The sequence below is a fragment of the Gorilla gorilla genome, chromosome 19 (assembly GCF_029281585.2).
Source record: "Gorilla gorilla gorilla isolate KB3781 chromosome 19, NHGRI_mGorGor1-v2.1_pri, whole genome shotgun sequence".
Classification (NCBI taxonomy): domain Eukaryota; kingdom Metazoa; phylum Chordata; class Mammalia; order Primates; family Hominidae; genus Gorilla; species Gorilla gorilla.
Genome location: NC_073243.2, coordinates 58,264,571 through 58,336,659, shown reverse-complemented (window position 1 = coordinate 58,336,659; position 72,089 = coordinate 58,264,571). Strand labels below are relative to the sequence as shown.

General features: G+C 35.7%; 1 pseudogene; it reads left to right on the top strand.

Annotated features, from left to right (window-relative positions):
- The first annotated feature begins 21,262 nt into the window (after window positions 1-21,262).
- LOC101128818 (KATNB1-like protein 1) lies at window positions 21,263-30,605 on the top strand (annotated as a pseudogene).
- The last annotated feature ends 41,484 nt before the right edge of the window (window positions 30,606-72,089 follow it).

Genomic DNA, 72,089 nt, shown 5'->3' with positions numbered 1-72,089 from the left:
AGTGAAAAAGAGCTTGCATTGAGTCATTTTCTTATCAATGTATTCAACAAATGGATGATTATTATGGATCAGGCATTATATTAGGTACTAAAGATACCAGGATTTTTTCAGTATGTAGACATAGGGCCTGGTTTTCTTGGGACAGTTCTGGTTGACACTGGCTATCCTCATCCACTCATGGATAAATGGCATAGTATTCGGCCTTAAAAAGGAAGGGAATTCTGACACATACTACAACATGGATGAATCTTGAGTCTTTTAGTATCTACAGATTTGACTCCTTTAGATACTTCATTTAAGTGACATCGTACAATATTTGTCTTTTTGTGATTTACTTATTTTACTTAGCATAATGTCCTCAAGATTCATCCGTATTATAGTATGTGTCAGAATTTCCTGTTTTTAAGGCTGAAAAAAGTCATAACTTGAAATTCCTTTTTAATTTTTTGAGATAAAAAATAATGAATGAAAGATTATATGTATATGTTGGCATTTGTCAATTCCCCAAATTTTTCCTGCAGTGTTTGTGGTTAATAATACCCAATCTTGTAACTTTGATGTTCTAATGAGCTATAATGTTCAGTGTGGTCTAAGAGTAATTTTATATTGGTATCATTTTCCGTCATCAGGTCTCCTGGCTGCAGAGGAATTTCCTTCATTTTATGGATGAGGATACTTCAAGAAAACCAAGCCATATGTAGTTTATACTTTGGAAAAGCCACCTGAACCTATTAATGGTAAGTGTGGGTAAAACACATTAAATTTCTACCATGTTTGGTCATATCATTCTCTTAAACAGCAACATCAAGAAGAGGAGTTAGGTCCCCAGACACATGGGCCATCTGGAACTCAGTTCATGTGGATATGGTTTATGAATTCCTATTGGAGTTGACCCAGTGTCCATGAAAGCTAATAGAAAAGCCTTTGGACTGGGCACAGTGGCTCAAGCCTGTAATCCCAGCACTTTGGGAGGCTGAGGCTGGTGGATCACCTGAGGTCAGGAGTTCAAGACCAGCCTGACCAACATGGAGAAACCTCGTCTCTACTGAAAATACAAAATTAGCCAGGGTGGTGGTGCATGCCTGTAATCCCAGCTACTCGGGAGGCTGAGGCAGGAGAATCACTTGAACCCAGAGGTGGAGGTTGCGGTGAGCCGAGATTGCACCATTGTACTCCAGCCTGGGCAAAAAGAGTGAAACTCCATCTTAAAAAGCCTTTGGCCATGATTATAACTAAAGTTTCCCAGATAATTTTGACAGCTTCAGTTTTGATGAGTCAGTCATTCATTCTGTTTTATCTGAGGACTGAGAATGGTAAAGGCAGTGATGCTTCTGGACTGTAGCATTCCTTAATTACCCTTCCAGTGAAATGGCCACCCCTACTATTAGGCCTATAGGAGAGTCTTCCCCAAGTGTGAAATGTGAGGTCTAATATTGCTTTGCTTTAGTCAGAACAGTTGTTTTATTATTAGGGATTCTAAGCAAAGGACATAAGGAGCAAGGAAAGGCTTCTGGTCAACCAGAAAACGGGCAGACCATATTAAGAACGTATTCCTAACCATATGAGGAGAAGGGCTGGAATAAGCATTATTTGTAGATTTTCAAGTGAGCCTATTTTTTTTAACTTATGTGTTTATCTCATTTTAAAATTTCCTTGGGATTGTGGGCTTGAAAGATACAAGATAAACATTCTGTGCAATCTCACTGAATTTTCTTCCAGCAAAACTCATTTAGGATGTTTATGAGGTTTTTCTATACACAATGGATTAAACCATAAACCAATTTTCATAGACTTTATTTCAACCTATTTGGGAAGACTATCTTATTGCCACTAGGTGGAACAAAGAATGTGATTTTTACCAAAGTTGTATTTTTCCCCCCATAACGAAGTGCCTAAAACTAGCATTGAGTCAAGACTTGATGACCACAGTCAGGATTAGTTTTGGTTTTGATTTTTGAACTAGTTAGTCAGTCTGGATGTTTTTTACAGGAATTCATTTGGCATTTGAATTTGCTAAAGCATTGTTCCTTACTTGATTTTGCTAAAGCATTCTTTTAGTATGTGTGTCAAACTTAGTTATAATGTATTCGTTTGTAAGAAGCAAAACACTTAGGAGGGCTTTGAAACGGTTGTCATGTTTACCTGTAGTACCAATTCCAGTGAGAATCTGTGTTGCTTCCAAAGGACCAAAACCATTAGGGCCCAAAAAGAGAACTGCTATTGGCATTGGCATTTTCTCTCCTATCTATAGCTTCTGACAGGGTTTAGTAACCCCAGCATCAACTAGAAATAAAACATTCTGTTTCCACCACTGTACGGTAATTTCTCCTTATTTTGTAAAAGAAAATTTGGGTCAAGGAAGAGGTATCATTTGTCAGACAAAGGTTTTGTGTGTGTGTGTGTGTCTTTTTAGATTTTATTTTTCAAACTAAGGCAGAGGAATTGGTCTTTCAATGTCTTTTGCACTATTCATGTTGACAGGTATGTGTTTTTTTGTTGTTTTGTTTTGCTTTTCAAGAGTAGTCTTAGAGATGTCCTTGTTCTTTGGTTTATCTAATGCTTAATCGGAAGGGTTATTCTTCAAGACGCTAAAGGAGTTTTTGTATATTAGAGAAGGGGAAGTCTACCATCCTACTTTTGTATTTCTTACTAAATCCTCCACCTCAGGTTTAAGATAATGAACAACAAAGGTGAATAGGACAGTGGTAACATCTTCCTAATTGGAACAAGAATATTTTCTGAAAGTGTTAGATAGTCCCTAATACCGGGTGCACTCTTTTCCCCCTTGCTTATAGGCTGTATTATTGGCCAATCAATTTTTACAGGAAATACCACTGTGACAACTTCTAAGAGGTCTTGTTCTATTTCTGTACTCTTTTCATATGCATCCTTGACCAAATTTCAAATCATACCAAAATTTTGATACCATTTTGGTAACCAATTCACTCTCATTTTTCCAAGCAAGTTTGAGCATCCTCTGGCTCCAAGAGGATACTTCAGGACTAAATGTCTCAACAGCTATACTAAATTCTCAGTGAAATTTTGTCTTTACTTTTGAAAGTTAGGAAAGTCTTTAACTAAATAGATCAACTTAATCTTGATTGAGACTTAAAACCATAAAGCCAGCAAGGCTGGTCATTGCCTGCAACTATGTTATAAGACATTATGAGTGGGTGTTGACCTGGACTGCGTGTGGGAAAGACTGGTGGAGAGAAAGGAAGAGGGTTTGGAGAAGGGTCAGAACAAGGAGAAAAAGCAAAAGGTGGTGTGTAGGCGATGGGGGCCAAAGCAATAGAAGAGGCCAGAAGAAAGGGGAAATGTCAGTGACCTCGTGTATGCTCTGTTCTTGTCAAAGTGGCCTGGGCTGAGCAGCAAAAGGGTCCAGGCTCATTCAGAAACAACAATCATGTTTGTACAAGATAGCAAGATAAATTTCTGAATATACCTTCTATAATTTTCTGTACTTTAAACACGGAAGTAAATGCATTTTATTCATCCAACATAAAACATTGCTGGGAACAGTGGCTCACACCTGTAATCCTAGCACTTTGGGAGGTCAAGGTGGGAGGATCCTTTGAGGCCAGAAGTTTGTGACCAGTCTGGGCAACAAAACAAGATCCGGTCTCTACAAAAAATAGTTAGCTTGGTGTGGTGGCACACACCTGTAGTTCCAGCTACTTGGGAGGTTATGGAGTATTCATTGAGTCCAGGAGTTTGTGGCTGCAGTAATCTACAATCTCACCACTGCTTTGAAGCTTGGGTGACAGACACCCTGTCCCTTTAAAAAAAAACAAACAAAAAAAAAACAAAAAGTATTGTGAGCTAATTAAATTTTGCTGTCATTGGTTCACAAGTAATCTGTTTAGAGCTGCCTAAATGAAAGTAGACAGAATTTAATCATAGTATTGTTTACAGTACAGTGCCAGAAAAGTATGGTAACTACTGGTGGTGCCTAATAATTGTGAGCTGTTGTCTTGTATTCATTTTCAAATATACTCCAGAAAGGTAGTCTTTTGGGATATGAGAGAGAAACACAGCTTAAAAAAATTTTTTAAAGACTGCTTTTCTTCAGAAAAATATTTTAGAGTGATATTATTATATTTTATAATTTATATATGAACAATGAAAATATTAAAATTTTAATTTTGTTTTATCAATGATGCTAACCACACTACATATGAAGAAGCAAATTTCAATAAAACTAACAATGCACATTTTAAATTTTGACAACCTCATAAACAACTATATAATTATAACATTTAAAAACAGAAAATTTGATACTAATGATATTTTCAAATAATGTCCCATTGACCATCTGAAAACAATCCGGTCTATAATACAAAAAGATAATACAACATAATGCTCTATAAATCCATCTGTGATATTATAAAATAGATACTAGGCTTCAACACTTACCTCCTGCTTCCCTCCCACATGAAACTCTTAAAATCCTTAGAATCTCAAAAGTTATGATTGACTGATGGCTGGCAGAGGCTAGGTAGCTTCAGGATGGGATTGGTCACCAGAAAGACCAAGGCAGGTGGGACTTTCAGCCCCACCCCTCAAGCTCCCAGGAGGGGAGAGAGGTTGAAGTTTAAGTTGATCACCAATGGCCAATAGTTTAGTCAATTATGCCTATGTAATGAGGCCTCCGTAAAAGCCCAAAAAGACAGGGTCCAGAGAACTTCTTGAGAGCTGAACACATGGAGGCTGACTGGACAGGATAGTGAACTAGAACTCAATCACATTTCACATGGACAGAAGCTCCTGAGCTTCACGTGAGGTCTGGCTGGTTTTCTATATCCTTTAAAATATCCCTTGGAATAAATTGGTAAACATGTTCCTCTGTGTTCTGTGAACCACTCTAGCAAATTAATCAAACCCCAATAAGAAGGTTAAAGGAATCTGAACTTGAAATTGGTTGATGAAATGTTCCAGAGGCTCAGACATGTGACTGGTGGGAAAGAGGGGGCCTTCTTGTGGGACTGAGCCTTCAATGTGTAGTTTGTGAGCCTATCTCTTGGTAGACAGCATCAGAATTGTATTGAATTGAAGGACATTGGTGTCTGCTGCAGAATTGAATGATTACTCCCTGTGCAGGCAGAAACCCCTAAACATTTCACAGTAGTAGTCTTTTTTTTAATTTTTTTATTTTTTGAGACAAGCTCTCGCTTTGCACCATTGCACTCCAGCCTGGGTGACAATCTCAGCTCACTGCAGCCTCCACCTCCCAGGTTCAAGCGATTCTCCTGCCTCAGCCTCCTGAGTAGCTGGGATCATGGGCACATACCACCACGCCCAGCTAATTTTTGTATTTTTAGTAGAGATGGGTTTCCACCATGTTGGCCAAGCTGGTCTTGAACTCCTGACCTCAGGTGATTCACCTGCCTCAGCCTCCCAAACTGTTGGGATTACAGGTGTAAGCCACCATGCCCGGCCTGGTAATAGTAGTCTTCTGGTTTGATTGTTGTAGCAATGTGAGAACAGAGGAAAACCACTATTTGATTTTTCCCACTATAACGCAGATGTATTAAAAATATGAAAGAAAACTATTGAAATGTACTTATTTATTTATTCACATAAATTTTTACTTTCTTTTTCTCTCTCTTTTTATTTTTTTGTTTAGAGACAGGCTCTCATGAGTGCAGTGGCACAATTATAGCTCACTGCAGCCTCCATCTCCTGGGCTCCTGTGGTACTCACCCTCAGCCTCCCAAGTAGCTGGGACTACAGGCGTACACTACCAAGCCCAGCTAATTTTTTATATTTTGCAGAGACGAGGTCTCACTATGTGGCCCAGGCTGGTCTTGAACTCCTGAGCTCAAGTGATCCGCCCATCTTGGCCTCCCAAAGTGCTGGGATTACAGGTGTGAGCCACCGCACCCAGCTAAATTTTTTTCTTGAAGTAAGAATTTATACTTTTCCTAGTGTAAAAGATAATGAAGGGAACAATATTCAGTGAGGTCAATGCCTTAATATAACACAAAATAAGTTTTTACAAGTTGGATAGAAATCTCTAAAACCAGATATACCGTGGTTAACAAATACATAACAAAAATAAAAATAACTGGAAATAAGATATGTATTAATATTCATTGTCACTAGAAAACATTAAGTGCGAAATAAAACATAAGGTAATTATTTTCTGCGTATGAAATAGCCAAGCACTCAAGGAAACAGGCTCTCTTTTTACTTTTGGCCAGGGATGTTACTTTTTTCTAAGAGGAAATTTAGCAATATGCATTAAGAACTTTAACATATACCTTCTGTCCCTATAATTGGATAAATCTACTTTTAAGAATTTATCCAAAGAAAATAATAAGATACAGAAAAACTGTTTTCTTAGAAATATTTATGCCGCAATATAAAAAATAAAATGTTTTTGAAATACACTGAAATATGTATAAATATTCTCATGAATATAACTTAAAGAACTTTAAGTTAAAATCAGAAGACAAAATTCTGTTTTATAGTTCCTCAAATTTTCAAAAATACTTCCAGTAGTTTTAGAATAGCCTCTAAAACAAGATACCAAGAAGCTGAAAATAATGGTTTTTTCTTTTGGTTTGGCACTATTGGCTATTTAAATTTTTTATTCATACGTTTATGAACTTTCTAAATTATTCAAACATGTCACATATTATTTCTCTAATTATAAATGAAGTTCCATGTTTCTACATATTTTAATTAGGTGCCACGTATTATATGCAACAGTGCAAAATTCCCTTGTCTTCAAATTCTTTGTGGCATTTATCAGCCTGACTTATCCTTTAGTATTTAAAAGATATAGTTACATATGTTACACATATATAATTATATATGTATATACATGTATATAAGCGCATATACATGTGCATGTGTATATACACAAATATAGACACACATATATGCACATATATTTAAACTGGAGGCAAATGCCAAAATGATATTGTGACATCAGCATTTTAATAATTCAAATGGTTATTATGTCATTCATATTTCAGAATGCCCCTCAGTGAGATCTATAATTTCAAAATCTCTGACATGTCAAATATTTTTAAATTACAGCCAGAAAAAAATGTGAACAAAACAAAATAAAGCAAAACAAACCAACAAGCAGCATATATAAAGTCAACATATATAATGGAAGTGTTATTTCATGAATATTGTTTGTTGTTCCAAATTTTTCTATGAAATAATGTAAAGCAAGGCTCCATTAGAGTCCAAAAACCAGAACAGTCTGTGGTATCATCAAATGTTAGATGGGAAAACATAAAACCTCTATACCAAATAGCTAGTAATTGATTGTAAATTTTACCTCTAAAAGGAGGGAACACCTTAAATAAGATCTATAGCAGTAAATAATTCTGCCAATATCCTTCAGAGTAGGGAGACTTTCCTCCAGCAATTTTTGTTGTTAATCACAGTGGCAAGTATTTTCATAATCTGATGTTAACTTTGCAGCGTTTCAATTAGCTTGGCTCTAACACATTCCTTAGTTTCCTACTACCGGTAGGATGAACTAGTTGGCCAGGTCATGCTGTGTCGAAGAACTTAAGTGTTTATATATACACTGCAAACAACACCTATCTTAAACATGCTTTGTATTTTTTTCGTACACAGTAGAACACATAAAATTATTTTATATAAGAATGTGAAAGGAAGAAACACATATAAATTAAAATTTTCTAATGGAAAAATTAAATAGTTTTGTTGAAGCATCATTTGCTATTACAACATTAAAACCTATTTATTTTTCTCATCCACTAGTTTTCCTCTTTCCACTACATACATAGGTAGAAATTTCAATTAGTTTGTGTTTTTTGCCAAATGGTTTAAGAGTAACAAATTATTGTCAGTCTTTTCCTCAATATGAACATTGAAAGTTAAAATAAAATTAATATACTTTGGTTTTATATATATGTGTAAACAGAATCTAGATTGTCTTCATTTGTAAGGTAATTAATATTTAGGAATTATCTAAAAGTGGAATGCATAATTATGAATAAGCACTAATATTTCTGACCCCAACTTGTCTGATGAATAAAAAACAAGATTCATTTATGTGGTCTGTTATATTTATTTTTGTGAATGTGAACTTTAAAGCAATTTTTCAATAACTTTTATTTCAACTTCAGATATGTTTATATGAAAAATATATCATTTTTCAATTCCATTAAACATGATACATAACAAAACAAAGCAAGCTAGTGTCTTGTAGCTCTTTCAGTGAAAATGAGCTTAGTAGTTTTAATACTTTGCAAATAAATATAAAATAAAGTTCATTCCAACCAGCTGTATAATTCTGCTACCTACATTAAAAAATTCAGCTGGGAATAAACTATATTTTTCTAAGAAATTAAAAATGTTATAATTTTGATGAATTATGAACTGAAAAATAGAAGATGGTAAACATGTAAAAATGAATCAATTGCTTTTTTAATGTAGGTAAATTATTAAAAAATAAAAATTGACCCATTAAAATATAAGATGAAGCTAAGTGTTACGGTCATTAACTTTCGTTAATGTTTTATAAGACAAACATCTTTTATTGTGCAATGTTAAAAACTTGTTAAAACTTTAATTGTACAATTATGTTTTCAATTGCCATTCACCCATTTTCTTGCAAGTTAATAAGTTTATGCTGAATGCTACAGCAAACAAATTCCTTAGTGTTACAAGAGAATTGGGATTTGCTAAAATGCTGTGGATTTCCAGTGTGAAACAGGATAGGCTGAAGCCTAAAATAAACGCTGTTCTTCTAAGAGTTTAAACTCTGTGCAACTAAGTAGTTAAAAAAGTATTAGACTTTTTTTTCAACATAACACTGTCAATTAAATTTTTTTTAAAAATTAAATTTTTAAAAAAAATTTTATGCCTTTGTATAGTTGAGACAGACTGAGAAAGCAAGACGAAGAGATAAACATACCCAAGAATATACATGTACTACACTTGGTAGTAGGCATATGCTTGAGGGCCATCACTGGGCCCAGGATAAAGGTTAAAGGGCTACCATATGGAGCCTGAAGTACTGTAGAACTTTTCATCCTAAGTGGTACTGTGGGGCTCATAGTAACCTTCATTGTTGAAAAGGAGTCACCAGCTGGATCAAGATTTCTAACAACAGTAGAAGCAAGTTTTCTAGTTGTTAGTGCTTAGGGCAAAAGACTGTAAGAAGTGAACAGCTGTGTCCTTAGAGGAACGAGATCAACTATGGTGAATTCTGTGACAAGTCTGTCACTGACGGAAGGATTGATAGGGGTCATACAAATGAAGATCTTAAAACGTAGCTTCAAGGTCAAAAGGGAAAAATGAAAGTAAATTTTGAATACTACTAGGATTGTTCCGTTAAAGGAAACTGATGTAAAAAATAATTCTGGCAATGTGTGTTTGAAGAAAGGCAGCAGCACACAGTTTGATCACTATTTGATTATGATGGCATGCAGTAAGTCGTCGGGGTAGAGCCAAAAACCAATTCTTTGTTTCTAATGTGTGCAACCAACCACCACTTAAGTAATAAATGTGTCATTTTGACTCTAAAATGATAAGCTAATATTCTTTGTACTGATATAACTATGTGCTATATTCATAGCTTTACATAAAGGAAAGAACAATAGTATAAGAATATACATCTATAAAAGCAAATGATATAAATCCTATGCTATTTTCAGCGATGTTTACTACTGCATACTCGATAGGGTAGTCAAAAATTTGGAATAGGATAATAAACATACACCTGCAGGACAGATAACCCCACATTGATCGCATTTTTTTTTTCATTTTATATTGACAAATTTATGACCTAAAAGAAGAGCATGAAAAAGGTAAATGTAGGCAAGATAAAGGTTTAAGAGTTCCTTAGAAGCAAGTCAGAAATAATACGTGAAAGATGGTGGTGGAGAGGAAAGAGAGAGAGGGAGCATCTGTGCCCACATTGACTGAAGCAACTGAGAGATGCTGAGAAGAGAAAATATGAAAGATGCAGCCATTGAATGTTTATTGCTGGTATTACATTTTTTGTCACTTTTATCCTATAAAACATTCATTAGCAACACGCATACAAGTATGCTATGACAGATCTTCTTACATCATCTTTTTCTTTTTTTTTTTTTTTTGTCAAGAAAAACACTGTATATACCTGCATTAAGCAGGGGTTATTTTCTATGACAAAATGTTCCATCAGTACTGATGAGGTGCTCTGAGTATCGATGTTGTTGGCATTCAGTAAATGCTTAATAGTAGTAATAATACCAGATAGCATGCAGTTTAAGGAATAAAATTGGGCTTTATATATTTTTCTCTTCCTCAGAGAAGAAAATGTCTTCCTGGCCCTTTTTTATCTGATGTTCTGTGAACATTTTTCCATTAGTATGGGGGAAGCGCTACTGTGGCGAATGCTTCTGCTGCATTCAGGAAGATAAAAAATAGGCCAGATTAGAGTCACTTGAGTTGTATTCATGGAGAGAAATGCTATAGGTTCTCAAAACATTTTACTCATAATGTGTAATGTAGCTAGTTTTTTATGACATTTTCTACAATCCTTGATACTAGATGGAGTATTTGATACGTTCAATTATGTGGCTAATTTCGGATTGCTAAGAGATAGATGGAGCCAGACAAATTATATGAAGTAAGATTATTACCTAAATGAATATATATTAAAGATATGACAATATATATTCATTGGCAATTTTTTACTTTTTATAAAATTAGCTCTAATTGTTGTTAAATAGGCATCTAAGAAATTGAATATATGATATACAAAAAGTTAATTAGTGATAAAATTAAAGCAATAACATGGAATAATAGGAATACAAGAATAGGTTTATGCTTTTGCAAATTACACTTGGAACTTATATACATAAAAACAAATTGGTTGTATAGTATGCATAATAATATAGTATTATAATTATGATAGAATATTTAAAAGTTTCCTAAATTATGTGTATAATTATAAAATCAGTTTATTTGATGTTTTGTGAAGTTGTGTCAAGTTCTTTCACAGTCTTCTAAGAGAATTTATCTTAAATTACCATTGCTATCATCGTTAAACTTTAGTGAGTTATAGAGGACAACATTTATACACCTGATTTTTTTTTTAATAATCTGACACGTTCTTACACATATTTGCATCTGTTTAATTTCCTTCTTAGGGTTCTTTGTCTCTTGTGATTACTATCTTGAATTTCTCATATTCAAAGCCCTAAGAACTCCTATGGGTATTCAAAACACATGATAAAGGGCAGTGATAAAAGAAAAGGCTCAACCCCTGTTTATGGCACTCAGTGATCTACTGCAGGGGTTAGAAAACTGCCACTGCCAAGGACAAACATAGGCTTTTGTTTTTGTAAATCAAGTTTAATGGAAACTTAGCCATACTCATTCATTTACATATTGCCAATGGCTGCTTCCTCACCACAAGGGCAGAACTGTGTCAATGGGACAGAGACCTTCTGTCTGCAAAGCCAAAAATATTTACTATTTGGTCATTTATAAGAGTTTTATGACCCCTGATTTATTGTCATAAAGTAGCTTGATCATTGTAAATCTTACTCCACATAACTTCTTCTCAGTATTTTTTAAAAATTTTCTTTCTCCCTAGAAAATACCTAGATCTAACTACCTTCTTATTATTTAATGACTAATTAGATGGGTTTTAGTTTTCATTTGAGGAGCATTTTTTTAAAGGCCCTAAATAATATTTACATTTGAATGACTTTCAGAAATAACCAACACATTTTAAGACCTATTAATTTTAAATAATATTTTAAAATGATAATAGAAAACGTGTATAGCACTTACTAAGTGCCAATCATAGTCCAAAATATAGTGCTTATATTAACGTATTTAATCTTTACCACAAGCCTTTGCAGAGAAGTGTCATCATCATCATACACTTTTGGGCAATGAGGAAATTTAGGCACAGAGTTTAAATATTTTAACCAAAGTAACACACTAAATGGGAGGCAGAAATGGAACTGGAACCCAGGCCGGCTGGATAATCAGTAGGCTATCTGGTGTCAGCGTACATCTGTTGGCCAATAACTCTGCTTTACCATTCAATGAACACTATTACTCCCTTGAAAGGACCACTCTCTCTCTGCCTTTTTTTCCCCTTTTTTTTTAGAGGCAGGGTTTCGCGCTGTCACCCTGGCTGAAGTGGAGTGGCCTGATCATAGTTCACTGTAACCTCTAACTCCTGCACTTCAGAGGCCCTCCCACCTTAGCTCAAGTATCTATCATTACGGGTGTGTGCCGCCATGCCTGGCCAATTTTTCAATTTTTTTTGTAGAGACAGTATCTAGCCCTCTCGTTCTGGCTGGCCTTGAACTCCTGATGTCAAGCGATCCTCTCAACCTTGGCCTATTATCATAAAGCTTTAATGTAAGCAAGGTAAGACGTTAACAATTCAACAAGAGATTTTCATCTAATATAGGGAGATATCCTATAGCTCTTACTTTCTAGTACTTAGCAATTTGATGAAAATATTAAAAGAGCACTTGAATGTGGCAAAGTAGGAGGAAAAGATTGGTGATACTTTGGCCCTTGTGTAACATGGAATTGAAATTGAAAATGATATTAAATATTTTCCAGATAGTGAAGAATTATTTTTTTGAGAAAGAAATGGGGCATTTCAAACTTTTTCATCACAAATCTTACTAGCAAATGTTACAAATAAAATAATTTTACTTTACATGCAAGTTTCAGATGGACGCATACATAGAAAAATGAGCAAACCTATAGTAATAGACAATGGCATCGAATTTACTTTGATGATGGCCAAGAAAATCAAATGAGAAAGAACAAATCTACTAAGCTACAGAAAATAAGCGATCACTGAAAAAAACCCTAAAACTTAAAAGAAAGTATATTATTCAGACATTATTATTATTAATTGGCATAATACTTAGATCAACTTGGAAAAGTGACCCTCTTTCTAATTTTAGAGTAAGTTACATTATTTAATAATAAGTAAAATAGTTGGGGAATCATTATGTAAGATGTGAATTTCAGTAAGACATCTTGAGAATTCTCTAGTTTATCAATTTTTCTTCCTGTTGGCAAGAATGCACCTGAACTATTCCAAACATGTAAAATTATCTCACCTTTAAAGATACCTAATTAATTTTAATTTATGAACCTTTCTTCATAATTCATTGTCTGAGAATCCCTTTTTATTTAGTCATTAACTCACAAAAATAAAATATCACAACAACAGTTTTTCCAGGAAATTATCTAAAGAACTAAATAGAAAACAATAATAAATGTTTCTTTTGTGAAACTAAGCTCTGAAAGGAGCTGAACTGCTCCTGTCTGATACGGCTAGTACTCAATGAATTTTATCCTGTATCACTGTACAGTCATCTTGAAAATGAGAAATGATAATTCAAAACATTATTGCACTTTACATTTAATGAAAAATATTGGCTAGTTAGATCAACCCTTAAAAAAAAACAAGTTTTGCAAGATTAAAATATTGTTACAATAGTTGTTTTTATAATACACATTCAAAAATACTTAAGCATTCACATCTGATGGAGGATAAATCTATTTAAAGGGGTTTAAAGTACAACCACTCACCACTAAGCTGGCCTTTGTCAGCATGCACTTGACATCTGAATAAGTCTATTCTCTGTGTGGTGAGGGGTCAACACAATAAAATGGCTGCTATTGAATCATCAAGTGGTTTGGGAGAATACTACCAAAATGCTGTCTAGGTGTTCTAGCACTGATCTGTGCAGAGGTCACTTTCACCTGAGCTACCTATGAAATCTCATGTTCAACAAGACACAAGGAATAGTTAACAAGCCCAGAGACAGTCAATATTGAAGCAACCCTCCCTTGGCCAGTGTTTTGTATTTAACCCAAGTCTTCTCCAGGAGCATTGTTAAATCTGTTTCAGAACTAGAGAAAGAATGTGAACTTGACACCTTTGGATGGATGAGAATTTCCTGTCTTAAATCCCATCCCGATTCAATCACAGAAACGTTATTATGTTCATTATTTGTATTATCATTGCTGTTCTTGTTTAAAATTAGATCATTTGTAAGATTTCCAAATCTCGAAATCTTGAAGAGATCAACCACCAAAAAACAGACTAAAAAGCCACCATAATAAAGAAATAAGTCCATTACTGAGACTATCTCAACATTTCACATGGTTATATGCTAAGTAAGTTTTTTATATTATAAGGTTGTTTGACACAACAAGGTAACTTTGAAAACAAAATATATCTTCAAAGGTTCATTTTAAAAATTAGGCAGCATATACTACATACCATATATAATTTCAGAAATACAAATCATTGTTATTTCCTCCTGAAATAATATAATTATTTAAATTTATGATTTTCATAAAATACTTCACTTAAATATTACTGTAGGTATGAAAATGTGTATTACAGATAAAAAATACTAAAGACCATCTCTAAAAAATATCCTGTAGAATAGACTTACTAACCAAAGAGTATATATAGTAAATATTGGCCTGTTTTACCAAAAAGTGAGGTAGATTAATTGGGTATACTCATGAAGAATGACTTGCAATTAATCCCTAATAATATTCTTAAATTCCAAGTATATGTAAATCAAATGCATGATTGTTTGGAAGCCAGCACAGTTTCCATAGAGTGGAACATAATTTTTCTTGCCTTGATATACTTTTAAGCAAGAAGAGCTCTCATAAGGATGTCAGATATTTAAACCAAGTTCTGACCTCTTCCTAAATCTAATATATTACTTTGGCTTTCTACTCAACATGGCTCTGTATTTACTGTTTTTAAAAAACATTTTTAATTATTATTGGCACATAATAGGTACATATAATCATTGGGTACACATGATGTTCTGGTACAAGCATACAATGTTTAATAATCACATTAGGGAAATTGGTCTCTCTATGTCTTCACTCTTGAGTTCAGTGTTACAGTTATGATTAAAGAAAATATCTCTTCACTAGTTTGGGCCTGTTAAAGTGAACTAAATATGGCCTAAGAAGGACTCCATACTTCTCTATTTGAGTCCTTGTGGAGGAACTACAGCCTAACTTAATAGGTAGGCAAGATTGAAAACCTAATTTAGGAGTATGTGCATATAACAATAGCTGAGTCTTGGGCAATCCCAGCAGCCATACTTCAACCACTCACACAGTGCTGAGTGTTCAAACTGTGTTCACATAAGGCAAATGCCAACCTGTAACCAATCCAGCTGTTTCTGTACTTCACTTCCAATTTCTATATGTCACTTTACTCTTTTTGTCTATAAATTTGGTTTGACCATGAGGCACCCTTGGAGTCTCTCTGAATCTGCTGTGATTCTGGGGGCTGCCTGATTTGCAAATCATTCATTGCTCAATTAAACTCCTTTAAATTTAATTGGGCTGAAGTTTTTCTTTTAACAGATGGTGTCAGAAGTGGGATCTGAAGTACAGCTTCTAACGACCCCCAGGAGCTCTGAGTGAACAAGCAAGGTACCTGCTGGATTCACTTGTGTCTTTTGATCTCTCAGAGTGGCTGGGGGTCGTGGTAACTTTTTTCTCAGATTTCAGAGCTCCACGGATTTGTGTTTTGAGCCCTCCAAGATTCTTTTAGAAAATTTCTGTTCCAAACTGTGTTTGGAAGTCACAACAGAAAATAGACCGACTGAGTCCAGGATTAGATTTGATCCAGCAATTAACTGGCTTGGATCCAGTTAGAGGTCTCTTATATCTGACTGGGTCAGAAAGAAACTGTTAGTAAGTGGTAATATTGCGGGAGTTGTAAAATTTGGCTTTTGAAAATTCACAGGGATTTTTATGTTCTACCTCTTTGTTGCATTTTTCTTGTGTGCTTAAGTAGGAAAAAAAAATCCTTGGCTAAGTTAATCAAGGGAAACTGAAAGTAAAACCGATATTTTAAGTAAAAATGAGATCCTTAATTTCTGGAAAACTGCCTTCCTTTCAGCTTATACATTAGGCCCAGAGGCCGTAAAGTCTTACAGAAATCGCAAAATGTTACTAAAGTGACTTATAGTGGAACATTCCAAATGAACAACAACACATTAAAGTGCACTTAACAAAAAATGAGGGCTCCCAAATTAGTCTCATCTAGGGATGCCAACTGATATGCAGAAGGTTCTAAAAAGATGCCAATATTTTTATTTAAAACACATACTTTGCTCTGGCTGGAAAGGAAAATATTAGAATTTAGGTTCCCCCATGCAGCTGGTGGGGTGGCAACTTGCAAAACTGAGATGATTTTGCCTGTGGTTCCATGATTTTCCTTTGTGTTGTAGCTTGGCCCCCAGGGCAATGGTGTGGCAAGCCAGGTCCCTAGGGTTGCTCAGGGAAAGAGAACCCAGAAGCCTGCCATGCCAGCAAAAAGGGTAAGAATTTCTTACCAGTCAGACTTCTGGCCAGTCTCTCTCTGTGCAAACCAGTTGAATGAATGGTAAAAATCACTGTTAATATCCTCTGTAAAGTTTTGACTCATGGGAAAAAAGATTTGTGAGGCTAATCTTAAGCTGTAGTGAATCTGATATGCTTTGAGTGTCTTTCTGTACTGTTCTGTCATAAACAGGGGTACCTTAGGATAGAACATGGGCTTAGAACCCCATAAGCCCACTGTTCAAGATGGCCCAGCAAACTGGTCTGTTATGTCCTTGGGAGCTTGACCTTGTAACCACGTGGCAGCACTTTCTTTTGGTCTCCATCATCACAATTGCAGCCCAGGTTCAGAGTTCAATTCCCCACTTAAGGAATGAGTACTTTCTTTTTTGATATCTGCATGACTTTTGTTGATTTTCTTCCACTTCATGAACCATCTTGAATTTTCCTTTCTCTGAGCATTTGTGAGGTTACCTTTGGTAATGTTCAAAAGCCAGTAATATTGGCTGTTTGGTCCGGCTAAATTCAGGTATAAGATATTTAAAAGGACTTCTAAAGTGCTATGGTTAAAAGTCACATAAAACTGCCACATTAAAATAAAAGCACAAGAAGACTTTATTAAAGTGCTGATTTGCTCTTTCATAAAAATTATAAAGGGTTATAAAAAGGCTTAAAAGAATTTCACCTTATGGTCAAACTGATTAAGATTGAATCAATTTGTCTTACAAGGTTTTATTAAAAATTACAGTTGACATTAATAGTAGACTAAAGCAAAGGTGAAATTTGATGTTCTCTCTTGAACAAGATTTTCATGTAATATTACAAGATAATGAAAGATTTTTGTTTGCCTTTTTTAATAGACTACCAAAAAGAGAAGGGAAAGACAAGAGACAGATTGTTTGGAAAGCTAAGTCTTCCCTTTATGAATGAGTAAAGGTTTTTGCCTTTTTAAAATTTTTGAGTCATGATTTGACTTATGGTGACCTGGAATTCTGTTTCATAATATCAAGTGTTTTAAACCTGTAACATATTTGATAGGCTTCCCCAAATCAAATTTAAGCTTCAGAATTGTCTTTCCTGACCTCTAACTTTGGGATGCTATGGAGGGCCCCTGAAGCATCCAAAAGAGAGGTAAACAGGACTATTTGACATGTTACATGGGAAGCATTGTCAAAATAAAAAATAATGTTTAACCTCCTTCAGGTTATATTTTAGTGTAGGTCATCAATATGTTTTGATTAATGGGAAAAAAGATTTGTTAGGCTAATCTTAAGCTTAGTGAATCTGGTATGCTTTGAGTGTCTTTCTGTATTGTTCTGTCATAAACAGGGGTACCTTAGGATAGAACATGGGCTTAGAACCCCATAAGCCCACTTTTCAAGATGGCCCAGCAAACTGGTCTGTTATGTCCTTGGGAGCTTGACCTTGTAACCACGTGGCAGCACTTTCTTTTGGTCTCCATCGTCACAATTGCAGCCCAGGTTCAGAGTTCAATTCCCCACTTAGGGAATGAATACTTTCTTGTTTGATATCTGAATAAACTCCATGGTCTAAGTCAAATTACCTTTAATAACCCATCAGTTATCAGTGCTATGTACCTAAATTGGAGAAACAACTGATATTTAAGAGGACATAAGTCCAGTGTTAAGCATGGATTCATGGAGAACCAGGACGGCTGCCTTTTCCTTCCTGAGTCCTTAAAGCTTTTGTTATTAAAGGTTCTGCATTCCATGACTCATCATGGAAAGGATAAAATTATCCAAATTAAATATATATTGGTGTAGTGACTTCTAAATTGCTAAAATAGTTTATAACCAATGTTTAGTTTGTCAAACCCATATTCCTGGGAAGACAATAAAAACTTCAGGCACATCTGGCTACCTGATGGACCATTTAAACATTTATAGAGAGATTTCATTCAACTGTCATTTTCAATACATATTTTTTCTGGTCATATAAAAGCTTTCCCATGCAAAAGAGCTGATGTTATATCACTAAATTATTGTGCTACAGTGTATTTTCATCAGGTAAAGAAAGCTATTCATGGTTCACTGACTGGGGATAATCAACCCCTTCACAATTTAGAATCTGAAGATTGGACCTCTGAGAACATCAGAAAAAGACTGTCCTTCCTATGCACACTACAGCAAAAACTTGGGGACTTTGAACCTGGGTTTATAATCCCACAACTGAGAACAGAGTCCCTCCAAACTCTTGCAATTGTATACCCACTGGAACACTTAAGGTAAAGCTAACCAGGGAAGATGGCATCCTTTATGTGAACAGCTTTTCACAGGATCACAGATCAAGACTTCTACTATCATGAGACCCTTATTTTTGAATATTTTTTCCTTGCTTATGCCTTTATGAACAATAGAAGTAAAAAGGGGGTCTGTTGTGTGCACTTATGGAGTATACTTTCATTTGTGACCGATTTTGCAGGTGCCCTTATACATGGATAACTTTATACTTTGATAGGTGAAGGCCCAGTGTATGTGAGAAACTTTAATGGTACATATGTTTTCTCATAATCAGTCAGAAACAGAACATTTGTTCACTCCTCTGAACCCATATCATCAGTTAAAGAGAACATTGCCAAGGGGGCCTTCGATCTTCTAGAAGGGCATCATTTATTAGGTCCTTTTTCCATGGTTTGGAATAAAAGAGGCAATGAATAGAAATGTATACCTCATAATAGACTCTATAGCAGATTCTGCTGTAAAGACTATACTTACACAACAGACTTTAAATTCTCTTGGGAAAATTATGCTAAATAATAGAATTGGCTAAACAGAGAAGTATCTGTGTAGCTGCTGACACTTATGGCCTATGGAGAAGACATCAGGTATTGCAGAGATTCAGTGGCAGGGAATTAATGAAAAGACCACTTAGTTAAGCAAGTAGACTCTTTAGCTCATTCTTTTATCTATTTAGTTTTAGATGGTTTGGTTTATGGGGACCCTGGGTAAGGAACATACTCCAAACTTATGGTATTATCATCCCAATAGTCGTAATAGTCTCCCTGATGTTCTGTATTTTCTCAAAGGTTTTAAATGTTTGCATGCAGCCATCTCTAGGATGTCAAATGGTATCTCTTCAGATGCCATGCAGAGGTAAAAGAAACAATGAGGACACCATAACCTATGAATGACATGCTGAGACTGGAAACCTAAAATGATGGTAACTGAGAGTGGTGCTAAGGCCCTAAGTTTTGGTCAGACTGTCACCTAAATGAAAACCTGGCTGAAAGGGGTGAAATTTTTTAAACAAAATTATGGGAGGCCCTTGTTTTGGACTGAGCTCATGCACTAGGCCCCAACAGACCAAACCAAACCAAAATGGAGTCACTCATGCTAAATGTGACATAATCAAACTAAGACATTAAGGAAACACATAGATCCTAAAACAGACCAGGTTTTGTTTTGCTCCTGTAAACAAGATGTTACAGTATGAGGGATACCCTGTACTCAAGTCCTTGTTCCTGCCTTTGAAAAACTCACTGTTCTACTGTTTCTCAGTAGGTTTCAAGACCAAATAAGTACATTTGCAATGGTGATAGTGACATCAATGACTAAAGTTTTGGTCAATCTCTCAAAATTGAGAAAATGACCAAAAGGGGGGAATTGTTAAAGTGAACTAAATATAGCCTGAGAAGGGCTCCACGATTCTGTATTTGAGTCCTTGTGGACAAACTACAACCTAACTTAATAAGTAGACAAGATTAGAAACCAAACTTAGGAGTATGTGCCTGTAACAACAGCTGAGTCTTGGCCAATCCCAGCAGCCATACTTCAACCATTCATACACTGCTGAGTGTTCAAACTGTGTTCAAATAAGGCAAACATCAACCTGTAACCAATCTGTTTTTGTACCTCACTTCCAATTTCTGTATGTCACTTTGCTTTTTTTGTCTATGAATTTGTTCTGACTATGAGTCACCCCTGGAGTCTCTCTGAATCTGCTGTGATTCTGGGGACTGCCTGCTTCGCGAATTGTCCATTGCTCAATTAAACTCCTTTAAATTTAATTCATCTGAAGTTTTTCTTTTAACAGTCCTGCAAAATCTTCACTGGCTAAGCTATAAGAGGAGGTCCTCAGGTGATGTTTAATATATCAAATTTTTATTTTTAATAGGTAGTCTATACTTGGATATCAAGAGTCTGTTTTGAGAATAGTATTTTGGACACAGTGTATCTTGAATTTCACCAGGGTGCTTGATACCCTTGGTAGGATAGCTGGATTAAACATAACTTGCTGGAAGTGTCCAATTAGAGTAAAGTGAATGTAGTGGAAAAGTTCTAGCAGCAAGTTATAGATTTGGTAATTGTACCCTTACCCAACTTCGGTAGAAATTGGATTGGCATTTGTTACAACACATCATATTAGTTGTTCATAGTCCTGCTTCCTCTCCAACACCCACTCATTAATTCCCAAGGCATCATGGACTTGAATTGTGCCAGGCACCGTGCTGGTGCTGAGTGTCACAGTGCCATATTGGCCAGGTATGGTTCCTCTGTCATGGAATTTATAGTTTTATAAAGTCTTTCAATGCAGAAAATAGGTCTTATTTAATTGTATTCAAATAAACACAATAGACACTTAACAAATATTTATGAATCTTGATAGAAATTTTGTAGGGTATATATGTCACATTTTCCAAATTTTGGATGCTGTTGGAGATATATTCAATATATTGAATAAGGGATTATAGATCTAAAAGATTTTCAAATCTCGATTTTTCAACCTGGAATTGCAGTGAATAAGACTGAATTTTTAGAGATGTGATTTAAGAAACACTCAAGGTAGAAATGGCCCTGAGTAGGGCCTGGCCTGCAGCCAAGGGGAACTCAGGCCGCCTGGCATGGTTGGTCAGTGCCAGGGCTGGGCTAAGAAACCAAGAAACACCAGTATTTAAAAGATGATGGCATCTGAAACCCACAATGTTAAAAAGCAGAATTTTGAAATAATATTCAGGATCATTTAATTGATGGACCTAGGAAAAGGATTTCTAATTTCATTAATAAGAACAAGAAGGAAGTTAAGAAACCTCAACAGTTAGCTGCTTATATAAATAGAACAGTTGGACAAACTGTGAAAAGTCCAGATAAAACTAGGTAAGGTAACCTGGCCAGGCGCAGTGGCTCACGCCTGTAATCCCAGCACTTTGGGAGGCCAAGGCAGGTGGATCATGAGGTCAGGAGATCAAGACCATCCTGGCTAACACAGTGAAACCCTATCTCTACTAAAAATACAAAAAATTAGCCAGGTGTGGTGGCTGGCATCTGTAATCAGCCAGGGAGGCTGAGGCAGGAGAATGGCGTGAACCCAGGAGGCAGAGCTTGCAGCGAGCCGAGATCGCACCACTGTACTCCAGTCTGGACTACAGAGTGAGACTCTATCTCAAAACAAAAAACAAACAAACAAAAAAACTATTTAAGGTAATCTGTCATAGAAAGTTAGTTCATTATCCCTTTCCAAACCTCTGTTATAGGAAAAACAAAACAAACAAAAAAACACAGTCCCCTAGAAGTGGGGCTGTGACATGGCAAATAAAGAAAATGAACTGGTTTGTGCAGGCCACCTGCCTGAAAATTATGCCAGAGTAGGCAAATATACTTGCTTAACCCCAGTGATTCCAATTTCTCACAGATATAAAGCCCATCATCACAATACAGTCAGTATTTTTCTCAAGTTTCTCAGGATCATGAAACAAATGGCCCAAGTTTTGCTCAGCAGGAGTTTGAAATTGAATGTATCTTTAACTTTCTGGAGAAAGAAGTATACATGAATTTGCAGCTTGTTTGGTGAGAATAGAAGATCTTGGCATTGAGGTAGATTGCCTTCCTGTGCTCACCAGTAGTTTACAGGGAGAAAAACAATATATCTTACTTGAACGCTGGGTAGGCTCGTTGCCTCTAGTAAACTCACTATGTAAAAGCAAATTTGAAAAATACCTAACAATTGGTTTAAACTGGCTTCAAGCAGTCTTTAAAAGGTGGTGGTCAGAACTATTGTCCAAAACAGAAATTATAAATAATGGAAACATTCAGATTTTAAAACAACAGTTAAATGGATTGTGGGAACAGGAAAACCACCTTACTTTGGTTCCAGGATATACTGGTAATATAGCTAAGGAAGTAGATGCTTATTTATTACCAGTGAGAGATTTAATCTACTAAAGAGCATTTGTTTATTCAAAACATCCCTGGATTATACAATTTACAAGAAAAAAAAAAAAGATTTCTTCCGAGAGCTCTGAACTGTGGAAGAAATTAAAACCATTTTTTCTGGCCGGGCGCGGTGGCTCACGCCTGTAATCCCAGCACTTTGGGAGGCCGAGGCGGGTGGATCACGAGGTCAGGAGATCGAGACCATCCTGGCTAACACGGTGAAACCCCGTCTCTACTAAAAAATACTAAAAATTAGCCGGGCGTGGTGGCGGGCGCCTGTAGTCCCAGCTACTCGGGAGGCTGAGGCAGGAGAATGGCGTGAACCCAGGAGGCGGAGCTTGCAGTGAGCCGAGATCGCGCCACTGCACTCCAGCCTGGGCGACACAGCGAGACTCCGTCTCAAAAAAAAAAAAAAAAAACCATTTTTTCTTTTAAAAAGCCACATAATAAAACCACTAATGAAACCATAACAATCTACTTCACATAGAAGTGAAAAAATACCCAAAAGAAGCAGCTTCAACTTTAATGAGATGAAAGTACACTATGGAAAATGTTGGTCTTGCTGCATTTGGGGTTTATATAGTTGTTTGCTAACATTGTTTAAGAACTACTGGATCTTAATACAAGCCTGCATAAAAATATAATTTCTATTGTGCGAAAAACTAAGAGAGGGTGTATGGCTAGGAACCCTAAAGAGCAATCATCAGTAACTTTTTGAAGACTGTGTTTTATTGAAAAAACAAATATGTGTGACTATCTTTTTGTATTTAAAAGAATGAAAGTTTAAAACATAATGGCAAAAATCAATCTTAAATATTTTTGTCCATACTGAGATACTGTGTATGTGAAATGCCTATGATACCAGTATCTGTTTTAAAAAATTAAAACCAACTATGCTTCTGTTACGACGAAATCATTAAATTAAATCAGGGGTTTATATTCATGTGGAGTGTTGTTGAAACGTATTCCATACCATTTTTAAAACTTGAAAATATCTGACCTTTTTGCCAGAATCATCATGTCTATGTGCTCTCCCTCTCATAAGCGGTTTGAATGTGTGGCCGCTGAACAGACGAGCCACACCACTGTTGTACATCCTGTGAGAGGGATCAGGGAACTCTCCCATTTCATTAATACCTTTGTGCATCAGGTATGGGTTCTTAAAGCAACATGATTCCTGGAGGGGTTAGTGCATAATTCAGTTTAATTTAACTATACATGTTCCAATAAGTAAAGTTCTTTAAAATTATGAGACTAACTGTTTCCTATTGCTGGAAGAATTATGAGACAAGGTGTATCTCTGAATTCTTCAAAATGTGAGGGTTTTTCATAATGACAGTCTTAGAAAGGTTATTTCTTTCACACACTGCACTTTAAGTTTGGAGTTTGATGAGAATCTCAAAGTATGGAAGGAGTTGTATTCTGTACATTTGAAATTAAGATGTCATTAGTCAATCCATCTTTGTATAGGTTGCTTGCAATAATCTTGACATTTGAATTTCTGATTGTATAGATTTTTTTAAATCTTTATTTTAATATGATGGTTTAAGTATCAATATATTTTATGTATTACCTATGATTATAAATTAGCATTTAGAAAAAATCTAGCAGCCAAGAATTTCTTAAACTAATGTTAAGTAAAGTGACATCGTTTATATCTTTTTTTTTTTTTTTGAGATGGAGTCTCGCTCTGTTGCCCAGGCTGGAGTCCAGTGGCACATTCTCAGCTCACTGCAACCACCACCTCCCAGGTTCAAGCGATTCTCCTGCCTCAGCCTCCTGAGTAGCTGGGATTACAGGCCTGTGCCCCCACACTCGGCTAATTTTTGTATTTTCAGTAGAGTCGGGGTTTCAACATGTTGGTCAGGCTGGTCTCGAACTCCTGACCTCGTGATTTGCCCGGCTTGGCCTCCCAAAGTGCTGGGATTATAGGAATGGGCCACTGCGCCTGGCCTTGTTTATGTCTTTTAAAACTTTGAGACAATCCTTTAAAACCTTGTTAACACCAATATTAAAGAAAAATACTAACAATTAATAAGTGAATTTGAAGACATAAGCTGGTCCCTAATCACTGCCTAAATGTAAGGCCAATATATGAGCCTTAAAAATCCCTTTACATAAAAACTAACCTTAAACCACTCACAACCAAAGCGTACGCCTCAAGAATACTAAATTTCGATAGTTTCCGTCAATATGCTTTCTTTAAACTAGCTTGTGTTTTTTGCTTTCTGCTGCTATTTTTTTGTTTTGTTTAGACTTTTTTTTCTCTCTTCCTCCTGAGAGAAGGATAGAATGATGGGAGAGCTGGAAATTCTCTGGGTTACAGGATAAATCCCTCTTGGCTGCATGTGACTACCTCATTGAGCAGCTGGGAATACTGTAAAGCAATGCTCAGCACTCACTCTCATAGTCTTTTATGTAATATAATATATATTTTTAAAATTGATTGTAATTTTTTTTAGCACTTTGGGGGCTGCTGGTGGTCTCTTTTTCAGGCTAAATAGACCAACTGCTGCTGCTAAAAGAGTTTATTCGACCACCCACACTCGGAAGCACAACCTCCTTCTCCCTGTGTTTCCCTGAAGTAGCAGTCAGCAAGGCCTGTGCAGTAATGACTGTGAGCAGCCTTCAGGCTCAGAAAAATGTCACAGCTTGATCCCTAGAGCCTCCAGTGCCCCCATTCAATCAGTGCTCAACTGCATGACGCACCCTGGAACTTAAAATGAAAGCCCTGGATTCATGGCCAAAAATACAAACTCCCTCCTGGCTCTTCCTGTGGGAGTTATTGAAGTTCTTGGTTAGCTCACCAACGGTTACCTGCACTTTCCTTCTGTCCCAGATAGCAAGGAAAAAAAGGCACAACTGTAACATTTTCTGCACAAAGGCCTCAGCTGGGACGCAGAAGGACTTAAAAACAGCAGGCATATGCGTTTTAAAACAACATTTTGACAGATAAAGTCAAGTGATAAAATATAGTGAACTTATAATTACCCCTGCTATTGGAGGCAAGCAAAGAAGGTGATAGGCCAAAACAGGCATATGCCAACTCATGAAATTTCATTTTATTTTCCTCTGAAACTACAGAATTTGAGTGTTGTGTGTGTGTGTGTTTCCAATTATGGTAAGGGGTGATAATTTTCAGGCCCAGATAAATACAGAAGAATGGGAAAAGCAACAATAAATTAAAATTGTGCTATAAATATTTCCATACCGCTCTGCGGCAAGAGGCACATACACTTGCTCAAGGAGTATTTACATACAAAATATTGGATGGCCTATGAGCATCTACGTGAGAGATGCCTGATAGAAAATGGACCAGGAGCTTTTGGGCGCAGGAAGATAGTGTAATAAATACTTGTAGAAATTTACATCCATAATAAAATTTTGATGACTATACAACCTTATTATCACTGGCACCCCAGGAACTTCTTATATTCTGAGTTTGTTTTCCCAACAGTCTCATTTTCTAAACTTTCAAACTTTGTTGTTACTTTGATTGATGGAAGTAAGAGTTCAGAAAGAATTAAACCATTTCTATTACTTGCTACCATATTTTGAAATGATTTTCTCCATAGCACAAAACAGCAAATTTAATACATGTGATGTACAAGCAGAGATACATCTTTTAGCATACATACCAAATCTTGGCTCACAATTATTTTAGTTGATAATTTAAATTTATCTTAGACCTCAAAGACCAATACCTGTTAATTATTCCATAAATTATAAGATTCAGTTATGCAAGCACACTGAAGGTCTTATTTATTTATTTATTTATTTATTTATTTATTTATTTATTGAGACAGAGTCTCGCTCTGTCGCCCAGGCTGGAGTGCAGTGGCGCGATCTCGGCTCACTGCAAGGGCCACCTCCCGGGTTCACTCCACGCTCCTGCCTCAGCCTCCTGAGTAGCTGGGACTACAGGCGCCTGTCACCACGCCTGGCTATTTTTTTTTTGTATTTTTAGTAGAAACGGGTTTTCCCCGTGTTAGCCAGGATGGTCTCCATCTCCTGACCTCGTGATCCGCCTGCCTCGGCCTCCCAAAGTGCTGGAATTACAGGCGTGAGCCACCGCACCTGGCCAGGTCTTATTAATTTAAAATCAGATTCACACCTGTTTTTGCATATGAACGTTTGTGCAGTAATTTGAGTCCATAATAACTGACTTTATGTTACCTTTATAAATTTATAAATGACTATTTCTTTGTGAAATATGGCTTATTTCTTGATTAGGGAGACTAACAAAAGTTCAGCGAATCTGAAGATCCTATTGATAGGTGTGTCCATCATTTCTGAGGAAACCGGCATGCTGGGAAGTAAAAAATGTCCCCAAGCTAAAGAATCTTTATTCAAATAGCTGAGCAGAGATGGACATGTTAATGAATCACTTTTCTCAAAATTTTATTCAAAAAATTATACATTTTTGGCCAGGCGCAGTGGCTCACGCCTGTAATCCCAGCACTCTGGGAGGCCGAGATGGGCAGATCACGAGGTCAGGAGATCGAGACCATCCTGGCTAACACGGTGAAACCCCGTCTCCACTAAAAATACAAAAAATTAGCCAGGCTTGGTGGCGGGTGCCGGTAGTCCCAGCTACTCGGGAGGCTGAGGCAGGAGAATGGCATGAACCCGGGAGGCGGAGCTTGCAGTGAGCTGAGATTGCGCCACTGCACTCCAGTCTGGGCAACAGGGCGAGAGACTGCGTCTCAAAAAAACAAAAAACAAAAAACAAAAAACATACATTTTTAAAAGCAAATAATATGATTAATCATATTGATTTACATAAAAATATAGCATTTTGGCCAGGCACGGTGGCTCACGCCTGTAATCCCAGCACTTTGGGAGGCCGAGGCGGGCAGATGACGAGCTCAGGAGATTGAGACAATCCTGGCTAACATGGTGAAACCCTGTCTTTACTAAAAATACAAAAAATTAGCTGGGCGTGGTGGCATGCACCTGTAGTCCCAGCAATTCAGGAGGCTGAGGCAGGAGAATCGCTTGAACCCGGGAGGTGGAGGTTGCAGTGAGCCGAGATGGTGGCACTGCACTCCAGCCTGGGTGACAGAGTGAGACTCCATCTAAAAAAAAAATGCTATATATATAGCATTTTATTAGATAGAAAATAAAATTTGTTTCTTTTGACTCTATTAACCTTATTCAGGTGGGAGTGAAAAATTGTCTCTCATTAGAAACATGAGTCAGTTATAAAACTGACAAAATGGTTTAAGGAGAAATTAGAGAAGCAGAAGGTGGTAATCGATTTTTAATGAGGCTTTGTAGTATAAGATTTGACGTAGCTTTTATTTTAATTATTTCTTCCTCTTATTCATGCCATAAAAGATTGTGTATTCAAAAACAGTAAGGGGCAGCAGCATGAGAATTGTTTTGTGAAGAATAATTGTGTGGTCTTCTAACAAAATTTTGCAAAACATTGCTAACTCTTCTCCCAGAGTTTTGAGAAGAGAGTGATATATTTGTGATGCAGAACTATGAAAGATGATAAAAGTAATAAAATGCCACCTGCATTGTATGAATGTTTTCTGTGAGAATCTAAGTTTGCACGTATCATCATCATAATCATCATCATAAGTCTATTTATCAAATACTTACCATGAGACAGATTTTTTTAAACCAGAATCTTATCTTATTTAGTTTTCTTTATAGAGCAAATATATCAATTTAGATCTTATGTGAATTCTTAGATCCTTGGATCTTACATACAGTATATTAACAATGTCCAGAAGACCAACTTGTGGTGAAAAAAAAAGGTCAGAATATAGTATTCATTCCTATATACAATATGAAGCAACATTTATTTTCTGTGTATTTTTCATATAAATATAAATAATTAGTTCCATGTTATGCATACTTTGGGTACAGAAGTAGCTTCTTTGTTACTTAATACCAAGTTATAGCAGCCACATTATAAGAATATCATCTCTGCATCAAGCAATATGAAAGTACCTACCCTGGAAAGTGAAATCCTCTGGGATGAAATTGTCTGGGACCCATTGGTAATAACCATTCCAGGATATCAGCTGAAAAGTTTAGAAAAAAGATAAACCCCAACTGAATTATGATGCAGAAAGTGCAGAGCAGAAACGTTCTTGGAGTGGTTTTTGTTTTGGGCTTCCGTGGTAGGCAGAATGATAGCTCTCTAAAGATGCTCATGTTCTTATCCCTAAAACCTATGTTACCTTACAATGCTAAAGAGGCTTTCAGATGCGGTTAAGTTAAAGATTTTGAGATGGGGGAGAGTAGCCTGAATTACCTAGGTGGGTCCTATGTAATCACAAGGGTCCTTGTAAGAGAGAGGTCAGAGTTAGAGAATGAGGTATGAGGATGGAAGCAGCGGTCAGAGTGCAGGAAGGAATGGAAATGCAGGCAACGTCTAGAAGCTGGAAAAGTCAAAGAAACAGGCAAACGCCTCTTAAAGCTTCCAGAAAAAATATTGCTCTACCATCCTGCTTTCAGACTTCTGATATGCAGAACTGTAAGATAATATACTCAAGTTGTTTTAGGCTACTAAGTTTGTGGCAATTTGTTATAGTAGGAATGGAAAACTAATACAGGCTTCACACTCAGAAAGATTCTCATTTAGACTATAATCTCCAAATTAATTATACGTACATAGTTAGAAATACAATGACATGACTGAAAAATGAAGGCCCTGTTCATTCAAATTTATATCCCATTACTAGACCCCCAGCACTATGACTTTTTAAATAAATCCTTTGTCTTGTGAATAAATAAATGTGTTGTAAATGTTTAAAGCATAATTTTGCTAAATGTATACCACAATTTTATAACTTCATTTTGGCATGCCATTACTTTAAAAAAAATAGACTTAAAATACTTTTATGTTCAAGGGTGCAAATGCAGGTTTGTTACATAGATAAACTTGTGTCATTGTATAGATTATTTCATCACACAGATATTAAGCCTGGTACCCATTAGTTGTTTTTCTTGATCCTCTCCCTACTTTCACCCTCCATCCTCCAAAAGGCCCCAGTGTGTGTAGTTTCTTCTATGTGTCCATGTGTTCTCATCATTTAGCTCCCATTTGTGAGAACATGTGGTAATTGGTTTTCTGTTCCTGTGTTAGTTTGCTAAGAATAATGGCCTCCAGACCATGAGCCAGATATTGTTAAATATCCGTTACAAACATGAACTTAATGCCTTGAAATAGGTGCTATTATTATCACCATTCCCATCATATATACGGTTAAACTAAGGTCCACAGAGTTTAGAAGCTTGCTCCACATCACTTAGACAGGAAGTAGGAGAGCCAGGAATCCAAATCAGGCAGACTGCTCCAGAGTGCATGTACTTAACTACCATGATGTTTCTTCTGCTTCATGAATTTAAATAAGAAACAGGAAAATTGCTCATTGCCAACCCTTTAAAACTGAAGCAGTGGGTTTGCCACCTACTGTCCCCTTTCAACACTTGGTACAGTTTTGATCTTTTGAGAGAGTTCAGCCAGTGTGGTACAAGACTAATATCTTATCACTTTGTTTGTGCTTGTGAAGGAAGATTATAGAATTCAGACTAAATAAAAGAGAATCAAATATTCATTTCTCGCTTTCATCAAATAAGAAATGATTATTAGATTGTCTTATATTTGCAGTCTCTTTTATTTACTCACAAAAAGTTATGAGTAAATTTGTAGGGTTGATGGTTCATAATAATGAATTTCCCAAAATGTCCATTTTTCTTGGGAGGCAGCGTGGTATAATAAATAAGCTGTTTGGAGCATGATTGATATGAGGTAGAATCCCTATCTGGCCATGTCCTCCCTGTGTGTATTTGGGCATGTTTTCTAAACTTTTGTAGGTACAGTTTCCTCTTTTATAAACTGAAGATACACATCATTAAACTGAAGATAAGCATCATTCTCACATGGTGATAGAAAGGATAAAATGGAGTGAACGCATTGCCCTCAAGAAGTCTTATATGTTCTTCCTCTTAACTTGTGTTTCTTAGAACAGTGTTGTTCAAGCCTGGTTGCTCATCAAAACCTGTATGGAGCTTCTAAATACCAAATGCCTGGGTCCTAACCATGAAATTTCAGAGTATCAGTTAAGAATTTAAAACACTTGCTTTACATAAAGTGCCCAATTTTCTCTGGAGCTGATGAGACGTCACAGGACAATGGATTTCCATTCAAGTCCTCTCAATCATTTCTCACTTTGGAGAAAAAGCAGCAGCTAATGCTGTGTGACCAGAATAATGTATTCCTCAAATGACCACTGGCCGGGCACAGCGCTCATGCCTGTAATCCCAGCACTTTGGGAGGCCGAGGCAGGCGGATCACGAGGTCAGGAGATCGAGACCATCCTGGCTAACACGGTGAAAACCTCTCTCTACTAAAAATACAAAAAAATTAGCTGGGCATGGTGGCAGGCGCCTGCAGTCCCAGCTACTCGGAAGGCTGAGGCAGGAGAATGGCATGAACCTGGGAGGCAGGCTCACAAGTTCATGAGATAAAAAATAATTGGTGTTTTAAATCACAAAGTTTTCAGGTGTTTGTTGCATAACAAAGCCTATATGGGAAAAAAATTCTTGAATTTTCTAATCATTATCATTGCTTTAGTGAAGGGAACTGTGCCTCAGGTTGTTCTGATGATAATCCAAACCTCATTTCCAGATAATTGTAATTTACTTATCTGTTTAGTACATGTCATGAAGAATTTGTTGTTGGTCAGAAAGAGATCTGGCCTTTGCCTCACATTCTGGGAAGTAATCAACATCATACACTTCTGTCATCAAAGGAGGGTTTGTTTAGACCAAGGGTTGGCCATACCAGATATTAGGATGGGATGAGGCTTGCAACACGTAAGTTTTAGGACATGAAATGATGAGGCCAGAAACACTAACCATGTGATTAAGAAGTTGGGGGGTGTCTTTGGGTCATATGATAATCTGCTGACTTCAATATTGAATTCAATCATGTGGATAATCACTCAATCATACATATGTAATTAATCCCCCCTCAAAATCTCCAAATACCTTATCTCTGGTGAGCTTCTCTTGTTGGCAGCACTACATGTATATTGTCATATATTAGTTCTGGAAAGACAATGTGTCTTGAGGACAACAGAATCTTCATATTTAGAACCCTTCCAGGCTTTGCCCTGAACAACTCTTTCTTCGGTTGATTTTAATTTGTATTTTTTCCTGATACTAAAGTAAAATCATGGCTAAAATAACTTTTAATGGGTTTTGTGAAGGCTTCTAGCAAATCATCAAAACTTAGGATGGTTTTAGAAATTTCCCAAACCTACAGTTTGTGTCACACATCTTGAATAGACCTGGCAATGCCCTCAAACTTTGAAGTTTGTCTAACTCTAGGTAGCTGGCACCAGGAGTGGAGTGGATGTTTCCAAGAATGACCCTGACTCACTGAAACATGTGGTTTGAAAAAAGAATGAATAAGTGGTAAGAGGATAAATGATTTTTCGATGGTCATGGGGTTACCAATAGTATGGAGCTGCAGATGTGTTGTGATCAATTAATGAAAGCAAAAGTTACCAATAGAGTTAAGGAATAATGGATCAAACTCTTGAAGAGTTTGAATGCATAATGGCATGCAAAGTAGTAAGAAATAAACTAAATCTACAATTTCTTGGTTATTGATATCTGTAATAGCTAAAATTAAAGAAAGGGAAAAAATTGAAGTGGATACTGATACTGGGCCAAGCTTGGATTCTGGCTGGTTCAAGTTACAGCTTCTTGCCTCAACTCTCCTACCAATAAATAAACTTAAAATAAAAATAAAAACAAAAAATATATTAAGGTAAATGCTCACTTTGCACCTGGCTTATATCTTTACCAGTCTGAATCATAACTTACAGGCCCCTACCAAGGGGTAAAGTTAAAATAAAATCATATGTATGAGTAAAATGATTAGAGGGTGGGAAAGAGACATTTCTGGGACTCTGTGGCATGGGAACTCTATGTACTATGATTCCAAAAGAAAATGAAAATGAATATTATCTCAGGGACTAGGAAATACCATCAAACATATCTACATAAACATAATGTTAAACTCAAAGAACATGAAAGAGAAAGATCAGAAAATATTTGAAGAAATAATTGCTTAAATCTTTCTAAGTTTGATACAAGACATTAATCTACACATCTAAAAAATCTCACTAGATTCCAAGAGATCCACACCTAGATATATCATAATAAAATGGTTAAAAGCCAAACAAAAAGACTAATTTGAAAGTTGCAAGAGAGAAGGGACTCATAACTTATAAAAAATCCTCAGTAAGATCAACAATTGATTTATCATCAGAAACATTATAGCCAGAAGGCAGTAGGATGACATATTCAAAGTGCTAGAAAATTAAAAAGCTATCAGCAAAGAATTCTATATTGACAAAACTATCCTCCAAAAAAAATTTAAATAATTTTTAACATAATTAGCCTTAAAATCACATAAAATATGCTGCTAGCAAATAGACATACTAAAGAAAATCCTATCCTTCAGGGTGAAATGGAAGACCATTAGACAATAACTTGAACCTATTTGAAGAAATGAAGAGCATCAGTTAAGGTAACTACATCAGTTACACAAAAGATAGTATAAATATATTTATCTTTTGTAACATTCCCTTCTGATTTAAAAGACAACTTTAGAAAGCAATAATTAAAAGTTTATGTTTTTTGGCACAAAATATATAAAGATATAATGTATGACAACTAGAGAAAAGGAGGGCTGACACTATAAAACAGTATATAATGTTTTTATACTTTATTGAAGTTAAACTGGTATTAATCTGAACTAGATTGTTCTAAGTTAAAATACAAATTATATTTACCAGGGCAAGCACAAAGAAACAACTAAAACATATAATGAAAACTATAATAAAGCTTTAAAAAGTAGAAAAATTATTTAACACACACACAAAAAGGCAGCAATAGAATCAAGGAACAAAAAAAAATAAGACATACAGAAAACAAAAATAACAGGTAAATCCAATTTTATGAGCAATTACATTAAATGAAAATGGATTCATTATTACAATTGAAAGCTAGAAATTGGCAGAAGTTTTTTTTTTTTTAAAAACTAACTATATACTGTCTAAAAGAGACAATTTAGATTCAAAGACGTAAGTAAACCTAAAGTAAAAGGATGAGAAAAAATATACTCTGCAAATAGTAAACAAAAATAACTAAAAAGAGAGCTAGAGTGGCTATAGAAAATAGGCTTTAAAGTGAAAATTGTTATTAGTAAATAAGGATATTTTGTAATAATAAATGGGCTAAACCATCAAATGCTTACAAAAATTATAAACATATATGCATCTGACAACAGATCCCCAAAATACATGAAAGAAAAATTTTTCAGAATCAAGGGAGATTTAGAATATTTAACAATAACAATGGGAGACTTCAGTACTCCACTTCCAATATTGGATAGAAAAAGGAAGATGATTAACACTACACAGAAAACTTAAACAGTACTACCAGCCAACTACACCTCCCAGACATTTATAGAACAATCCACCCAAAAACAGCAGGATATGCATTCTTCCCAAGTACAAATGAAACATTTACACAGATAGGCCAAGTTTAGTTAAAAAAATAAGCTTGGCAATTTAAAAGAGTAAGTATCATATAAAGTATGTTTTCTGATTACAATGGGATTAAATTAGTAATCAATAGTAGATGAAAATTGGGAAATTCACAAATATGTAAAAATTAAAACTCTTAAATAGCCAATGATTGAAAGAATAAATCATAGATGAATTAAAAATACATTGAGATAAGTGAAACAAAAACCTATCATATCATATCTTATGGAATATAATCTAAAAAATTGCCTTGGGGGAAATTTATATATATAATGATATATAATTAAAAAAGAAAAAACCTCATATCAATGAACTAGCATTTTACCTTAAAAAATCAGAAAACAATTGAGCAAACTAAAGCCTTGATATGGTTTGGCTGTGTCCCCACCCAACATCTCATCTTGAATTGTAATCCCCATAATCCCAATAATTCCCACGTGTCAAGGGCGGGACCAGGTGGAGGTAATTAGATCATAGGAGTAGTTTCTCCCATGCTGTTCTTGTGCTAGTGGGTGAGTCTCACAAGATCTGATCTTATAAGCATCTGGCATTTCCCCTGCTTACACTCACTCTGTCCTGCATCCCTCTGAAGAAGATGCCTGCTTCTCCTTTGCCTTCTGCCATGATTCTAAGTTTCCTGAGGCCTCTCTAGCCATGTGGAATTGTGAGTCAGTTAAACCTCTTTTCTTTATAAATTACCCTGTCTCAGTTGTTTCTTCATAGCAGTGTGAGAACAGACTAATACAATAAGTTGTTACCAAGTGGGGTGCTGTTATAAAGAAACCTGAAAATGTGGAAGCAACTTTGGAACTGGTAACAGGTAGAGGTTCAATCAGCTTGGAGGGCTCCGAAGAAGACAGGAAAATGTAGGAAAGTTTGGAACTTCCTAGAGACTTGTTGAATGGCTTTGACCAAAATGCAGATAGTGATATGGACAATAAAGTCTAGGCTGAGGTGGTCTCATATGGAGATGTGGAACTTGTTGGGAACTGGAGTAAAGGTCACTCTTGCTATGCTTTTGCAAGGAGACTGGTGGCATTGTGCCCCTGACTTAGAGATTTGTGGAACTTTGAACTTGAGAGAGAAGATTTAGGGTATCTGGTGGAAGAAATTTCTAAGCAGCAAAGCGTTTGAGAGTAATCAGCACATAAAAGTTTGGAAAATTTGTACCTGATGATGCGGTAGAAAAAGAAAAACCCACTTTCTGGGGAGAAATTCAAGCCCACTGCAGAAATGTGTATAATGAGGAGTCAAATGTTAGTCACCAAGACAATGGAGAAAATATCTCCAGGGCATGTCAGAGATCTTCAAGGCAGCCTCTCCCATCACAGGCCTGGAGGCCTAGGAGGAAAAAATGGTTTCATGGGCTAGGTCCAGGGCCCCCCTGCTCTCTGCAGCCTTGGGACATGGTGTCCTGTATCCCAGCTGCTTCAGCTCCAGCCATGGTTAAAAGGAGCCAAGGTACAACTCAGGCCATTTCTTCAGAGTATGTACGTCCCAAGCCTTGGTGGGTTCCACATGGTCTTGATCCTGTGTGTGCACAGAAGCCAAGAATTTAGGTTTAGGAACCTCAGGCTAGATCAGAGGATGTATGGAAATGCCTGGATGTCCAGGCAGAAGGCTGCTACAGAGGCAAAGCCCTCATGGCGAACCTCTGTTAGGGCAGTTCAGAAGTGAAATGTGGAATTTTAGCCCTCACACAGAGTCCACACTGTGACACTGCCTAGTGGAAATGTAAGAAGAGGGTCACTGTCCTCCAGATCTCAGAATGGTAGATCCACTGACAGCTTGCACCATGCACCAGGAAAAACCACGGACACTCAATCCCAACCCATGAAAGTGGGTGGGAGGTTGGCTGTACCCTGCAAAGCCACAGGGGTGGAGCTGCCCATGCTGTGGGAACTCACATCTTGCATCAGCATGACCTGGATGACATGGAGTCAAAGGAGATCATTTTGGAACTTCAAGGTTTAATGACTGCCCTATTGGATTTTAGACTTGCATGGGGCCTGTATTCCCATTTTTTTTTTTTTTTGGCCAATTTCTCCCATTTGGCATGGGTGTATTTATGCAATGCCTGGACCCCCCTTGTATCTAGGAAGTAATTAACCTGCTTTTGATTTTATAGGCTCATAGGTGGAAGGGACTTGACTAGTCTCAGATGAGAATTTGGCCTTGGCCTTTTTGGTAAATGCTGTAATGAGTTAAGACTTTGGGGGACTGATGGAAGTGCATAATTGTGTTTTAAAATGTGAGGACATGAGATTTGGGAGGGGCCAGGCATAGAATGATATGGCTTAGTTGTGTCCCCACCAAAAATCTCATCTGGAATTGTAATCCCAATATTCCCAGTAATCCCCACATGTCAAGGGCAGGACCAGGTAGAGGTAACTGGATGATGGGAGTGGTTTCCTCCCTGCTGGTCTCATGATAGTGAGTGAGTCTCACAAAATCTGATGGTTTTGTAAGCATCTGGCATTTCCCTTGCTTGCATTCCCTCCATCCTACCAACCTCTGAAGAAGATGCCTGCTTCTCCTTTGCCTTCTGCCATGACTGTAAATTTCCTGAGGCCTCCCCAGCTATGTGGAAATGTGAGTCAATTAAACCTATTTTCTTTTTAAATTACCAATTCTTGGCTATTTCTTCAGAGCAGTGTGAGAATGGACTCATATAAACTTGCATAAGCACAAGTAAGTACTTAATCATGATTACAGCAGAAACAAGTAAATAAGAGAAGAGAAAAACAATATAGAAAAGCAACAAAACCCAAAGTTGGATACTTGAGATGATCAACAAAATTGATAAAACTTTTGCTAGAATAATCAAGAAAAAAATCAGAAGGTTCAAATTATTAAAAGCCAAACTGAAAGAAGAGATAGTACTACTAACCTTACACAAATAAAAAGGATTATAATGAAATACTATGAAAAACTATTTACTAGAAAATTAGTCAAATAAATCAGATGAAATAGAAAAAAATTATACAAAGATGTACACTACCAAAATTGACTTAAGAAGAAACAGAAGATCTGAATAGGCCGATAGCAAATAAAGAGATGGGATTTTGGTATAAAAACTTCACATAAAGAAAAATCCCAAAACAATATGACTTCTCTGGTGAATTCTACCAAATATTTAAAGAAGTGCTAATACCAACCCTTCATAAACTCTTCCAAAAAATAGAAGAGTATGAATACTTCCTCACTCAATATATAAAGTCTTTATTATCCTGCAACCAAATCTTGACAAAGATATCACAATAAAAGAAAACTATAGACCAGTTACTTTTATGAATATACATGCAAATTTCTTCAACAATATACTGGTAAACTCAATCCAGCAATATAGAAAAAGTACCATACAACATAACCAAGTACAATTAATTACAGCAATATAAGATTGGTTCAACATACTAAAAATCAATCAGTGTAATACCTCACGTACGATGTTAAAGAATAAAGGTCAAAACCTTCACTATTTTCTCAAAAGATGCAGAATAATCACTTGACAAATCCAACACCCTTTCATGATAAAATAGTCAACAAACCATGAATACATGGGAACTTCCTCAATCTGATAAACATGTCTACAAAAAAATTCAGAGTTAACATCATATTTAATGGTGGAAGACTCAAAGTATTTTACTTAAGATCAGGAAATAGACAAGAATATCCACTGTTATTACTTCTATTCCACATTGTGCTAGAGGTTTTATAAAGGACATTTGATGAAAAAAGGCATACAAATTGGAATGTGAAAAATATAAAACTCTTGTCTACTTGTAGACAATATTATTTGTGTACAGAAAATCCTAAGAAATCAACAGCAGACTGTAGGTGCTAGTAAACAAGCTCAGAAAATTTTCAGGATTCAAGGTCCATATACAAAAATTGATTGTATATTTATAGACCAGAAATGAACAATGTAAAAATGAAATAAAGACAATAATTTGTTTTAAAATAGTTTTAAAAATAAAAGTGCTTAGGAATAATTTAACAAATGAAGTGAATAAGTTATACACTGAAAATGGCAAAGCATAGTTGAAGAAAGTTAAAGAAGACCTGACTAAATGGAATTGCATCCCTAGCACAAGGATTAATAGACTTTATTACTTAAGGAGTAAAACTCCTCAAGTTAATCTATATACATAATGTAATCCCTATCAAAATCCCAGCTGTATTTCTTTAGAAATTTACAAGCTGATCCTAAAATTTATATGGAAATGGAAGGGACCCAGAATAGCCAAAATAACTTTGAGAAAGAAAAGTAAAGTTAGAATTCACAATTATCCATTTCTAAACATAATACAAAAGCATTAAGATAGACATGTAGATTAATGGAATTGAATTGGGATTCCTGAAAAAAAAACCCTTATGTTTACAGTCAATAAATTTTTAATAGGGTGCAAAAACAATTTACTATGGAAAGCATACTCTTTTCAGCAAATGGTGCTGAGACAACTGGATGTTCACAAGCAAGAGAATTAATCTGGCCCCGCTACCTCATACCATACACAAAGTTAATTCAAAATGAATGAAATCTAAATGTAAGAGCTAAAACTACAAAACTCTAAGAAGAAAACAAATGTGTTAATCATCATGACCTTGGATTTAGACAATGATTTTAAAAATATGACAGCTAAAATAAAAGTAACCAAGGCAAAAAAGAAAAGATGAATTGAACTTTATCAAAATTAAATATTTCTGTTTCAAAGGATACCTTGAAAAGATATTCTTTGATATCTTTTCAAAAGATATCTTGAAGATTCAAAAGCTATCTTTATCAAAAAGATAGCTTGAAAAAGTGAAAAGATAATCCTAAGAATGGAAGACAATATTTAAAATCATGTATTTGATAACAGACTGTTATCAATAATGCATAAAATGCTCTTACAACTCAACAATAAAATGGCTCAGTTTAAAAATGGACAAAGATTTATGTAGATTTTTTGCACAGATGATATATAAATATCCAATAAGCATATAAGAAGATGGATCAGTAAAATGCAAATCAAAACCCTGATGAGACACAACTTCATACCCACTAAGATTGCTATAATCAAAAAGATGAACTATAAAAGTATTGGTGAGGATGTGAGGAAATTGAAATTCTCATAGACTGCTAATGAGAATGTAAAATTGTACAGATACTTTGGAAAACACTTTGACAATTTCTTTTTTTTTATTTTTTTATTATTATACTTTAAGTTTTAGGGTACATGTGCACAATGTGCAGGTTAGTTACATATGTATACATGTGACATGCTGGTGCACTACACCCACTAACTCGTCATCTAGCATTAGGTATATCTCCCAATGCTATCCCTCCCCACTCCCCCCACCCCACAACAGTCCCCAGAGTGTGATGTTCCCCTTCCTGTGTCCATGTGTTCTCATTGTTCAATTCCCACCTATGAGTGAGAATATGCGGTGTTTGGTTTTTTGTTCTTGTGATAGTTTACTGAGAATGATGATTTCCAATTTCATCCATGTCCCTACAAAGGACATGAACTCATCATTTTTTATGGCTGCATAATTTCTAAAAAAGTTAAATATACCCAGCAATTCCACTCCTAGAGATATACCCAGGAGACCTGACAACAATATTCACACAACAATATGTGTAAGGCCATTTGTTCATAGCAGCATTACTAATAATAACCAAAAAGTAAAAACAACCCAACTGCCCATCAACTGATGAATAAAAATTAAAATGTGGTGTAGGTATACAGTGGAATATTATCCAGCCATAAAAGGGAATGAATTACTGATACATGCATAGTAAGTGTAAGAAACCAGGCACCAAGGCCACATTGTGTGACTGCATTTATATGAAATGTGCAGAATAGGCAAATTCATATAAACAGAAAGTAGATCAGTGGTTATCTGGGTATGAGGTGAAAGGGTAATGGGGAGTAATAGCTAATAGATATGGCATTTCTTTTTGGAGTAATACAAATGTTTTGGAATAATCTTGATAGTTGCACAACATTGTGAATATACTAAAAAGCACTGAATTGTGTACTTTTAAAGTGTGAATTTTATAGTGCATAAATTATATCCTAAGTTTAAAAAAACTTAAAACAGTCCATGAGCTACATTTGGTTCATGGTCTGTATTTGCCAATTCCGTTTATGAAATAATAATAGTAATGATAATGATGATAATGGTACCTGAGGGAAAAATATTTTGTTGTTAAAATATTTCTATAAATTATTTTTCCACCATGCATGCCATGTAAAAGTTGATGTCTATATGCAACAAACAACATTATTCATATTTCCTACTCTCCTATGTCAAACTCCTTCATTTTCTTGATTTTACTTAAAGTGGTTTACATGGAGCATCTAAATGAAGGGGGTTCAGGGACGTCTGAACTCATGTTACATTGTTAATTCAAAATGGATGAGATACAAATGTAAGATTTAAAACTATAAAACATCAACTTTTCAATATTTCACCAATTCAATACTTCAACTTGAAGTGAAGCTTCAAGTTTATTAAAGCTCTGATTTAGCAAATCCTACATAGGGTTTTTCACAGCTAGGGGGTGCGAAATTATGAGTAAGCTTTGAATATTTTCTTATGTAAACTAAAAATTATGTATGAAATAAAAATTCTTTATTTAAAAATGAACATAAACCTTTGCCCTACTGCCACTGTTTTGCAGCAAATGTAGTTTGTTTTTCTGGTTTCTGATCCATCCAGCTTTTATTTCCTTTATGTTCTGGCAAGATGATCTTTAAAATCCTGAATACATACTTATAAAGCAATAACATAATGATAATTTAAAAGTATGTATTTGGGGTAAATATCTAAGGGAAACATATTCCATTACTGAAGATCCCAAATGGCAAATGAGACCAAAAGTTATGTAAACAGACATTACCCATTAGTAAGAATAATGAAATTAGATACATGTTATAGTAAAAAGATGCCAGTGTTTTAAAATTCATGCTAAACAATTTTTTTTTTCTGTGTTGATGAACTACAGTGTAGCTTCTTTGGCATGCGATTCAGTTACTATCAAAACCTGTACATTTTAGTTTCTACACTTAAACTTCAATTGTCCTAGGAAAAATGTCTTCCATACCAGCAAACTAGAATAATATGATACTTGCATAAGTTCAGTTGGACAATAATAATAATATTTTAGCTCACTTGTTGGTCATTTACAGGCCTTTGCAAAGAAAAGACTTAAAATTTTGAATAGTTTTTCTGTTTCTCCTTGTTAGACATAAGTTTTACGTGTCTTTCCAAAGACATTTTTTTCTTTGCTTTGTTTCTTTGTTAGTTTTTCATAGTTATGTCCTTTCTTATAATATTTAAGTTTAACACTGTGATAGTGGATTGTACTTTGCTTTTATTTAACGGATCTCATATCTGATATGCTACCTTTGTTTTCATCACAATACTTAAGTCAGGGCAAATAGAAACTCAAAAGGCTAAGTAGGAAATAAAGAACACTTGGTTTTCCAATGAGTGAAAAATAACTAGCATATTGGTGGAAAAAGAGATTTCCTAGCTTGCAAGAACTTTTTTTCTACTTTGCCACACTACACCATGTATACAATGATGTCTGTTCTTATTAGGATTTGCAGAGTAAATATATCTTTTAGTGACTGTACAATAAAACTTTTTGTAGCAATGACCTGGTATTACTCTTAGTCTGTAACAAGACCTCTGGGATCTAATTTTAGTTGTATCTTGAATGGTGTTATTCTGTTTCTTTTTCCACATGTCACAGCATGATTGAGAGTAGACATTCACAAATTGTACTACATCATATTAGTATTTTCCTGATGAATGATTTTATAATTTCTTTCAATATTGTGGGCTGTCAGACATGGAGTAAGTCAAAACTTTAATTCAAATTTATAGATACAAACAGTAGGTATCCTAAGTATTGCTGTCAAGATCATCTGCTTTTTGGTTCCATTTTTGTCTCCCTTTTTTAACTTTTATGCCTTCTCTCCACTGTTTATATGTTTTCCCAATTCTTTATGAAAATTTTCCTTACCTTTACTCAGAAGTAAGTGATTCTGGGCATGAACAAGAATTCTAATCTTAGAGGAGCATATCACATCCCTGAGGATTCCATACAATTTCTACCTTGTGCGCTCCACTATGTGATTTAGCATCCAGGTCCTGATAAATGTAAAAGGGATTATGCAACACTGTAATTAAACAGCAGGGAACCTTGGCACAGGGGACTTTTGTTCAAAGAATGACAATTTTGGAAATATGAACTTGGATTCTGGTCTGTATTAAATGGCTACAATTGTCTTGGCCATAATCTTCCATATCTTGATATCTCTAGAATGCAAGCTTCTTGAAGGCAAGACTATTTTGTTTATTCATTTAAAAGATTGTTTATCTCATTGTTCTCAATTGTTAACAGAGAACTGGTATTCAAAGGGTGTTCATTAAATAAAATTTGGGGTGGGGGGTGGAGCCAAGATGGCCACATAGGAAGAGCTCCAGTCCACAGCTCCCAGAGTGAGCAATGCAGAAGACGGGTGATTTCTGCATTTCCAACTGAGGTACTGGGTTCATCTCACTGGGGAGTGCGGGACAGTGGGTGCAGGACAGCGGGTGCAGCACACCGTGTGTGAGTCAAAGCAGGGTGAGGTATCACCTTACCCGGGAAGTGCAAGGGGTCAGGGAATTCCCTTTCCTAGTCAAAGAAAAGGGGTGACAGACAGCACCTGGAAAATCGGGTCACTCCCACCCTAATACTGCGCTTTCCCATTGGGCTTAACAAACGACACACCAGGAGATTATATCCTGCACATGGCTTGGAGGGTCCTATGCCCACGGAGCCTCGCTCATTGCTAGCACAGCAGTCTGAGATCAAACTGCAAGGCAGCAGCGAGGCTGGGGGAGGGGCGCTCGCTATTGCTCAGGATTGAGTAGGTAAACAAAGCGGCCAGGAAGCTTTAACTGGGTGGAGCCCACTGCAGCCCAAGGAGGCCTGCCTGCCTCTGTAGGCTCCACCTCTGGGAGCAGGGCACAGACAAACAAAAGACGGCAATAACCTCTGCAGACTTAAATGTCCCTGTCTGACAGCTTTGATGAGAGTACTGGTTCCCCCAGCATGCAGCTTGAGATCTGAGAATGGGCAGACTGACTCCTCAAGTGGGTCCCTGACCCCCAAGTAGCCTAACTAGGAGGCACCCCCCAGTAGGGGCAGACTGACACCTCACACGGCCAGGTAATCCTCTGAGACAAAACTTCCAGAGGAACCATCAGGCAGCAGCATTTGCAGTTCACCAACATCTGCTATTCTGCAGCCACCGCTGCTGATACCCAGGCAAACAGGGTCGGGAGTGGACCTACAGTAAACTCCAACAGACCTGCAGATGAGGGTCCTGACTGTTAGAAGGAAACTAAAAAATGGAAAGAGCATCCACACCAAAAAGCCACCTGTACGTCACCATCATCAAAGACCAAAGGTAGATAAAACCACAAAGATGGGAAAAAACAGAGTAGAAAAACCAGAAACTCTAAAAATCAGAGTGCCTCTCCTCCTCCAAAGGAATGCACCTCCTCACCAGCAACAGAACAAAGCTGGATGGAGAATGACTTTGGAGAGTTGAGAGAAGAAGACTTCAGAAGATCAAACTACTCCGAGCTAAAGGAGGAAGTTCGAACCCATGACAAAGAAGTTAAAAACCTTGAAAAAAAATTAGACAAATGGATAACTAGAATAATCAATGCAGAAAAGTCCTTAAAGGGCCTGATGGAGCTGAAAACCACGGCATGAGAACTACATGACGAATGCACAAGCCTCAGTAACTGAGGCGAGCAACTGGAAGAAAGGGTATCAGCGATGGAACACGAAATGAATGAAATGAAGTCTGAAGAGAAGTTTAGGGAATACAGAATAAAAAGAAATGAACAAAGCCTCCAAGAAATATGGGACTATGTGAAAAGACCAAATCTACATCTAATTGGTGTACCTGAAAGTGACAGGGAGAATGGAACCAAGTTGGAAAACACTCTGCAGGATATTATCCAGGAGAATTTCCACAGTCTAGCAGGGCAGGCCAACATTCAAATTCAGGAAATACAGAGAACACCACAAAGATACTCCTCGAGAAGAGCAACTCCAAGACACATAATTGGCAGATTCACCAAAGTTGAAATGAAGGAAAAAATATTAAGGGCAGCCAGACAGAAAGGTCGGGTTACCCGCAAAGGGAAATCCATCAGACTAACAGCGGATCTCTCAGCAGAAACACTACAAGCCAAAAGAGAGTGGGGGCCAATATTCAACATTCTTAAAGAAAATAATTTTCAACCCAGAATTTCATATCCATCCAAACTAAGCTTCATAAGTGAAGGAGAAATAAAATACTTTATAGACAAGCAAACGCCGAGAGATTTTGTCACCACCAGGCCTGCCCTACAAGAGCTCCTGAAGGAAGCACTAAACATGGAAAGGAACAACCGGTACCAGCCATTGCAAAAACATGCCAAATTGTAAAGACCATCGAGGCTAGGAAGAAGCTGCACCAACTGACGAGCAAAATAACCAGCTAACATCATAATGACAGGATCAAATTCACACATAACAATACTAACCTTAAATGTAAATGGGCTAAATGCTCTAATTAAAAGACACAGACTGGCAAATTAGATAAAGAGTCAAGACCCATCAGTATGCTGTATTCAGGAAACCCATCTCATGTGCAGAGACACACATAGGCTCAAAATGAAGGGATGGAGGAAGATCTACCAAGCAAATGGAAAACAAAAAAAGGCAGGGGTTGCAATCCTAGTCTCTGATAAAACAGACTTTAAACCAACAAAGATCAAAAGAGACAAAGAAGGCCATTACATAACGGTAAAAGGATCAATTCAACAAGAAGAGCTAACTATCCGAAATATATATGCACCCAATACAGGAGCACCAAGATTCATAAAGCAAGTCCTTAGTGACCTACAAAGAGACTTAGACTCCCACACAATAATAATGGGAGAGTTTAACACCCCACTGTCAACATTAGGCAGATCAACGAGACAGAGAGTTAACAAGGATATCTAGGAATTGAACTCAGCTCTGCACCAAGCAGACCTAAAAGACATCTACAGAACTCTCCACCCCAAATCAACAGGATATATGTTCTTTTCAGCACCACACCACACCACACCTATTCCAAAATTGACCACATAGTTGGAAGTAAAGCACTCCTCAGCAAATGTGAAAGAATAGAAATTATAACAAACTGTCTCTCAGACCACAGTGCAATCAAACAAGAACTCAGGATTAAGAAACTCATTCAAAACTGCTCAACTACATGGAAACTGAACAACCTGCTCCTGAATGACTATTGAGTAAATAATGAAATGAAGGCAGAAATAAAGATGTTCTTCGAAACCAACGAGAACAAAGACACAACATACCAGAATCTCTGGGACACATTTAAAGCAGTGTGTAGAGGGAAATTTACACACTAAATGCCCACAAGAGAAAGCAGGAAAGATCTAAAATTGACACCCTAACATCACAATTAAAAGAACTAGAGAAGCAAGAGCGAACACATTCAAAAGCTAGCAGAAGGCAAGAAATAACTAAGATCAGAGCAGAACTGAAGGCAATAGAGACACAAAAATATGCTTCAAAAAATCAATGAATCCAGGAGCTGGGTTTTTTTTGAAGGGTTGAAAAAACCCTTGAAAAAATCAATGAATCCAGGAGCCAGGTCTATCAACAAAATTGATAGACCACTGGAAAGACTAATAAAGAAGAAAAGAGAGAAGAATCAAATAGACACAATAAGAAATGACAAAGGGGATATTACCACCGATCCCACAGAAATACAAACTACCATCAGAGAATACTATAAACACCTCTACGCAAACAAACTAGAAAATCTAGAAGAAATGGATAAATTCCTCGACACATACACTCACCCAAGACTAAACCAGGAAGAATTTGAATCTCTGAATAGACCAATAACAAGCTCTGAAATTGAGGCAATATTTAATAGCTTACCAACCAAAAAAAGTCCAGGACCAGATGGATTCACAGCTGAATTCTACCAGAAGTACAAGGAGGAGCTGGTACCACGCCTTCTGAAACTACTCCAATCAATAGAAAAAGAGGGAATCCTCCCTAACTCATTTTATGAGGCCAGCATCATCCTGATACCAAAGCCTGGCAGAGACACAACAAAAAAAGAGAATTATAGACCAACATCCTTGATGAACATCGATGCAAAAATCCTCAATAAAATACTGGCAAACCGAATCCAGTAGCACATCAAAAAGCTTATCCACCATGATCAAGTGGGCTTCATCCCTGGGATGCAAGGCTGGTTCAACATACGAAAATCAATAAACGTAATCCAGCATATAAACAGAACCAAAGACAAAAACCACATGATTATCTCAATAGATGCAGAAAAGGCCTTTGATGAAATTCAACAACCCTTCATGCTAAAAACTCTCAATAAATTAGGTATTGATGGGACGTATCCCAAAATAATAAGAGCTATCTATGACAAACCCACAGCCAATATCATACTGAATGGGCAAAAATTGGAAGCATTCCCTTTGAAAACTGGCACAAGACAGGGATGCCCTCTCTCACCACTCCTGTTCAACAGAGTGTTGGAAGTTCTGGCCAGGGCAATCAAGGAGGAGAAGGAAATAAAGGGTATTCAATTAGGAAAAGAGGAAGTCAAATTGTCCCTGTTTGCAGATGACATGATTGTATATCTAGAAAACCCCCTTGTCTCAGCCCAAAATCTCCTTAAGCTGATAAGCAACTTCAGCAAAGTCTCAGGATACAAAATCAATGTACAAAAATCACAAGCATTCTTATACACCAATAACAGACAAACAGAGAGCCAAATCATGAGTGAACTCCCATTCACAGTTGCTTCAAAGAGAATAAAATACCTAGGAATCCAACTTACAAGGTATGTGAAGGACCTCTTCAAGGAGAACTACAAACCACAGCTCAATGAAATAAAAGAGGATACAAACAAATGGAAGAACATTCCATGCTCATGGATAGGAAGAATCAATATCGTGAAAACGGCCATACTGCCCAAGGTAATTTGTAGATTCAATGCCATCCCCATCAAGCTACCAATGACTTTCTTCACAGAATTGGAAAAAACTACTTTAAAGTTCGTATGGAACCAAAAAAGAGCCCACATTGCCAAGTCAATCCTAAGCCAAAAGAACAAAGCTGGAGGCATCACGCTACCTGACTTCAAACTATACTACAAGGCTACAGTAACCAAAACAGCATGGTACTGGTACCAAAACAGAGATATAGACCAATGGAACAGAACAGAGCCCTCAGAAATAATGCTGCATATGTACAACTATCTGATCTTTAACAAACCTGAGAAAAGCAAGAAATGGGGAAAGGATTCCCTATTTAATAAATGGTGCTGGGAAAACTAGCTAGCCATATGTAGAAAGCTGAAACTGGATCCCTTCCTTACACCTTATACAAAAATTAATTCAAGATGGATTAAAGACTTACATGTTAGACCTAAAACCATAAAAGCCCTGGAAGAAAACCTAGGCAATACCATTCAGGACATAGACATGGGCAATGACTTCATGTCTAAAACACCAAAAGCAATGGCAACAAAAGCCAAAATTGACAAACGGGGATCTAATTAAACTAAAGAGCTTCTGCACAGCAAAAGAAACCACCATCAGAGTGAACAGGCAACCTACAGAATGGGAGAAAAGTTTTGCAACCTACTCATCTGACAAAGGGCTAATATCCAGAATCTACAATGAACTCAAACAAATTTACAAGAAAAATACAAACAAACCCATCAAAAAGTGGGTGAAGGATATGAACAGACACTTCTCAAAAGAGACATTTATGCAGCCAAAACACACATGAAAAAATGCTCATCATCACTGGCCATCAGAAAAATGCAAATCAAAACCACAATGAGATACCATCTCACACCAGTTAGAATGATGATCATTAAAAAGTCAGGAAACAACAGGTGCTGGAGAGGATGTGGAGAAATAGGAACACTTTTACACTGTTGGTGGGACTGTAAACTAGTTCAACCACCGTGGAAGTCAGTGTGGCAATTCCTCAGGGATCTAGAACTAGAAATACCATTTGACCCGGCCATCCCATTACTGGGTATATACCCAAAGGATTATAGATCGTGCTGCCATAAAGACACATGCACACGTATGTTTACTGCAGCACTATTCACAATAGCAAAGACTTGGAACCAACCCAAATGTCCACCAATGATAGACTGGCTTAAGAAAATGTGGCGCATATATGCCATGGAATACTATGCAGCCATAAAAAACGATGAGTTCATGTCCTTTGTAGGGACATGGATGAAGCTGGAAACCATCATTCTCAGCAAACTATCGCAAGGACAAAAAACCAAACACCGCATGTTCTCACTCATAGGTGGGACTTGAACAATGAGAACACGTGGACACAGGATCGGGAACATCACACACTGGGGTCTGTTGTGGGGTGGGAGAAGTGGGGAGGGATAGCATTAGGAGATATAACTAATGTTAATGATGAGTTAATGGGTGCAGCACACCAACATGGCACATGTATACATATGTAACAAACCTGCACGTTGTGCACAGGTACCCTAAAACTTAAAGCATAATAAAAAAATAAAATAAAATAAAGCAAAATAAAATAAAATAAAATAAAATTTGGCTGAATGATACCTCTCAGAGAATAATTGCGCTGAATAATGACTAAAATCCATCAATTCTAAATTTTTGAAGGTTTTATAACTGTATTTTACAAATAAAAGGAGGACATATTATAAAAGATTTATCTTTCAATATTATACAACTAAAACAGAAATTAATTATGAAATGTATCATTATTACCTAACTTACATATCCTTTGGGTCAATTAATATCCTCCCTATGACAAACCCTATTATGCTGTTAGCATAAACCATTTCTAGTCACAGTTTCCTCCCTCAGCTGTGTTTTGAAAAGGTTTTAAGCTTTTGCCAACAGGACTCTAGGCAAAATGTCATTTTCGCTAAAATTTAATAAGATTTCAATATTTTACTCTGTTTTTCCATTTCTCTCGGAAGCTGTCAAAGTAAACCACATTGGCCTTGTTTTAGTGAAGAAACACAAAGTCTGTGGCTTAGTTATAGGAAAATGAAGCCATTTAATGAAAATGGAAATTGATTTATTTACCGCCTAAACGGAAGTTTAATTTCTGATGTGCCTGCTGAAAGTGAAAATTTTTCCCACACTGCTCTACGTCATTCATGTAGAAACTTTAAGATTCTTTAAAAGTATCTACAAAATTAGGTGAAGGGTGAAATTATGAATTTCCCACTTGGAAGAAAGTGGCTTAAATTCTATCCAATTATTTGCCATGACAACCAGCTAAACACAAAAGGGCCAGAATGGATGTGGAGTACTGCCTCTATAATCATCACTGTATGTCCTTCAAATCATGGATATGCAGCACCACTATCCTGGGCTACTTCAGGGCCATAAGCCTACATGGTAATTACATGCTTTGGAACACTCCACTTAAGTGCATCAATAATATAGTGAGCGAACATGTTCTTTAATTCTGCACCTGTAAATGGAGGGAAAAATAAAGAAAATATCTCTATCAAAAAAAGGAAGAAAAATAAATTAGACAGCCAAATTATTTTAAGCTGCTTTGTGAGGTCTCTGTCTAAAACTCAGATGGTTAGTAATCGAAGCTTCTCCATAAATATAATCAAATGACAAAATATCTCTGCTTAAATGACTGCAAAGTTTAGGACATAAAAAAACAAAAGATGCAAAACAAGCCAAAAATATCTAATTAAACTTGATATTTTATCTTTAATACACTCATTTCAACTGTGCATTACAATATTTCAGGGCTACTTTTCTTTCCATTACCATGTCTCTATATAACTTCTATTAATGGAATTTCAAAGATAACACCTACTGATCCAGGACTTCAACACAAAGGAAGAGTTAACACATCGTGGCATTACAAAACTGTAGTGCTCTGCATGGTATTTCAGAATAAGGCATGTGTGTATGTGTGTGTGTGTGTGTGTGTTTCATTTTATAGACTTGAAATCCATATTTTTCTCTGAAGTGCAAAGTTAATACAGTTAATTCAACAGAGAAGAAGTAACTCAATAGAACCTCAGGGAGAATAAGTGATTGGTATAAAACTGTAAGACCTTCCTCCCACCTATATATTTCAATAAAACAAAATGGCTAATTTTTTAAAATCATAAATTTATCCTAAAAGTAAAATATTTTTGAATGGCAAATTTTCTACAGTCTTATGGAATTTCAGAGGAATTCTTATGAAAAATAGGCACACATAATTTATAATAAAGTTACATTTTACCATTGGAAACAAACCACGTTTTTTAGTGGATCCATCCTAAGTTTTTCACTTGACAAAACAAGAAAAAAAAAAGATGTGGTCTATATAGGTATACATATTTCTTATGCCAATTAACTAAGACTTTTTAACGAATTAATGTGAAATATGCTTTTGTATATTGACTCCAAGATACAAGTGTTATTTACATTAGAAAATCTTGCCATAATTTCAGAAAATCCCATAAAACTCAGGAAAATCACATATATAATGTTCCACAAACCACAAAGGAAACAGAAAGGATGTCCTAAATAATCAGATCAGATGTAGTGGTTTTAAAAAAAATAGTTATTTCAGATTGAAGTTGTATTTGTTTTTTCTTGTCGTTTTACATTTGTAATTAATGGATGTACATGTGATTTACTAACTTAATATTTAATACATGAGTATGATCTTGTGTTCTGTTAATTTCCACACATTTTACTTTTACAGATAATCATATGCCTCAAATGTTGCTTTTATGGCCAAGAGCATTGAGTTTTCCCATTATTTAATCAATATACAATTTTTCTAATAGTAAATATATTTTTTGAAAAAATGCAATTGTATTTACCATATGGAAATTGTTAAAATAATGAAATCCATTATATTTTCAAAGCTGCACATAGAAACTTTACCAAGAAGTTGCAAGTAACAGTTATTAGAATTACGTATTTAATATTAACTATTTCTTTATGCCATCTCTTGGACTTCTGAAGAATTTTACTGGTCAGGCAGTAGATTTTGAAATTTGCATGCAACTCTTATTGTATAGATATCCTGCTATTATAAAAGTATTCTACTATATACAAAAGCTAATGTTTTAAAGTTTAAGACTGATCTCCGAATACAAGTTATGTTAATTTGCGAAGAACTATCAGCATACAAAATCTGAGATGAAACACTGGTTATTTTTTGAAGGAAATACAGATAATCATTTGAAAGTTGAATCTTATTAGTCTTTATAGTTTTTCTCTTTCTGACAGAGATGCATAAGCACGCCAATTGTTTACAACTATGTAAAATATATTAGTATATTGCTGGGGCTTGGCTTATAAATGTAGTGTGGAGAGAATATTACAATTGAATTTCAAGCCCTAAGAAGGATTTATGATAGAGGTTTTTGGCAGAACTTTTCTAAATCACAGTAATGACTCACTTGGAGTATCTTATTAATGGTACAGACAACAAGAAACAGAAGTGGAAATGTTTAAGTCTGAGTATCCAAATGACCCCACATCTGCTTTTTGCTTTGTGTTTTGTTTTATTTTGTTTCGTTTGACTTTGTCTTCTTGATTAGATGGTAATTGATAATATCAAAGCAAGACAACTTTAAAAACTTAGATCACTTAATTGGCCTGCATCTGTGATCTCAGTGAAAATCTTAGCAAGAATGTCACCTTTGAACAGACAACTGAGTACAGGATATTAATCAGACATACAAACTATCTCTTGGTGTCATCTAGTGGTTGTGTTTCATCACTGCATAAAAGAAATGCCTTATTGGTTTTCTGAGTAAAGATTGTTTTATTACATTTGTTTCTGAGTGACTGGAGTAAAAGAAGCTGCCATTTTTAACAGACAAGAGAAGGTTAGTAGCAATCAAGCCTTTCTGGGCTCTTCACCCTGGCCCTTTACAGCGCTTCTTATAAGGTCAAGACACATCGATGGAAAGCTCAGTTATCGTACACTGGTGTGAAGGTGCTGTCTGCTGCCCCATTTAGGCTGCATGACTGAGTGGCTGGGTGTTGTTAAGGGACATCCACAGCCAATACACAAGGTATTTTCTCTCAGCTGGCTGAGCAGCACTAAGGGGATTCTGACAGACTGAGCTGACATGCTAACAATCTGATTGCAGACGGCAATGGTAGGAGCCTCCAAGGGAGAGAGAAGAGTCCCCTGACCCTCCTGTCATCTACTCTTTCAATCTCTAGCCTAGGATAGGAACACTGCACAACTATCACAGGAAAAGGTGACATAGTGAAAATAACTTATCCACAAATGTGCTGAAATGTCATCTCTAATGTTATAGTTCCTTTAAGACGAACTATAATTTCTAATATAACTTTTCAGTTTTGAAAGGAAAGGGCACCAAGGCTGGGTTGACAGAAATAAATTATCCAGATAATTAAGGCTAACTACTCCACTTTCTCCTACTCGCCGGCCCACGTGCAGACAATAATAGGGCTCAATTATTTATAATTCCGATTTTTTTCCCTTTCAAAAAGGGATTTTCTATGAAACCGGTATTTGAAACTCTCAAAATTATTATCATTAGGAAACAGATTATTAACAAAATACAATCAGGAAATGTATGAATTTTCAGTGATCATAGTTTGTGTTATGTCCAATGTAACAAAGACAAGTCATAATTAAAAACATGGTAAAAATGAACTTGATGTTTTATTCTAATTTTTTCATAATTACTTGATATTTTTAGTCAAAATCTGTGGGTTTAAAATATGATCTTCATAGATTTATCAATCTTAAGCAAGATATTCCTCTACATACTTATAGAAACTCATTTTATATTACAAAGTGAACAGTTCTTTTGTTATTGAATTTGCATGATGATGATGATTATTTTTTTAGACAGTCTCACTGTGTTGTCCCGGCTGGAGTGCAGTGGTGTGATTTCAGTTCACTGCAAACTCGACTACCCAGGTTCTGGTGATTGTCCCACCTCAGCCTCCCTAGTAGCTGGGACTACAGGTGTGCACCACCATGCCTGGCTAATTTTTGTATCTTTTGTAGAGATGGGATTTCATCATGTTGTCCAGGCTGGTTTCAAACTCCTAGGCTCAAGCCAGCCACCCACTTTGGCCTCCCAAAGTGCCAAAATTGCAGACATGAGCCACTATGCCTGGCCTGAATTTGCATTATTTTTAATGTTTACTTTCTTTTATCTATAGGTCTTTAATTTCCAGATGTCTTACACACAAGCATAAACTGAGAAAAAGAATTGAATGAAACAAGAATAGATGTACATTTCCTAAAATTTCTCTTTGCTTTTGTTACAAAAGAACTTGCTATTGCTATTGTTCTTGAAATGAGAATACATGTAGTACACAAGTACATATACAGATGTCTATAAGATATATGTGTATATCTATTATATACACTATATATGTGTATATCTATTATATACACTATATATGTGTATATCTATTATATACACTATATATGTGTATATCTATTATATACACTATATATGTGTATATCTATTATATACACTATATATGTGTATATCTATTATATACACTATATATGTGTATATCTATTATATACACTATATATGTGTATATCTATTATATACACATATATGTGTATATATATTATATATACATATATGTGTATATATTATTATATATTGTATAATATGTATTGAATATATATTATTCAACAGAATATATATAATATGTATTGAATATATATTATTCAACGGAAATACTATCAATTTACACACATATTAATTCAAAATATATATGATCAATTAGTCCTCTGTAAATCCCCTCAAAACATATTACCTTTCTTCTAAAATCAATCACCATATTAGATCATTTAATTTCATATTTTGTGTAAGAAAGAACCAAGTTTGGTATAAGGTGGCTCTAATTGTGATTGTTAGCTGTACATTATTTCATCTTATACAGCAATTAATTGAGAATAATGAATACTTACATGGTGGCATATGTATTTGTAGCATTCATAAACCTCTTGTCAGATTTGATTCAACTTACAGGAAGTATCTGAAATCTGAATCGCAAAGCCTGATATAATTTTCAGTTCATTAATACATTTTTAAAGACTATTTCCTGATACTACAGCTAAAATCAGAGAAACGATTGTTGAGAAATGAAACAGTTGATGTAAATATTTCACATAAAGAAAATGGAGCTCTGTCTTAATGATCTCCCCCTAATTTCATTTTAACCTCAGTGAACAAAATATATACCATCTAATAAGGAATTAGGCAAATATCTACCAGCACTAGCAAATAGGAAATTTAGGCCTTCTCAGCGTTAACAGAACTACATACAAACAAGAGCAAGCAACCTTAAGTCGCAGTTGAAATAGTTGGTTAAGCAATCCATATGGAAAATGAGAACGAGAATCAACAGAGTATCCATTTACCATAATTCATTACTCTTAAGAGATATTCTTTAATATTTAAATGAGCTGTCTTAAGTGGCCTTATTGAATAGATTATTTTGATAATTTATGTAGTGATACTTTCGATACTCAAGTCTACTGGAATTCCATTTCATTTTCCTACAGTATTAGGAAAATAATGGACAAAGTGATGGATTAAGAACACCTTCTCTTTAGTTTTTTTTCCTATTCATGTTACATATTGTAGTAATCTGTGGGTTTAATTATATATTTTTCCAAATGCTGAAAAATAGTATTCCTCACTCAGTAGGGCAACCTGATGACCCATACTCCTTAGTAAGTGAATGCAGCAACCATACTGTATTGTAACGTTGCATAATTGGCACCTTCACCTCCTATACCTCTATGTATTTTCACTTAATCTAAGAGTGCCTATACATTGGAATAATTGCCTCAATTTTACAGATTACAAAAACAAACTTACTTGACTCTCAAGCCATATATTAAGTTGTGAAACTGTGATTTAATATGAAGTCTGAGCTTCGTATATAATATAATTTTTAAAGCATAGGAATTCCTCTTTCAAAATAATAGAATAACCACAAATTTGTTAGAATCTATTCTCTTAAGATAGCTTTCATTTAAAAGAGATAGATATGCCAGTTACATGCTAATTTTCTGTTTGTTCAGATTGTCAAAATCATTCCTTTACACAACTGCACATGCCATGTAGCTAAATAATGGCCAAGGAGATAATATCACAAGTGTTTTGTGATTCCCAGAATTCTCAGAGGAAAATGGATATGCCTACTTTTTACCCTCATTTTTCCTACTGTCTACTAGTAGATGTGATGGCTCAATTTTGAGGCACCATTTTGTACCATGGGGTGACATACTAAGAATGGCGAAGCAGCAGGATAAGGATCCTGATGACTCAGACAACAGATTAGTCCTGGATTACGCATCTCTAGGCTACTTTTACATGAAAGAGAAATAAACTCTATCTTATTGTATTTGTCTTCTATTCCTGCATAACAATTTACCACACATTTACAGCCTTAAACAACAACACCTCTTTATTATGTCACAGGTTCCATAGGTCAAGATTCCAGAAATGGTTTAGCTATGCTCTCAGCTCAGAGTCACACCAGGCTGAAAACAAGGTGTTGGCTGGGCTGCAAGCTCATATGATGCTCTGAGTCTTCTTTCATCCCTCTGGTTGTTGGCAGAATTCAGTTCATCATGGTTATAGGACTGAAGTCCACATTTTCTTGCTAGTCATCAGCCAGAGCTGATGCTTTAAGTCTTGCAGACTCTTTACTGCATAGTCCTCTCTGCAGGGCCTCTCACAACATGGTACTTTACTTCCTCAAATCTAGCAGGAGATTCTCTGAGGTGGTGCCTCAACTCTCTTCCTTTAGGAAGGGCCCAGTCCCTTTTAAGGGTTCACCTGATTAGATCAGGCCCACTTGGAATAACCTTTTGATTAACTCAAAGTCAAAAGTCTTGTTTTTTTAATGGCATCTGCAAAATCCTTTCACCTTTGCCCTATAGAATAATTTAATCATGAGATTAAAGTCCATTATACTCACAGTCAGGTGGAGAGGATTATACAGAGAATATACATCTGGGAGAGGGAATCATAGGGGCCATCTTAGAATTCTGCCTGTTACACTTGTTTCAGCTTTCATTATTTTATTTTTGTTATCATTTTTTAACATATTGTCAAAACTCACTATCAATGACGTATCACATGGTATACCCACCTTTGAGTTTTATGAAGAAATGTTTGTTTAGATACATTTGCATACATTCTTGAATTGGTTATCAAGTCTCTACACATATATACACATTTTTTGTTGTAGACGCAACAAAATACAGTTCTAAATTCAGTGCACAAATACAATTGAATCAACTAAGATGCCTGTGCCCTTGTGTTTATGTTTTTATGCATTTTAATGACCTTATTCCACATTGTACTTTATTTTGCAACTCCAAATTGTTTTTTAAATTAGAATAACAATGCAAAAAACAGTAAATATAAGGATTAAAGTATGTCGTATGGCTAAAGTGAGCAGTAAGGTTTGTGCAGGGAGGAGGTGAAGTATTTTTATTTTCTTTCACTCATTTGTAGTTCTCTGTCCTCATATATTTTATATAATCTGTAATTTAAAAACAGTTTTCCTGGGAAAATAATATTTGCCTTTAGCTGTCTTAGGATATACACAATGAATACAGGTATTATATTAAGTTTTCTCTACCATCACTACTTCTCATTAATCATTTTCCTAGAAATCTTCCACCCAAGAAGTTTTCATGGCAAATGGAGTTTATAAAACTTCCTTGTGATTGAAGAGCTAAATTAAGTATTGTCATTCCCTTTTGTACTTTTCCCAAAAAAGGTGGGAAAAATATTGACTTATGGGTATGTTTTGTTAATCTAAGAATATATATGACTTACCCTATATTAAAAATGTTACCACCATCCTGCAATCATTCTGAGGATTTAGACATCATCTAGATAAATACTCTATTTTGCAGCAGGACTCACAAACTTAAATAGCTACAGGGATAGGCATAAATTATGAACAAGTTAAATAAGTCAGGTGTAAGAAAATACAGTGTGATGGGGAATGTGATAAACTACATAGTGAACTTTCCACTTAAAGGCACAGTCTCACACAACCCAGCTCAGTCATTCAAGGCCAAGTCTCCAAGATCTTCCAAAGTATATTAGGAAAGCTGGTAATCCAGAATTCCTTGTGAAATAACCCAATTTGAAATGCTAATTTTACCTTCAAAAATGTATAAATGGTGTAAACCCAAAAACATCACTACTAAGTAAAGGTGGCCCATGGGCTGGCAGCGTGCAATTTCTACACTAGAAAAGTTAGTTGGCTGTAATAGCAAATATTTTATTGTTAGCTGTGAATACATGTTAATAGCCTGACATATAACAAGCACTCTTAAAATATATGCTAATGTAATTTGATATTTCACAAACAGCTGAAGTAATTTCTTCTTTTCCAAGTTCTTTCCTTTTTTATTAAGTGATGCAATATAAAATTACCTAAAGTATCTTGTCATGAAATTTTTGTACATCTAATTGTTTTTCACGATAATAACAAAAGCCTGATACTTTATTTTGTATATAAAACCTGACTAACTTTTGAAAAATAAAGACCAATTTGTTTCAAGCAGGTATAAGATATTTCATAAATTGCATACTATATTGTGTGATAAATGGGTTACAAAAGCCCTGAGTTGGAGCTTGCTTTCTCTATGTACAACCATCTAGTTAGTCAGGACTTTTATATCCCCAATCCTATTGAGTCTCAGCAATCTGAAGATTTTTTTTATATTAAAAGATAAAATGTTGTATCCAGAGGAGAAATGTATACTTTCTGTATTTTAGGTAACTTTTTCTTCTGCATTTATAGCCTCTCGCATGAATAATTAATCATTTAATTACAAACTTTACTTTGACGTAACTGATCATTAGATTTTATGAATTTAATATATATGATTTTGCCTACTCACAAATAATTCAGAAAGTTGATGAACCTTGCTATGTTGTTATTTTGATGAAGCAAATTTGCGTCACACTTTAATCTGGTAGCAGACGTGTGCTGACCCTATGAGAGAAATCCATGCAATCATCCAGCTCCTCCATTCCAAGCAGGCTGGTGATTATGTACTCTTCATCTTTTCCTTGATTCCCAAAGTGCCCATGCAGAAGCACTGGCACACTGCAGTAAACTCACAGGGGTGCTCCAGGATATTTTAAATTTTTGAAAGGAAAACAGTGATAACCCACCAGTAGGAGCTACATGAACCGCAAGAACAAAATAGTTCACCATTTCTGTATTATTAGATGGTGCTGCATTCCCTTTGATGTCATTATATCCTTGAAAAGCTGAGTTTTCAGTGGTTCTTGTAATAAAAAGAAAGTACCACATATAAATCAATGTAGAATAGGAGATGAGGGTAGTGGTATCCAGTCTGATTCCAGCATCTGAGAACTTGTGCAGTGCCCAATGGCTGCATAAGTCTAATTACTTATTGTGGTTATTCAAGAACAAAGTAGCAGCATTCTTCCTTAAATTTATGTATTTTTTATGCAATTACTAGTAGTTAGAACAAAAATATTTATTAAGATGTGTGGATTTCACTTACTAAACGGAATGTTAGGTATTTATTTTGTCTGTGGGCATCACGAAAAAAATGATTTAGAAGCTACGAGGTCTGTCAAAAGAAAATTTGGAATCCTCTAGTGATGGTCACATCCACTAATCTGTAAGCTTTAAATGGTTAAGGGCCAAGTCAACTTTGTTTACTGTTCCGTTCCCAGCACCTACTGCAGTGCTAGGTATATCGTTACCACACAAATATACTTGCTGAATTCTTTTATTCAATAAATCAAATGACGTAAATGGTGGTGATATGTAAGCCAACCACTACTGCAGGCATGGAAAGTAAGAGAAACTGAGTGTTCCAAGAAAGATATGCTTCTTGGTAAAAATTGAAGGTTTGGGTAAATTTTGAGTGGATAATCAATTTTGACAGAGGCCTGCATCTATTATTTGAATGACTCCACATTGTGATTTTTTTCAGAAATAAGAGAATGAAATTTTTGAAATATTTTTGTCAGCATCTGCCAGTGCTAAAATTTCTTATCAAATGAGAAATAAAACTATTTGAAAGTCAGAAAGGCAGAAAAGTTATTGCTTGTACAGTTTCATAAGAATTTTACTCTTAAAAATGTGATTTATGCAAAATTCAGGTTTCTGTTCTTAACCTTCTCATGAAGTTACACATGGCAAATATACCGGCATAGGTAACAAACCAATTTTTTCAGTGAGTAAATATTTTATTTATCTATTGCAGCATGATAAAGTATCCCAAAACTTAGTGGCTTAAAATATCAATTTATCCTCTCTCTCTCAGCTGGTCAGTTGTTGGAGCCTTTCATGAGATTGAGATAAAATGTTGGCGCACTTGGGTGGCTAGATGGACTTTGCTAGATGACTAATGTGTCTTCTTCACTCCCAAGTCTGGCAGTTGGGCTGGTTTGGCTGGAAGAGTTCAGAGTTGGCTGGGGATGTGTCTTTCCACATGGCCTCTTTACATCAACAACTTATATTTCCTTATGATCTGGTGGTCTCACGGTGTTACAACATCTTACGTGGTAACTGGCCATGGCACCAAGGCCCAAATTGCAAGGTTTCTTCTACTGTAGCCTTGACCATCACAAAAAATTAATTTCTGTTAAATTGAATTGGCTGTAAACTTGTCACAGTACCAGACCAAGTACATTGAGAAAGCAGGGTTTGCCACAGAGAAAGATTTTAATCGTTGTGCCAAAGTAGGAGGTGGGAGGAAACCCTCATATCCATCTCCCCAAGGAGTTCTGGTCTGGGGTTTCTAAGGGAACTATGGAGGGTGAGGGGCTGAAAAACTGGGGCTGTTGATTGGTTCAGGATAAGGGAGATGAAATCATTAGAATGCAGAAACTGCATTCTTTGGCAAATCAGCTTCTCGTGGGGTCCTTTAGACCTGCTGGCATCGATGGGGTCCTTCAGAACAGCTGAGTCAGTAGTCATCAGCATGCAGGAACTAAAGGAAAATCCCAAAGGGAAAATTGTATTCCCTTATGTTCAAGTTGTTATTCATAGAACAGTAAAGGGAAGCTATAATTTAGGGTCTGTGTAACTCTAGGACAATAGGCAGCAAACAACTATGAGGAAGCAGGTTACAGGCCAAGCTGACCCAGTGATGAACGCTGAATATGCTGCAAGCTTGGTTTATTTTCATTGCTTCCTGTCTTCTTCTCTGATTAATTTTATAAAGTTTATAGAGATGGTTTCAACTGCATCAGCCAGATCCAAGGAGAGGGCCCTACTCAAGGCACAAACACTGGAAGGCATGGAGTATTGGGAGGATCTTCGAAGATTAGCTATCACAAAATCTTGTTTTATAGTTTTAAGGAGCTCATATAATAGAGGGGTGATAGATAGTAACACATGTACCATGAATCTGAAACTTTGACAAAAATATTGGTAAATGTCTGTATTATCAGTGTGCAGGAAGGAGATGAAAAATACATTTATATCTTTATTAAACAGAGTTGATATTGTCAAGTTAGGTTGTCAAAAACAAAGCGGCCTGTTCTAATATTAGATAATGTGGCAATCTTTATGATTAAATGAGCCTGGCCTCCAAAATTGTGTAAAACCAAAGAAAAAGATAACCCATTTTATATTGACTATATATTGGGACAATTATTTTCTTAAATTTCTTTACCACTTGCTTCTATCTGCTAAATTTGAAGAAACTGACCACTACAATGGTTGGAATTATTATTGAAATCTGGTAACTACTTTGGCTTGACCAGTGGGGAATAAAATCAGGAAACTCTATCTAAAAGGTGATAATCTACAAACTAAAGATAGATATATAAATATCTTCTAAATGTAATCAAACAACTTAATTATCATAAAAAAGAAAGGAAATAAGTTGTCTAAGCACATATCAATTAATCTGGAATCTAGAATTAAAAGGAGGAAACAGCATCCCTGGAGAAAATTAAAGCTGTAATTTTCACTCTTGATATCCTTTTAGCTTCTTTAATTAATATTGCTTCCCTTATATTTTCTAGATAGCAACTCTTCACTGGGTTTAGCATAATGAATCTACCCTCTTCCTGGGTGAAAATATTTCCTGGATCTCTTTTATTGAGTCCTTTTCATATAATTAATATAGTAATTTATTAATTAAAACTAGTGGATTCCAGAAACATTCACACATGGTGCCCCTTGGAGCCAGTGCCAGAGACAATAGACTTGATCAACCACATGGTGACATTTCTAAATTTTTCATTAAATCCAGACTTGTATAAATGTGTTTTTAAAAAAGGTATTAATCATTTTCCTTACCACTTCCAGGTAGTTAAAAATATAGTATTTATAATGTAGTAAACATTTAACAAATATAGGTTGTATTAGTCCATTTTCATGCTGCTGATAAAGACATACCTGAGACTGGTAAGAAAAAGAGGTTTAATTGGACTTACAGTTCTACATGGCTGGGGAGGCCTTAGAATCATGGTGGGAGGCAAAAGGCACTTCTTCTCCTTTTTTTTTTTTTCTTTGAGACAGGGTCTTGCTCTGTCGCCAGGCTGGAGTGCAGTGGCACAATCTCTGCTGCAACCTCCGTCTCCTGGGTTCAAGCAATTCTCCTGCCTCAGCCTCCCAAGTAGCTGGGATTACAGGTGACCCCCACCACACCCAGCCAATTTTTGTATTTTTAGTAGAGAATGTTAGCCAGGATGGTCTCCATCTCCTTACCTAGTGATCTGCCCATCTTGGCCTCCCAAAGTGCTGGGATTACAGGTGTGAGCCACCACACCCCACCGGCACTTCTTACATGTTGGCAGCAAGAGGAAATGAGGAAGATGCAAAAGCGGAAACCCTGATAAAACCATTAGATCTCATGAGACTTGTTCACTACCATAAGAACAGTATGGGGGAAACCGCCCCCATGATTCAAATTATCTCCCACCGCGTCCCTCTCACAATGTATGGGAATTATGGGAGTACAATTCAAGATGAGATTTGGGTGGGGACACAGCCAAACCATATCATAGGTTAAATGAATGATTGTTTAATTATTCTATGTTTTTAGTATAGATAGGTATTCTGAATGTGTGGGGGCAATATATTTAAAGTCTTCCCTTTTCTTCCCCAATCATATTCTGAAAGGTTTGTCTCTTCAGGCATTAGCCTTTCTTCATTAGGCTGTTGCAATAGGACCTTACCTGGTATTACTGATTCTACTAATACATTGTCCAATCCATCATTAGCATGGCATGCAAGGCTCTCTATGCTTTATATCCTTGTCTTTCTCTCTACTTCCTCCTAACCATTTATTAGTTATCTATTGTGGCATAACAAATTGCCACAAATGTAGCAGTTGAAAAATAAGAGAAATTTTAAATTTCAGTTTCTGTGAGTTAGGAGTCTGGCCTGGAGTAGTTACATCCTCTCCTCAGGATCTCATAAAGCTGCAAGCAAGGTATTGGCCAGAGATAGGTTCTCATTTCAAAACTGCACAGGGAAGGGATCCACTTTCAAGGTCACTCAAGTTGTTGGCATAATTTATTTGCAGGACTGAAGGATTCTAGCTTCTCTCTAGTGTTGGCTGGAGAAATTCTGCAACTTTTAGATGCTTCCCATGATGCTTTGCAAATGTGGGCTTTTGTAAAATGGCTTCTTACTTAAGTCAGCAGAAAAAGTCTCCTAGCATGTCTGCTAGCAAAATGTAATCTTATGTAATAGACTGGATTCAAAATAGCCACAATCCATCACCTTGGCCATATTTCTTTTTTTTCCTCCAGTAGTTTTAAATACATTTATAATGTTGTACAACTATCACCATCAACCATCTCCAAAACTCTTTTCATCTCGTAAAACTGAAACTCTATAACCATTAAACAATAACTCTCCATTACTTGCTTCATCCAGCCACTGGAAATAACCACTTTATTTTCTGTCTCTAAGATTTTGGCTACTCTAAATAATTCATATTTGTGGAATCATAGTATTTTCTTTTTGTGACTGACTTACTTCGCTTAGCATAATGTCATCAAGTTCCATCTATGTTGTAGCATATGCCAGAATTTTCTTCCTTTTTAAGGCTTAATAATATTCTGTTATATGTATATGGAACATTTTGCTTATCCATTCATCTGCTGATGCAATGGATGTTCGTGTTGCTCCCATGTTTTTGCTATTATGAATAATGCTGCTATGAACATAGGTGTACAAATATCTTTTTGAGAATCTGCTTTTAATTTTGGGGGGTATATGGTATATCCAGAAGTGGACTTGCTGGATCATATGGTAATATTTCTTTTACTTTATTGAAGAACTGACATTATTTTTCCACAATGATTGTACCATTTTATATTCACACTCAAAGTAAACAAGAGTTCTTATTTCTTCATATCCTTATTAACACTTATTTTCTGTATCTTTTAATCATAGTGGGGTGCTATCTCATTGTAGTTTTGATTTGCATTTCCCTAGTGGTTGGTGACATGGTGTATCTTTTCATGTGCTTATTGGTCATTTATATATCATCTTTGGAGAAATGTCTTTTCAACTCCTTTGCCCATTTTTGAATTGGATTGTTTTGTTTTTGTTGCTGAATTTTAGCTATTTTCTATATATTCTGAAAGTCAGTTCTTTATCAGATACATGATTTGCAAATATTTCCTCCCATTCTGTGTGTGGCCTTCTTACTCTGGTGATAGTACTTTTTGATGCAAATTTAAAAAAAATTAGGGTGGGTCATCTTTTCATCAAAAAGTGTGTCTCTGCAAGGTTTATGTTGTCCTCAATGTTTGTGTTGATCAAAAAGCATGTCTCTACAAGGTTTATGTTGAGGGGTGCCTCTCTCTGCAGGTCTGAAATGGCTTCATACAAAATTGAGCATTGAATCCCTATTCTAGAGCACAGGTTATCAAAGCTTGTGGGGTTCAGAAATGCACACTTGTATTAGTAACTCTAGTGGTTCAGAATCAAGTAATCCATGGGTGTTGGGAGGTTAATTCATTGAACATTGAGAGATGATATTCCATCTGGAGTGGACAGGGCAAAAAAGAAGGGTATTTTAGGAGGCAGCCGCAGAATGAGTGAAGATATGGAGGAACACAGTTTAGGTTTGGGCATATTTTGTTGGAAGTGTTTTTGGGACAACATCATCATATTTCCATTCCATTTTTGCATTAATTGAGACGTAATTTGTGAAGCAACTACCAATGCTTCACATGCATCATCTCACTTAATCCTTAAAACACTCCTATGAGCTGGGTATTACTGTTACTCCCTTAAAGAGATGAAGAACATGAGACTCAACTAGGATAATGAATTACCCAGCAGGCTGTTAAACTAAGTAATACACTGTAGAACTATTAAGTGTAGGAATCAGGCTTGATTTCCCATGTGGAATTGCCAGCTAGTCGGTTGAATGTCTGGGATTAGAGTTCAGGGGAGAATACCTTTGTCATATTCTATTGGTTAAAAGCAAATCACAGGTCCTGCCAACACTCAAGGAGAGAGGATTACATGGTGGTATGAAGACCAGCAGATAGAGATCATGGGAGGGGAGACCTTAACGTCAGTCCACCACACTGTTGTTATGTTCCATCCATACTGGAGTACCAAAAGTTCTCTGGTGCTTCATATGTTGTTTCTGTGCATGTTCTTCTTTACTTGGTTTATTATAATATTTCCATACGTGTGTGCTAGGCAAAATCCAATTTATCCTGCAAGATAAGTTCTGTTGCTTTTTTGAATAGATTTGAATCTTCACCTGAAAAAAAAGATATATCTCAGTCCATTGCTTCTCTTTTGTACATTTTCCTTGCCTTTTTTTTCTGTCACTTATCAAAATGTAGTACACAACATTCACTTAGCTGTCTGCCTCTCTTGCCTTTGTGAGATTCTCAAAGATGGTGACCACATTTTAGTTATATTACACTTTCAGTATATAGCACAGAGCTTAACATCTAATAAGTGGGTTGAATGAAAAATTGAATGATTTCTTAGAGGAAAAACTCTCTGAATAGCCCATGTATGTATTTAAGGAGAGGTTTTATTCCTTTGCTTTTCTTTTCTTTCTTTTCTTTTTTTTAAAAGAACAATTCTTACCTTTACACCAAGTTAGTTTAATCTCCATTGTCAAAACAATGGGTCTTGTTTCCAAAGGGCATTCTCTGCCTGTACTGTTGTTCTTAGAACCACAGAATCACATTTCTTCCATGACCCAAACAGACTTCGTTGGTCACCTTAAGCAGTAACAAGTTTTTCTCCAACTCTTAAAAATAGAAGAGAATGATAGCAAAAAACCTCCCTTAACACAACCTACTCACAAAAGAATGTGAGGAATCAGAATCTGCTCCCTGAAACAGCAGTTTCCTACAATTTCAGTATTAGCTTATTTTGCAAATATTCACAGGGAACAGGGGGCACATTTTCTTTTCATACCAATGTAGGCATTTTACAGCAACTATTTTGAGATGTGAATATTTCAGTGAGATAATAGGTACAAGAATCACATTTATTCTACTCGGGGTTTCTTTTCAGATTTTGTAGAGACATTTCCAGAGCATTCGTTATGTTAAATTCTGGTTTTCTACTCATTGAATACTGTGGTAGTAGAACCACACAAAAAAAGAATCAGGTGAAAAAGCGTGAGATACATGTTTAAAGAAGTAAATGCCTATTATAAGAAAATTTTAATGCTGGTAATAATAACCATAAAAATCTATTTTTCCTTCTCTTGCTGCCATGTTAATGTTTCTGAATCTTCGATATTGTACTTCTGCATTCAGTAAGAATATTATTTGAATGAATATTGCAAAAGCGCTATAGCAATTGAGTGAGTCTGGTGAGATAGAACTCTTGCATAACAAGTCAAGCAAAGCAGATGTATTACTTTATTACTTACAGATAGGCAGCAAGGATAAATTGAAGCCAGGCATCTGTGGCAAGCTGGTCTCCCAAGGCTCTGGAGATTGCCCAGGGCGGACAGAGTCTCGTGTGCATGTGCCCATGTTGTACCGCAGCTGAGAGACCTTGAAAGCAATCTGCCCTGGGTTTATCTCTTGAGCTCCACCTGGCTCACTAAGCTCAGGCATTGCAGAATATCTACATTCTAGGAGGAATAAGGACATAGCCTAGATTGTTTCCGACATTTCTTCATTATTTTAGGATGTTGCAGTCTCGGTATATTCTGCCTAAAAAATTCAAGCAAGAAGGGGAAGAGCTGGGCTGTCCAAGGCTATCCGGAGACTTGTTCTCCTGCAAATACAAATATCTCACCCAAAATATTAACTATTAAAGTAACAAATCGTGTGTTTTCTGCTATTGAATGACGAAAACGTTTAAAAATATCATTTTTATCCATGTTGTAGAAGCCAGCAACTTTAGACAGCTAAGGCTACAACTATTTTATTTTATTATTTTATATATTATTAAATATTATTTACCTGTGTGATCATTCTTTTTTTTTTTCTGTGTTTTATTTTATTTTCAGTGACAGAGTCTTGCTTTGTCGTCCAGGCTGCTCTCCACCAAGTGGCCTCAAGCAATCTTCTCACCTCAGCTTCCCAAAATGCTGGGATTACAGGCATGAGTGACTATGCTAGCACAAGCTTACGGCAATTTGAGACTAAGGCTTAGAGTCCATTTCATAAAGGTAAATACATAAGCTTTTTATCACCCACAAATATATAGAAAATAGCTAATTACCAAGTTTAGCCTTTTATTGATGTATTTTTAATTTAGCCTTCCATTTATAAATATTTATCAGCATCATGAAACTATTCAATTAATAGAAAATATCCTGTTTTAATGTGGTTTTCTAAAATCCTCATATTATTTCTAAATCATGATTGTATTATGGTCTCCAGAGCATACACTCCTGTTGTTAAAAAAAGAGAGACAAAATTTATTTTAAACAACAAAAACATCTTTAATGTGTTTGAGCTGCTTTTCCGTGAGACCAACTTCTTACTGGTCAATCAAGAGAAACTGCAATAAGATTTTATGCTACCGGAAAGTATAAAGTATTTAATAGTTTTTTTATATCGAGATGAATGTAATTATATTATAATATCATTATTGTGCCATTATGGGAAATACAGGGTTTTTCTTTTGGAATTTATAAGATCTAGAAGAAACACATGGAATATTAATTCATTGAACACAGCAAAGATTTATGGTTGAGATATATATTTGGTAAGAAAAAGGAGTGGATTCTGTTTCTATTTTCTATTCAGTTTTAATTTACTTTGACATATTTTATTTCTGTGATAAAATGCCAAATTTTTCTTTTTGACAGTAGCTAACATTGGATGATGGGTCACTTTCTATATTAGATGTTTTTGTATGAATTTGCGTGACTTTATCATTCCTCTTTATTTAGAATAAGGATTTTAAGGATCAATAATAAAATATAAAACAAGATTGTTTAAAAAGATCAATTATAAATGATATGATAAAATTTATGTCATTCAAAGTATACTTTAAATGCTGAAACTGCAAAATTCGTATGATAAAGTTAAGAGGAAAGAGGAGAAAGAAGTTAATTTTTATTTATAAAATATATTTTATATTACCTAAGTTTTCATTTAACAGCAAATTAGAAACATATTTCCACGGTAACAAATGTACTTCTAAAGCATTAGTTTTAATGGATCTGTGATGAAGAAATACAATTTATTTAATCTTATGCTTAGGACACACAGGAGACACATACCTTAATCTTCCATAAGGATAAAATCTTTGCAGTTCTACTGAAAACTCATAATCCTTATATATGCTTTCTAAAACTCATCTTCCTAATATTGAAAATAGCGATATAATTCTTGTTATAATTTATCGAGTATTGGATACAAATGCTTTCATTCAATGTAGTTAATAAGTATTGCCTTCCCATTTTACCAATGAAAAAATTAAAACAATATATTCCTTAATTAGCAAGTCAAGGTAAGAATTCTAAGGAAAGTATGTTGAACACTGTATCCTGTATAATAAACCATTCTGTTATTAGTATCACTAGATTTTGGACAGATTGTACCAATAAAATTCAAACAGTCAAAAGAGAGTGTCTAAGAAATTATACTTAAGGAAAAAGTCTCCATATACTGCCCCTAACATGGTGATGCATTAGGTGATACTAATCTTTCTGATACATTGACATGACCACAGGTATTTCCCCAGGACAGTGACTCACACCATTACATTTGTAGGAGTCCGATTTTAATTTACTAATTCCCAAGTTAGTCTACAATTGTATAGAAAAGTCAAAAGACGATTTTCTCAATGAGTAGCTTATGTGGGTCCCTTGACATATTATACAGTTAGGAATTGGTTGGCTAGAATGAAAGCTGTTTTGAACAATAATTTTCTAACTGTAAAACTGAGAGTGCTCCATTCAATATTTGAAACCACTCCTCATAGTAGTAGTCTTTGAGAAAATTAAACTACAAACCATTTTCTAGTGCATGCAATTGGCCTGGCTCAGAAATCTATAGATTTCTCTGTTTCTAGAAACTAACTAAGCACAGTCTACCTTGGAGCAGTTGAGTACAGTTTATAGGCTACAGGAGCAGTGCCTAATAATAAATTTTATAGGTTGAAAATTTCTTCCTTTTTTTTTTCTTTTCTAATGATTTGGAAGAATCTTTCAATGTACCCTTCAATGACTAAGATTTTTTCCTTGGACCATTACCCAATGAGCTCCTAAGCTATTCTGATATGGGCTTACTTTTTCTCATGTATTTAATATTGCATGTTCATACGAGACTTAGATATCAGAATTATTTAACATATGCATGGGCTGTCAAGGAAAAAAAAGATAGTCACTCTCATTTCTGCCAACTTCAGGGATATTTAAACACATAATCCTCCTATATGATTTCTGCTCTTTTTAGGGATATTTAAACACATAATCTTCCTATATGATTTCTGCTCTTTTTGTTTTTCTCCTATGTAAAAAATTGGCAAGTTGATCATTTATCATTTTGGAAACCTAAATGCTGAGAATGGCAGTGGATCCAATGGTATCTTCTCTGTAAAGCTGAGGAATGTGAGAATTGCTTTTTTACCTGCCATTCTTCTCATCACAATTAATATTAAATAGTAAAATCTTATTCTTCTCATCACGGTTAATATTAAATAGTAAAATCTTCTAACTTACGTAAAGAATGGGATACTAGAAGATGGTAAAATGTACGATCTTGAAGTGACGCACCAAATTGTACTTCTCTCTCACCTATATTCGGAACTAAAAAATAATACTGGGGTATCTGTAGATCAGATCATCCAAAAATGTCTTGAGTGTTCATAAAATGTGGAATGAACTATATACTGAGAATAAACACCAAAAGGAATTTACTACTTTTTTTTTTCCTGGTAAATCTGTTCTTTAGAATAGACACTTACTCAAGAAAAAACGAAGGAGTAAAAGACTAAATCACTCGAGGCAGATGTTTGATGAATTAGATACACTCAGTTGAGAAATCTAGACCAAGGGTTGTCATCAACCAGCCAGGTAACAAATTGAGGGGCAGAAAGGGATCCATCTTCATGGAAATAAATGGCAGGAATGGGGGATAAACATTTATGCTACTAACAGTAGAGGAGAAAACTCTGGAGGGAAATTTATCCATATGTTTTGCCACATTGATTATTTTTTAGTGCCTCTTTGGGGTGCTTATATCATCTAGATCTGCCATTTGATACCTGTGAGACTAGAAATTGATTAATTTCTACATATGTAAAATGGTCACTGTAATAGAAACTACCCTATGCATTTGTTATAAGAACTAAATTAGATAATTGATGTCCAGTCCTCATCATAGTGCCTGACACATGATAAACACTCAATATATAATAGGACAAAACAATGTCTGTATCATATGCCATATGATCTCATATGTAATAGAAACTAGATGATATTTGATTACTTCTGTGCCAAATTTAGCTCTTGCCCTGTGCCTTAACTTACCTATATATATGGCTGGCCTGGGAGGATAAAGGATTGAGAAGAATTAGGTGAATGACATTGTTGACTCTTGGTATTTATGGCTCTTTAGTTTCTAGTAAAAAAAAAAAAAAATCTACTCTTGGCCAAAAGGAAAATTGCTGTAAGAATATGGGGTCACTCAGAATATCAAAGGGATACTGAGGCACCAGGTAGCTCCTGAAGACTCAGAAGTAGGGACTCATCTATAGCTGAAATGAAGAAACAAATGACAGCCATTTTTCCCCTCTCTGGTCTCTATTCCTCAGCCCTTGAGAGAGAATCCATTTGATTGTGTTTGAGTCATTCATTGGTCCTAGGTAAATTAAAAGCAATACATAGCCACCATGGTGACCCTTTACTAGTCAAAGACCAATTAAAATTTCAGGTCAGATGGTCTAATGGAGAGCTTCTTTCCTGAACCTCTACCAACGTATTGCTTTTAGATTAAATAACACTTTCAATAATAAGATTCCATTTATTTTTTCCAGGATAAAAAGCTTCAATTGAACAGCACATTGTACCCTTCATAGTTTATATTCATGGAGTGAAGAATTCCCTTCTATCCTGACAGCCTAGACTTAGCCAACCTTGTAATAACTTCAATAGAAGGAATTAACACCCCCTTCAGGGGCAATATTACAATTATGTCTATTTCTACATACGGTTACCTAGCCCATTGTAACCGTACATTTGATTGATTGATGGATGGATTTATTTATTGATTTAGTTAGTTAGTTAGTGAATTATTGGAATATTGTGTGCATTGGAGTACAAGGGAGATATCGGGGATTTGGGGGCTGGATAAAATTGATAACCATTTATTATTATGAGTCCTAACTGTGGCTTTGCTATTTCTTAGAATATATTTGGCCTCAAGAGATTCCTCATTTTACTTTATTGGTCTTTGATTTTAAAAAAATTTGGGGGTACCCTGAACAGTAGCATATTTAACACTTTCCTAACGTGTTTTTAATTAATTCCTTGGCTAATAACTAGAGTTCTATTGGAGATACAAGATGTGTTTTCCTAATATTAAGTAGGTAAGTAACACATTTGAGTTTTCTTGCTTTGGCTTTTAATTCAAAATCCCTTTGGAATAAATATAGCAATATTATTTTCCAAACTGGTACTTTAGTGAGTAAAGTAGCATTTTCATTGTCATACTGATAAAAGGAAATAATGAAATAATCTGTACATTAAACTCCTGTGACACTAGTTTACCTATGTAACATATCTGTACGTGTACCCCTGAACCTAAAAGTTAAAAAAATGACGTAATTTTAGTTAGATTTCTACAGATCTTTTGTGTCTTAAAGTCATTCCAATCTTATGTGTATACTGAAAAATTTAATATTTCTTTCCAGACAAAACATTTAGGGTACTTTAAAATCTCTTTATCATACTCAATTAAAAACTATGTCCAAAGTGTCAGAATCCTTATCAAATGCTGAATAGTGTACAGGGAACGGAATTTCCACGTATCTAAAAGCTTGTCAAGCAATAAATTGCTCTAAGCATCAATTAATATATGAAACAAAATACTTTTGTTGTAATTCTATTTTCTTACTATTTCAGTTTTAAAGTTGGTTTACCTTTCCACTCACTTGTGGATATTCTTGTTTAAATCTCTGATGAAATAAAAACATTTATTGAAATAAATGTTTACCTTTAACATTTTTTGTCTTTATATTAACTCAAGTTGAGACATAATTGCCATATTCTAAATGTCCACTAAAAAGCTTAAAAATGCAATAGATTAAAATGTAAATATTTTCTTTGGTACTTGTGATGCAAAAATATGAGTCTTTGAATTGCCCCACTGTTCAGGGCAAAGCAATGTCTGTACCACATCCAATATGATCTCACATGTACTAGAAACTGGAGAGTTTAAAAGCCCTTCTATTC